Source organism: Petromyzon marinus, chromosome 82 (genome assembly GCF_048934315.1).
Source record: "Petromyzon marinus isolate PM22_M1 ecotype Great Lakes invasive population chromosome 82, UKy_Petmar_22M1.pri1.0, whole genome shotgun sequence".
In the NCBI taxonomy this organism is placed as follows: domain Eukaryota; kingdom Metazoa; phylum Chordata; class Hyperoartia; order Petromyzontiformes; family Petromyzontidae; genus Petromyzon; species Petromyzon marinus.
Window position 1 is genome coordinate 4,793,040 of NC_133747.1, and position 68,618 is coordinate 4,861,657.

The 68,618-nt window shown below is 53.2% G+C and overlaps 1 protein-coding gene across 2 annotated transcripts; it reads left to right on the top strand.

Annotated features, from left to right (window-relative positions):
• The first annotated feature begins 16,673 nt into the window (after window positions 1–16,673).
• Window positions 16,674–58,696, top strand: LOC142907720 (uncharacterized). Of its 2 annotated transcripts, none has more exons than XM_076057383.1 (5): window positions 16,674–16,870; window positions 37,999–38,054; window positions 48,571–48,734; window positions 52,277–52,496; window positions 58,315–58,696. In XM_076057383.1, exons 2-5 carry the CDS (start codon window positions 38,000–38,002, stop codon window positions 58,581–58,583), a joined length of 708 nt encoding a protein of 235 aa, XP_075913498.1. In that variant the 5' UTR covers window positions 16,674–16,870; window position 37,999; the 3' UTR covers window positions 58,584–58,696. The 2 variants fall into 2 exon arrangements, with proteins under 2 accessions (XP_075913498.1, XP_075913499.1); XM_076057384.1 differs by lacking the exon at window positions 16,674–16,870 and adding an exon at window positions 17,129–17,495.
• Window positions 58,697–68,618: the final 9,922 nt, after the last annotated feature.

Genomic DNA, 68,618 nt, shown 5'->3' on the forward strand with positions numbered 1-68,618 from the left:
GGTGGTGATGGTGGTGGTGATGATGGTGGTGATGGTACTGATGGTGATGGTGGTGATGGTGGTGGTGATGGTGGTGGTGGTGGTGATGGTGGTGATGGTGGTGGTGATAGTGGTGATGGTGATGGTGGTGATGGTGGTGGTGATGATGGTGATGGTGGTGGTGATGGTGATGGTGGTGATGGTGATGGTGGTGATGATGATGGTGATGGTGGCGGTGATGGTGGTGATGATGGTGATGGTGGTGATGGTGGTGATGGTGGTGGAGATGGTGATGGTGGTGGTCATGGTGGTGGTAATGGTGGTGGTGATGGTGGTGGTGATGGTGGTGATGGTGGTGAAGGTGGTGATGGTGGTGATGGTGATGGTGGTGATGGTGGAGATGATGGTGGTGATGGTGGTGATGGTGGTGATGATGGTGGTGGTGATGGTGGTGATGGTGGTGATGGTGATGTTGGTGATGGTGGTGGTGATGATGATGGTGGTGATGGTGGTGGTGGTGATGATGGTGGTAGTGATGGTGGTGGTGATGGTGGTGGTGGTGATGATGGTGGTGGTGATGGTGGTGATGATGGTGGTGATGGTGGTGATGATGGTGGTGGTGATGGTGGTGGTGATGGTGATGGTGGTGATGGTGGTGTTGATGGTGGTGGTGGTGATTGTGATGGTGGTGATGTTGGTGGTGGTGGTGGTGATGGTGTTGGTGGTGGTGGTGATGGTGGTGATGGTGATGGTGGTGATGATGATGGTGATGGTGGTGGCGATGGTGGTGATTATGGTGGTGATGATGGTGGTATGGTGGTAGTGGTGATGGTGGTGTTGGTGGTGATGATGGTGGTGATGGTGGTGATGGTGATGGTGGTGATGGTGATGGTGGTGGTGATGGTGGTGATGGTGGTGACGGTGATGGTGGTGGTGGTGGTGTTGGTGGTGGTGATGGTGATGGTGGTGGTCATGGTGGTGGTGATGGTGGTGGTGATGGTGGTGATGGTGGTGGTGATGGTGGTGATGGTGGTGGTGGTGATGGTGGTGATGGTGATGGTGGTGATGGTGGAGGTGATGGTGGTGATGGTGGTGATGGTGTTGATGATGGTGGTGGTGATGGTAGTGATGGTGGTGATGGTGGTGATGGTGGTGGTGATGGTGATGGTGGTGGTGATGGTGGTGATGGTAGTCATGGTGGTGATGGTGGGCATGGTTGTGGTGGTGGTGATGGTAGTGATGGTGATGGTAGTGATGGTGGTGGTGATGGTGGTCATGGTGGTGGTGATGGTGGTGATGGTGTTGGTGGTGATGGTGGTGGTGATGGTGGTGATGGTGAAGGTGGTGATGGTGGTGATGGTGATGGTGGTGATGGTGATGGTGGTGATGGTGATGGTGGTGATGGTGGTGGTGATAGTGGTGGTGATGGTGGTGATGGTGATGGTGGTAATGGTGGTCATGGTGGTGGTGATGGTGGTGATGGTAGTGATGGTGGTGGTGATGGTGGTGATGGTGGTGGTGATGGTAGTTATGGTGGTGATGGTGGTCATGGTGGTGGTCATGGTGGTGGTGATGGTGGTGATGGTGATGGTGAAGGTGGTGATGGTGGTGATGGTGATGGTGGTGATGGTGGTGATGGTGATGGTGAAGGTGGGGATGGTGGTGATGGTGATGGTGGTGGTGATGGTGGTGATGGTGATGGTGGTGATGGTGGTGATGGTGAGGGTGGTGATAGTGGTGGTGATGGTGGTGATGGTGGTGATGATGGTGGTGATGGTGATTGATGATGGTGGTGATGGTGGTGATGGTGATGGTGGTGGTGGTGATGGTGGTGGTGGTGATGGTGGTGATGGTGATGGTGGTGATGGTGGGGATGGTGATGGTGGTGATGGTAGTGATGGTGGTGGTGATGGTGGTGATGGTGGTGATGGTGGTGGTGATGGCGTTGGTGATGGTGGTGATGGTGGTGATGGTGATGGTGGTGATGATGGTCATGGTGGTGGTGATGGTGGTGATGGTGGTGGTGATAGTGGTGATGGTGATGGTAGTGATGGTGGTGGTGTTGGTGGTGATGTTGGTGGTGATGGTGGTGATGGTGAAGGTGGTGATGGTGGCGATGGTGATGGTGGTGATGGTGGTGGTGATGGTGATGGTGGTGATGGTGATGGTGGTGATGGTGATGGTGGTGATGGTGGTGATGGTGGTGGTGATGGTGATGATGGTGTTGATGATGGTGGTGATGGTGGTGGTGATGGTGGTGGTGATGGTGGTGATGGTGGTGATGGTGATGGTGGTGGTGGTGATGGTGGTGATGGTGATGGTGGTGATGGTGGTGATGGTGGTGGTGGAGGTGGTGGTGGTCATGGTGGTGTTGATGGTGGTGATGGTGGTGGTGATGGTGGTGTTGATGGTGTTGATGATGGTGATGATGGTGCTGGTGGTGATGGTGGTGATGGTGCTGATGGTGGTGGTGATGGTGGTGATGGTGGTGGTGGTGATGGTGATGGGGGTGATGGTGATGATGGTGGTGGTGATGGTGGTCATGGTGGTGGTGATGGTGGTGATGGTGGTGGTGATGGTGATGGTGGTAATGGTGGTGGTGATGGTGGTGGTGATGGTATTGATGGTGTTGATGATGGTGGTGATTGTGGTGGTGATGGTGGTGATGGTGGTGGTGATGGTGGTGATGGTGGTGATGATGATGGTGATGGTGGTGATGGTGATGATGGTGATGGTGGTGGTAATGGTGGTGGTGGTGATGGTGGTGGTAATGGTCGTGATGGTGGTGATGGTGGTTGTGGTGATGATGATGGTGGTGATGGTGATGGTGGTGGTGGTGGTCATGGTGGTGGTGATGGTGGTGATGGTGGTGGTGATGGTGATGGTGGTGATGGTGATGGTGGTCATGGTGGTGGTGATGGTGGTGATGGTGGTAATGGTTTTGATGGTGATGGTGATGATGGTGGTGGTGATGGTGGTGATGGTGGTGATGGTAGTGATGGTGTTGATGATGGTTGTGATGGTGGTGGTGGCGATGGTGGTGGTGATGGTGGTGATGGTGGTGATGGTGGTGGTGATGGTGGTGGTGGTGGCGATGGTGGTGGTGGTGGTGATGGTGGTGATGGTGATGGTCGTGGTGGTGGTGATGGTGGTGGTGATGGTGGTGGTGATGGTGGTGATGGTGGTCGTGATGGTGGTTATGGTGGTAGTGATAGTGGTGATGGTGGTGATGGTGATGGTGGTGATGGTGGTGGTGGAGGTGGTGTTGGTGGTGTTGATGATGGTGGTGGTGATAGTGTTGATGGTGGTGATGGTGGTGGTGGTGGTGATGGTGGTGGTGGTGATGGTGGTGATGGTGGTGGTGATGGTGGTGATGGTGGTGATGGTGGTGGTGGAGGTGGTGATGGTGATCGGGGTGATGGTGACGGTGGTGATGGTGGTGGTGATGGTGGTGATGGTGGTGATGGTGGTGATGGTGATGGTGGTGGTGATGGTGGTGATGGTGGAGGTGATGGTGGTGGTGATGGTGGTAATGGTGGTGATGGTGGTGGTGATGGTGTTGATGGTGTTGATGATGGTGGTGGTGGTGATGGTGGTGTTGATGGTAGTGATGGTGATGATGGTGATGGTGGTGGTGATTATCGTGGTGATGGTGGTAATGGTGGTGGTGATGGTGGTGGTGATGGTGATGGTGGTGGTGATGGTGGTGATGGTGATGATGGTGATGGTGGTGGTGATGGTGGTGGTGGTGGTGATGGTGGTGGTGATGGTGATGGTCGTGATGGTGGTGATGGTGGTGGTGATGATGATGGTGGTGATGGTGGTGATGGGGGTGGTGATGGTGATGGTCGTGATGGTGGTCATGGTGGTGGTGATGGTGGTGATGGTGATGGTGGTGGTGATGGTGGTGGTGATGGTGGTCATGGTGGTGGTGATGGTGGTGATGGTGGTGATGGTGGTGATGGTGATGGTGGTGATGTTGGTGATGGTGGTCATGGTGGTGGTGATGGTGGTGATGGTGGTGATGGTGGTGGTGATGGTGGTGATGGTGGTGGTGATGGTGGTGATGGTGGTGGTGATGGTGGTCATGGTGGTGGTGATGGTGGTGATGGTGGTAATGGTTTTGATGGTGATGGTGATGATGGTGGTGGTGATGGTGGTGATGGTGGTGGTGGTGATGGTAGTGATGGTGTTGATGATGGTTGTGATGGTGGTGGTGGCGATGATGGTGGTGATGGTGGTGATGGTGGTGGTGGTGATGGTGGTGGTGATGGTGGTGATGGTGGTGATGGTGGTCGTGATGGTGGTGATGGTGGTAGTGGTGATGGTGGTGATGGTGATGGTGGTGATGGTGGTGGTGGAGGTGGTGTTGGTGGTGTTGATGATGGTGGTGGTGATAGTGGTGATGGTGGTGATGGTGGTGGTGGTGGTGATGGTGGTGGTGATGGTGGTGATGGTGGTGGTGATGGTGGTGATGGTGTTGATGGTGATGATGGTGGTGGTGGAGGTGGTGATGGTGATCGGGGTGATGGTGACGGTGGTGATGGTGGTGATGGTGATGGTGGTGATGGTGGTAATGGTGGTGATGGTGGTGGTGATGCTGTTGATGGTGTTTATGATGGTGGTGATGGTGGTGATGGTGGTGATGGTGGTGGTGGTGATGGTGGTGTTGATGGTGGTGTTGGTGGTGGTGATGGTGGTGATGGTGGTGCCAGGCTAGGTACACGCTGAGTGTGTGGTGTGTGTGGTGTGGTGTGTGTGTGGTGTGTGTGTGGTGTGTGGTGTGTGTGTGGTGTGTGTGTGGTGTGTGTGTGGTGTGTGTGGTGTGTGTGGTGTGTGTGTGGTGTGTGTGTGTGGTGTGTGTGTGGTGTGTGTGTGGTGTGTGTGGTGTGTGGTGTGTGTGGTGTGTGTGGTGTGTGTGGTGTGTGTGGTGTGTTTGTGTGTCTGGTGTGTGTGTGTGTGGTGTGTGTGGTGTGTGTGTTGTGTTTGTATGGTGCGTGTGTGGTGTGTGTGTGTGTGGTGTGTGTGTGGTGTGTGTGGTGTGTGTGTGGTGTGTGTGGTGTGTGTGGTGTGTGTGTGGTGTGTGGTGTGTGTGTGTGGTGTGTGGTGTGTGGTGTGTGTGTAGTGTGGTGTGTGGTGTGTGTGTGGTGTGTGGTGTGTGTGGTGTGTGTGTGGTGTGTAGTGTGTGTGTGGTGTGTTTGGTGTGTGTGGTGTGTGGTGCGTGTGTGTGGGTGTGTATCAGTGTGTGTGTGTAACTGTGTGTGTGTTACTGTGTGTGTGTGGGTATGTGTGTGTCTGTGTGTCTGTGTGTGTATGTAACTGTGTGTGTATGTGACTGTGTGTGTCTGTGTGTGTGTATGTAACTGTGTGTGTGTGTCTGTGTGTGTGTTTGTGTGTATGTGTATGTAACACACACACTGATACACACCCAGTCCGGCAAAACAACCCCCTACCTCCTCGCGGTGCCGGACGGGCAACTCTGTCGTGGACAGTGCTGTGGGGGGAGTTCCAATTTTGATTGGCTCCTCCCCTCATGGCATATGTGTCCACCACAGGGGCTAAACGGGAGCTCTGGACGGGTGCGAGGGGCTGGTAACCCATCCACCTTCAATTAATTACCACAAAACCACGAATTAAAGTGAAATATGTAACAACTAAGCTTGTGCCGGAGGCCCCGGGGGGCCAGGCGTCTATGACGTCTCCTGGCCAAACCCCAATTGGCGGAGCCAGGAGATTGAATACCTACCCTCGGGGCTACTCCAGAAACAACGAAAAGCCACTACGGGTGGCCACGTGGAATGTTCGAACGCTCACTGCAGAGGAGAGGCTGCCACTCCTCTGTCGGGAGCTGGACCGGTACCGCCTGGATCTATGCGGCATTCAGGAGGTCCGGTGGACCGGCTCTGGCTCCTGCCACCATGAGGGGTGGACAGTCCTCTACTCGGGGCAGCAGACTGCCAAACAACAGGGTGTGGGTCTTCTTTTGAACAAAAGAATGAAGGGGGCGTGGGAGCGTGGCGGTGAGGTGTGGGAAGCTGTAAGCCCCAGGCTACTTTGGGCTCGCCTTCCCATCAACCGGAGGCGAGGAATGGTGGTCGTGGTTACTTATGCCCCCACCGAAGATGAACATCCGTGGAGGGATGCAGGCAAAGCCGATGAGTCAGATGCCTTCTATGACCTCCTGTCACAGGTGCTGGCTAAAGTGGCCCCTCGGGATAGAGTCATCATGTTGGGTGACTTCAATGCCCGAGTTGGTCATGATACTGGCACCTGGTCTGGAGTGATTGGAGGGCATGGGCCAGATCAGCTCAATAACAATGGTAGGAGGCTGCTAGATTTTTGTGCAGCCCATGGGCTTGTAATTACCAACACACTGTTCCGGCATCGGCGCATCCACACAACATCATGGATGCATGCCGGGTCCAAGCAAGAACATCTGCTGGACTACATAGTGACGGACCAGCGAATGCGAGCCCATGTCCTTGACACCAGGACCTACCGTGGAGCTGATCTGCCCTCTGACCATCGACTAGTCATCTGTAAGATGCGCCTGCCATTCTTCCACTCCGGTGGTGGGTGTACACCCAGGACCCCATTCCAACCTAAAGTGGCCTGGTCTCAGTTATCTGATGAAAGTTGCAAGCGAGAATTTCATCATCGCTTGCGGCTGGGATTGGCATCGTCCCCGACTCCTCCTGATGTCGAGGGTAAATGGGCGAGGTTTAGGACTGTGACTCATGCAGCTGCAATGGCTGCTTTGGGTACGCGGTCCAGACCTCCCCAGACACCCTGGATGACAGAGGAGTTGTTCAGGATGGTTGAGAAAAAGCGACAGGCCCACTGTCATCGGCTACAGAATCCCACGTCAGAGAATGAGGAGGCTTACCGCAGCCTTCGCTCGGAGGTTCGGAGAGCCGTGAGGCGCTGCAAGGATGGGTGGTGGTCGCGGGTTGCTGAGGAGATGGAGTCTGCCTCAGTGGCCCGTGATCACAAATCGCTATTTAACTCCATCAAAAAAGTAACCTGCAGCGCCACACCTATTACCATCATTAGGGGAAAAAACGGTGATCCAATTTCCGACCCCCAGGAACAGGTTCGCAGATTTGCTGAGCATTTCTGTGAGGTCCTGGGGGAGGGAAAATCCCACAGCCAGGAAAACATCGTGGCACAAAGTGAGGATGACCCTGCTGAGGCTGCGGTGCCTCAAATATTGGATGAAGTCACCCCCTGTGAGTGGCTGGCTGAGGTGCCATCTGCTGAGGAAGTATTGAAGGCGATCCGGAGTCTGAGACCAGGAAAGGCAGCGGGCAGAGATGATCTCCCAAGCGAAATGCTGAGGGAGGGTGGCGTTTGTGCACAGACTGCCCTATATGACATCATAACAACAGTCTGGACCACTGGACGGGTTCCGCAGGATTGGAAGGATGCCCTGGTGGTCCCCCTTTTTAAGAAGGGGGACCGCACAGACTGTAACAACTACAGGGGCATCTCACTCCTCAGTGTGCCGGGAAAGGTCCTGGCAAGGATTATTCAGCATCGCCTTGCCAGGCACGCTGAGGAGAGGCTTGCGGAGCCCCAATGCGGTTTCAGGAAAGGGCGGTCCTGCACAGATGCCATATTTTCTGTCCGTCTGCTACAGCAGAGGTGTAGGGAATTCCAACAAGACCTACATCTCTGCTTTATTGACCTGGTCAAGGCCTATGATACCATCAGTAGGCCTGGGCTCTGGATCGTTCTTCGTGCTTTTGGAGTACCTGACCCTCTGCTCACGATCATTAAGGACCTTCATGATGGTGAGCGGGCCCGGGTAAAACTACGTGGCCGGGAGTCAGAGCCATTCCCTGTACACCTTGGGGTGCGACAGGGATGTCCTCTGGCTCCCACATTATTTAACATCTATTTTGACCACGTAGTTCGTGAAGCCTTCAATAGCTGTACCGGGGGAATCTCCATATGGTACAGATATAATGGGAGGCTAATCGATGCCCGGGTGCGGTCAAGGGATGGCTCCCTATTGCTCAACCACGTTATGTATGCTGATGACTTGGTAATAGCTGCTCAGTCAGAGGAGGAGTTGCAGACGCTGCTGCTGAGACTGGAGCGTGCCACTAAGAGGTGGGGCCTTACCATCAGCCCCACCAAAACTAAGCACCTGCCTGGGTATTTTGTACCATCGGACACTCCACCCCCACAACTCCCAATCGGTGATGGGGCAGTTGTGGAGAGAGTGGAGAGTTTCCCATACCTGGGCAGTGTGCTTATGACTGGCTCCAGTTTAACAGCAGAGGTCTCACTCCGAATCAGTCGAGCGGCAATATCTTTTCATCGGTTGTGTAACGCTGTGTGGAAGCTACCTGGTCTGTCGCTCCGCACTAAGCTTCAGGTCTTCTCGGCCACGGTCATTCCCTCCCTTCTCTACGCTTGCGAAACGTGGACCCCCCTAATGGAACATCTTCGCCGGTTAGAAACATTTAGGCTGACCTGCCTACGATCCATCCTGGGTTTAACCAGACTGGATTGTGTGAGGAGCTCACAAATCCTTGAAAGATCTGGGCAGGGTCCCATCGGTGAGCTCCTCCGGCAGGCAAGGCTGCGATGGCTGGGTCATGTAGCCCGCATGCCCAGCCACCGCATGCCGAAACAGCTTTTGTTTGGCCGGATTGAGGGGGCTAAGCGGGCGCGGCACGGGCTAGAGAAGAGATGGAGTGATGTGGTACAGGAGGACGTGGAGCTGAGTGGACTTGCCGATGACTGGTACCAGCGGTGTCAAGATCGGCCTCTGTGGAGGAGGCTCGTGAAGGATGCTACTGGGCAGTTGGAGGCAGTCGCCCTCCAACAACAACGGAGGGCGGAGGAGCGACGCTCACAACAGCGAGCGGAGCGCCGGGTGGCTAAAGCACAGCAGGTTGGCACAGTAGGGGGCACAGGTGGTGCATCAGCCAGTCATCTCAGTCAGTCGACCCGTGGCACCTGGGTCTGCCCCGTGACCTCCTGCCAGCGGGCGTTCGACACTTCACGTGGCCTCAGGGTGCACATAGCCTGGCACAAGCGTCGTGGTGACGTCACCGCCACTTAGTGGTGAATGGCGGTTGTTGTTGTTGTTGTGTCTGTGTGTGTGTGTGTAAGTGTCTGTGTGTACCAGGGGAATCTCCATTTGGTACAGATACAATGGGAGGCTGATCGATGCCCGGGTGCGGTCAAGGGATGGCTCCCTATTGCTCAACCACGTTAAGTATGCCGATGATTTGGTAATAGCTGCTCATTCAGAGGAGGAGTTGGAGACGCTGCTGCTGAGACTGGAGCATGCCACTAAGAGATGGGGCCTTACCATCAGCCCCACCAAAACTAAGCACCTGCCTGGGTATTTTGTACCATCGGACACTCCACCCCCACAACTCCCAATCGTTGATGGGGCATTTGTGGAGAGAGTGGAGAGTTTCCCATACCTGGGCGGTGTGCTTATGACTGGCTCCAGTTTAACAGCAGAGGTCTCACTCCGAATCAGTCGAGCGGCAATATCTTTTCATTGGTTGCGTAGCGCTGTGTGGAAGCTACCTGGTCTGTCGCTCCGCACTAAGCTTCAGGTCTTCTCGGCCACGGTCATTCCCTCCCTTCTCTACGCTTGCGAAACGTGGACCCCCCTAATGGAACATCTTCGCCGGTTAGAAACATTTAGGCTGGCCTGCCTACGATCCATCCTGGGTTTAACCAGGGTGGATTGTGTGAGGAGCTTACAAATCCTTGAAAGATCTGGGCAAGGTCCCATCGGTGAGCTCCTCCGGCGGGGAAGGCTGCGATGGCTGGGTCATGTAGCCCGCATGCCCAGCCACCGCATGCCAAAACAGCTTTTGTTCGGCTGAATCGAGGGGGCTAAGCGGGCGCGGCACGGGCTGGAGAAGCGATGGAGTGATGTGGTACAGGAGGACGTGGAGCTGAGTGGACTTGCCAATGACTGGTACCAGCGGTGTCAAGATCGGCCTCTGTGGTGGAGGCTCGTGAAGGATGCTACTGGGCAGTTGGAGGTAGTCGCCCTTCTACAACAACGGAGCGCGGAGGAGCGACGCTCACAACAACGAGCGGAGCGCCGGGTGGTTAAAGCACAGCAGGTTGGTACAGTAGGGGGCACAGCTGGTGCATCAGCCAGTCATCTCAGTCATCTCAGTCAGTCGACCCGTGGCACCTGGGTCTGCCCCGTGACCTCCTGCCAGCGGGCGTTCGACACTTCACGTGGCCTCAAGGTGCACATGGCCTGGCACAAGCGTCGTGGTGACGTCTCCACCACTTAGTGGCGATTGGCGGTTGTTGTTGTATGTAACTGTGTGTGTGTCTGTGTGTGTAAGTGTCCATCAAAACAACCCCCTACCTCCTCGCGGTGCCGGATGGGCAACTCTGTCGTGGACAGTGCTGTGGGGGGAGGGCCAATTCCGATTGGCTCCTCCGCCCATGGCATCTGTGACCACCACAGTGGCTAAACGGGGGCTCTGGACGGGTGCGAGGGGCTGGTAACCCCTCTACCTTCAATAAATTACCACTAAACCCCGACTTAAATATGTAACTAATAAGCTTGTGCCGGAGACCCCGGGGGGCCAGGCGTCTATGACGTCTCCTGGCGAAACCCCCAATTGGCGGAGCCAGGAGATTGAATCTCTACCCTCGGGGCTCCTCCAGAAACAACGAAAAGCCACTACGGGTGGCCACGTGGAATGTTCGAACGCTCACTGCGGAGGAGAGGCTGCCGCTCCTCTGTCGGGAGCTGGACCGGTACTGCCTGGATCTCTGTGGCATTCAGGAGGTCCGGTGGACCGGTTCTGGCTCCTGCCACCATGAGGGGTGGACAGTCCTCTACTCGGTGCAGGAGACTGGCAAACAACTGGGTGTGGCTCTTCTTCTGAACAAAAGAATGAAGGGGGCGTGGGAGCGTGGCGGTGAGGTGTGGGTAGCTGTAAGCCCCAGGCTACTTTGGGCTCGCCTTCCCATCAACCGAAGGTGAGGAGTGGTGGTCGTGGTTGTTTATGCCCCCACCGAAGACGAAAATCCATTGAGGGATGCAGGTTAAGCCGATGAGTCAGATGCCTTGTATGACCTCCTGTCACAGGTGCTGGCTAAAGTGGCCCCTCGGGATAGAGTCATCATGTTGGGTGACTTCAATGCCCGAGTTGGTCATGATGCTGGCACCTGGTCTGGAGTGATTGGAGGGCATGGGCCAGATCAGCTCAATAACAACGGTAGGAGGCTGCTAGATTTTTGTGCAGCCCATGGGCTTGTAATTACCAACACGCTGTTCTGGCATCGGCGCATCCACACAACATCATGGATGCATGCCGGGTCCAAGCAAAAACATCTGCTGGACTACATAGTGACGGACCAGCGGATGTGAGCCCATGTCCTTGACACCAGGACCTACCGTGGAGCTGATCTGCCCTCTGACCATCGACTAGTCATCTGTAAGATACACCTGACATTCTTCCACTCCGGTGGTGGGTGTACACCCAGGACCCCATTCCAACCTAAAGTGGCCTGGTCTCAGTTATCTGATGAAAGTTGCAAGCGAGAATTTCATCATCGCTTGTAGCTGGGATTGGCATCGTCCCCGACTCCTCCGGATGTCGAGGGTAAATGGGCGAGGTTTAGGACTGTGACTCATGCAGCTGCAATGGCTGCTTTGGGTACGCGGTTCAGACCTCCCCAGAGACCCTGGCTGACAGAGGAGGTGTTCAGGATGGTTGAGAAAAAGCGACAGGCCCACTGTCATCGGCTACAGAATCCCACGTCAGAGAATGAGGTGGCTTACCGCAGCCTTCGCTCGGAGGTTCGAAGAGCCGTGAGGCGCTGCAAGGATGGGTGGTGGTCGTGGGTTGCTGAGGAGACGGAGTCTGCCTCAGTGGCCCGCGATCACAAATCTCTATTAAACTCCATCAAAAAAGTAACCTGCAACGCCACACCTATTACCATCATTAGGGGAAAGAACGGTGATCCAATCTCCGACCCCCAGAAACAGGTTTTGCAGATGTGCTGAGCATTTCTGTGAGGTCCTGGGGGAGGGGAAATCACTCAGCCAGGAAAACATCGTGGCACAAAGTGAGGATGACCCTGCTGAGGCTGCAGTGCCTCAAATATTGGAAGTCACCCCCTGTGAGTGGCTGGCTGAGATGCCATCTGTTGAGGTAGTACTGAAGGCGATCTGGAGTCTGATACCAGGAAAGGCAGCGGGCAGAGATGATCTCCCAAGCGAAATGCTGAGGGAGGGCGGCGTTTGTGCACAGACTGCCCTATATGACATCATAACAACAGTCTGGACCACTGGACGGGTTCCGCAGGATTGGAAGGATGCCCTGGTGGTCCCCCTCTTTAAGAAGGGGGACCGCACAGACTGTAACAACAACAGGGGCATCTCACTCCTCAGTGTGCCGGGAAAGGTCCTGGCAAGGATTATTCAACATCGCCTTGCCAGGCACGCTGAGGAGAGGCTTGCGGAGCCCCAATGCGGTTTCAGGAAAGGGCGGTCCTGCACAGATGCTATAATTTTCTGTCCGTCTACTATAGCAGAGGTGTAGGGAATTCCAACAAGATCTACATCTCTGCTTCATTGACGTGGTCAAGGCCTATGATACCATCAAGAGGCCTGGGCTCTGGGTTGTTCTTCGTGGTTTTGGAGTACCTGACCCTCTGCTCACGATCATTAAGGACCTTCATGATGGTAAGCGGGCCCAAGTAAAACTACGTGGCCGGGAGTCTGAGCCTTTCCCCGTACACCTTGGGGTGCGACACGGATGTCCTCTGGCTCCCACATTATTTAACATCTATTTCGACCACGTAGTTCGTGAAGCCTTCAATAGCTGTACCGGGGGAATCTCCATATGGTACAGATATAATGGGAGGCTGATCGATGCCCGGGTGCGGTCAAGGGATGGCTCCCTATTGCTCAACCACGTTATGTATGCTGATGATTTGGTAATAGCTGCCCATTCAGAGGAGGAGTTGGAGATGCTGCTAATGAGACTGGAGCGTGCCACTAAGAGATGGGGCCTTACCATCAGCCCCACCAAAACTAAGCACCTGCCTGGGTATTTTGTACCATCGGACACTCCACCCCCACAACTCCCAATTGGTGATGGGGCAGTTGTGGAGAGAGTGGAGAGTTTCCCAAAACTGGGCAGTGTGCTTATGACCGGCTCCAGTTTAACAGCAGAGGTCTCACTCCGAATCAGTCGAGCGGCAATCTTTTCATCGGTTGCATAACGCTGTGTGGAAGCTACCTGGTCTGTCGCTCCGCACTAAGCTTCAGGTCTTTTCGGCCACGGTCGTTCCCTCCCATCTCTACGCTTGCGAAACATGGACCCCCCTAATGGAACATCTTCGCCGGTTAGAAACATTTAGGCTGGCCTGCCTACGATCCATCCTGGGTTTAACCAGGCTGGATTGTGTGAGGAGCTCACAAATCTTTGAAAAATCTGGGCAAGGTCCTATCGGTGAGCTCCTCCGGCAGACAAAGCTGCGTTGGCTGGGTCATGTAGCCCGCATGCCCAGCCACCGCATGCCGAAACCGCTTTTGTTCGGCCGGATCGAGGGGGCTAGACGGGCGCGGCACGGGCTAGAGAAGAGATGGAGTGATGTGGTACAGGAGGACGTGGAGCTGAGTGGACTTGCCGATGACTGGTACCAGCGGTGTCAAGATCGGCCTCTGTGGAGGAGGCTCGTGAAGGACGCTACTGGGCAGTTGGAGGCAGTCGCCCTCCAACAACAACGGAGGGCGGAGGAGCGACGCTCACAACAACGAGCGGAGCGCCGGGTGGCTAAAGCACAGCAGGTTGGCACAGTAGGGGGCACAGGTGGTGCACCAGCCAGTCATCTCAGTCAGTCGACCCGTGGCACTTGGGTCTGCCCCGTGACCTCCTGACCGCGGGCGTTCGACACTTCACGTGGCCTCAAGGTGCACATAGCCTGGCACAAGCGTCGTGGTGACGTCACCGCCACTTAGTGGCTAATGGCAGATGGTGTTGTGTCTGTGTGTGTGTGTGTGTAACTGTGTGTGTGTGTGTAACTGTGTGTCTGTGTGTGTAAGTAACTGTGTCTGTGTGTATGTGTATGTAACTGTGTATATGTCTGTGTGTGTGTATGTAGCTGTGTGTAACTGTGTCTGTGTGTGTGTGTAACTGTGTGTGTGTATGTAACTGTGTGTGTGTGTAACTGTGTCTGTGTGTGTGTATATGTAACTGTGTGTAACTGTGTGTGTATAACTGTGTATGTGTATGTAACTGTGTCTGTGTGTGTGTGTATGTAACTGTGTGTGTGTGTATGTAACTGGGTGTGTGTGTAACTGTGTGTGTGTGTAACTGTGTGTGTGTGTAACTGTGTGTGTGTGTAACTGTGTGTGTATGTAGCTGTGTGTAACTGTGTGTGTGTGTATGTAACTGTGTGTCTGTGTGTGTTACTGTGTGTAACTGTGTGTGTGTGTGTAACTGTGTGTGTGTTACTGTGTGTAACTGTGTGTGTGTGTAACTGTGTGTGTGTGTAGCTGTGTGTAACTGTGTGTGTATGTGTAACTGTGTGTGTATGTAACTGTGTGTAACTGTGTGTGTGTGTGTAACTGTGTGTGTGTGTGTAGCTGTGTGTATGTAACTGTGTGTGTTACTGTGTGTTACTGCGTGTAACTGTGTGTGTGTGTAACTGTGTGTGTGTGTAACTGTGTGTAACTGTGTGTGTGTGTAACTGTGTATGTGTGTGTAACTGTGTGTAACTGTGTATATGTGTGGGTGTGTAACTGTGTATGTGTGTGTGTAACTGTGTGTAACTGTGTGTGTGTGTGTGTAACTGTGTGTGTATGTAACTGTGTGTGTGTGTAACTGTGTGTGTGTGTAACTTTGTGTGTGTGTGTGTAACTGTGTATGTGTAACTGTGTGTGTATGTGACTGTGTGTGTGTGTAACTGTGTGTGTGTAACTGTGTGTAACTGTGTGTGTGTGTAACTGTGTGTGTGTGTAACTGTGTGTATGTAACTGTGTGTGTCTGTGTAACTGTGTGTGTGTAGCTGTGTGTATGTATGTCACTGTGTAACTGTGTGTGTTACTGTGTGTAACTGTGTGTAACTGTGTGTGTGTAGCTGTGTGTGTGTGTAACTGTGTATGTGTGTGTGTGTAACTGTGTGTGACTGTGTGTGTGTAACTGTGTGTGTGTGTGTAACTGTGTGTAACTGTGTGTATGTATGTCACTGTGTAACTGTGTGTAACTGTGTGTGTGTGTAGCTGTGTGTAACTGTGTGTTACTGTGTGTGTGTAACTGTGTGTGTGTAGCTGTGTGTGTGTAACTGTGTGTGTGTGTAACTGTGTGTAACTGTGTGTGTGTGTAACTGTGTGTAACTGTGTGTGTGTGTAACTGTGTGTTACTGTGTGTGTGTAACTGTGTGTGTGTAGCTGTGTGTGTGTAACTATGTGTGTGTGTAACTGTGTGTAACTGTGTGTGTGTGTAACTGTGTGTAACTGTGTGTAACTGTGTGTGTGTGTGTAACTGTGTGTTACTGTGTGTGTGTAACTGTGTGTGTGTAGCTGTGTGTGTGTAACTATGTGTGTGTGTAACTGTGTGTAACTGTGTGTGTGTGTAACTGTGTGTGTATGTAACTGTGTGTGTGTGTAACTGTGTATGTGTGTGTGTGTAACTGTGTGTAACTGTGTGTAACTGTGTGTGTGTAACTGTGTGTGTGTAACTGTGTGTGTGTAGCTGTGTGTAACTGTGTGTGTGTAACTGTGTGTGTGCGTGTAACTGTGTATGTGTGTATGTGTAACTGTATGTAACTGTGTGTCTGTGTGTGTGTAGCTGTGTGTGTGTGTGTAGCTGTGTGTAACTGTGTGTGTGTAACTGTGTGTGTGTGTGTAACTGTGTATGTGTGTGTGTGTAGCTGTGTGTAACTGTGTGTCTGTGTGTGTGTAACTGTGTGTAACTGTGTGTGTGTAGCTGTGTGTGTGTAACTGTGTGTTACTGTGTGTGTGTAACTGTGTGTGTGTAACTGTGTGTAACTGTGTGTGTATGTAGCTGTGTATGTGTGTGTATGTAACTGTGTGTAACTGTGTGTGTGTGTGTAGCTGTGTGTATGTATGTCACTGTGTGTGTGTCTGTGTGTGTGTGTGTGTAACTGTGTGTAGCTGTGTGTATGTATGTCACTGTGTGTGTGTAGCTGTGTGTGTGTGTGTGTGTAGCTGTGTGTAGCTGTGTGTAACTGTGTGTGTGTGTAGCTGTGTGTAACTGTGTGTGTGTAACTGTATGTGTGTAACTGTGTGTGTGTGTAGCTGTGTGTAACTGTGTGTGTGTGTAACTGTGTGTGTGTAGCTGTGTATAATTGTGTGTCTATGTAGCTGTGTATGTGTGTGTGTGTAGCTGTGTGTGTGTGTGTGTAACTGTGTGTAACTGTGTGTATGTATGTCACTGTGTAACTGTGTGTTACTGTGTGTGTGTGTAGCTGTGTGTAACTGTGTGTTACTGTGTGTGTGTAACTGTGTGTGTGTAACTGTGTGTGTGTAACTGTGTGTGTGTAACTGTGTGTGTGTATGTAACTGTGTGTAACTGCGTGTGTGTATGTAACTGTGTGTAACTGTGTGTGTGTGTAACTGTGTGTGTAACTGTGTGTGTAACTGTGTGTGTGTAGCTGTGTGTAACTGTGTGTCTGTGTGTGTGTGTAACTGTGTGTAACTGTGTGTCTGTGTGTGTGTGTAACTGTGTGTAACTGTGTGTCTGTGTGTGTGTGTAACTGTGTGTAACTGTGTGTCTGTGTGTGTGTGTAACTGTGTGTAACTGTGTGTGTGTGTCTGTGTGTGATTCACATGAAACACATCCCATGCCCCACGCAGTTTTTGTTGCTCGCATTTGGAGACACGCAGCGAGACTCCTACACAGACTGTCGGGTGAGTGAGTGACTGTGTGCGTGTGTGTCTGTGTGTGTCTGTATGTGTGTCTGTGTGTCTGTGTTTGTGTCTGTGTGTGTGTCTGTGTTTGTGTCTGTGTGTGCGTCTGTGTGTGTGTGTCCGTGTGTGTGTCTGTGTGTCTCTGTGTGTGTCTGTGTGTGTGTGTATCTGTGTGTGTCTGTGTGTGTGTCTGTGTGTGTGTGTCTGTGTTTGTGTCTGTGTGCGTGTGTCTGTGTGTGTGTCTGTGTGGTGTGTGTCTGTGTTTGTGTCTGTGTGCGTGTGTCTGTGTGTGTGTCTGTGTTTGTGTCTGTGTGCGTGTGTCTGTGAGTGTGTGTCTGTGTGTGTCTGTGTCTGTGTGCGTGTGTCTGTGTGTCTGTGTGTGTGTCTGTGTGTGTATCTGTGTGTGTGTGTATGTGTGCGTGTCTGTGTGTGTCTGTGTGTCTGTGTGTGTCTGTGTGTGTGTCTACATGTGAATCTGTGTGTGTGTGTCTGTGTGTGTGTGTCTGTGTGTGTGTGTATGTGTGTGTGTGTCTGTGTGTGTTTGTGCGTGTGTGTATAGGAAGTTGTATATCAGCGTTGACAGTAACTCCACATCCTGTGTAGTGAGTCTGTGGGTCTCTGTGTGGTGAGTCTGTGGGTCTCTGTGTGGTGAGTCTATGGGTCTCTGTGTGGTGAGTCTGTGGGTCTCTGTGTGGTGAGTCTATGGGTCTCTGTGTGGTGAGTCTGTGGGTGTCTGTGTGGTGAGTCTATGGGTCTCTGTGTGGTGAGTCTGTGGGTCTCTGTGTGGTGAGTCTGTGGGTCTCTGTGTGGTGAGTCTGTGGGTCTCTGTGTGGTGAGTCTGTGGGTCTCTGTGTGGTGAGTCTGTGGGTCTCTGTGTGGTGAGTCTGTGGGTCTCTGTGTGGTGAGTCTGTGGGTCTCTGTGTGGTGAGTCTGTGGGTCTCTGTGTGGTGAGTCTGTGGGTGTCTGTGTGGTGAGTCTGTGGGTCTCTGTGTGGTGAGTCTGTGGGTCTCTGTGTGGTGAGTCTGTGGGTCTCTGTGTGAGTCTATGGGTCTCTGTGTGGTGAGTCTATGGGTCTCTGTGTAGTGAGTCTGTGGGTCTCTGTGTGGTGAGTCTGTGGGTCTCTGTGTGGTGAGTCTGTGGGTCTCTGTGTGGTGAGTCTGTGGGTCTCTGTGTGGTGAGTCTGTGGGTCTCTGTGTAGTGAGTCTGTGGGTCTCGGTGTGGTGAGTCTGTGGGTCTCTGTGTGGTGAGTCTATGGGTCTCTGTGTGGTGGTGAGTCTGTGGGTCTCTGTGTGAGTAGTCTATGCGTCTCTGTGTGGTGAGTCTGTGGGTCTCTGTGTGAGTCTGTGGGTCTCTGTGTGGTGAGTCTATGGGTCTCTGTGTGATGAGTCTGTGGGTCTCTGTGTGGTGAGTCTGTGGGTCTCTGTGTGGTGAGTCTGTGGGTCTCTGTGTGGTGAGTCTGTGGGTCTCTGTGTGGTGAGTCTGTGGGTCTCTGTGTGGTGAGTCTGAGTCTCTGTGTGGTGAGTCTGTGCGTCTCTGTGTGATGAGTCTGTGGGTCTCTATGTGGTGAGTCTGTGGGTCTCTGTGTGGTGAGTCTGTGGGTCTATGTGTGGTGAGTCTGTGGGTCTCTGTGTGGTGACTCTATGGGTCTCTGTGTGATGAGTCTGTGGGTCTCTGTGTGGTGAGTCTGTGGGTCTCTGTGTGGTGAGTCTGTGGGTCTCTGTGTGGTGAGTCTGTGGGTCTCTGTGTGGTGAGTCTGTGGGTCTCTGTGTGGTGAGTCTGTGGGTCTCTGTGTGGTGAGTCTGAGTCTCTGTGTGGTGAGTCTGTGGGTCTCTGTGTGATGAGTCTGTGGGTCTCTATGTGGTGAGTCTGTGGGTCTCTGTGTGGTGAGTCTGTGGGTCTATGTGTGGTGAGTCTGTGGGTCTCTGTGTGGTGACTCTATGGGTCTCTGTGTGATGAGTCTGTGGGTCTCTGTGTGGTGAGTCTGTGGGTCTCTGTGTGGTGAGTCTGTGGGTCTCTGTGTGGTGAGTCTGTGGGTCTCTGTGTGGTGAGTCTGTGGGTCTCTGTGTGGTGAGTCTGTGGGTCTCTGTGTGGTGAGTCTGTGGGTCTCTGTGTGGTGAGTCTGTGGGTCTCTGTGTGGTGAGTCTGTGGGTCTCTGTGTGGTGAGTCTGTGAGTCTCTGTGTGGTGAGTCTGTGGGTCTCTGTGTGGTGATTCTGTGGGTCTTTGTGTGGTGAGTCTGTGGATCTCTGTGTGGTGAGTCTGTGGGTCTCTGTGTGAGTAGTCTATGGGTCTCTGTGTGGTGAGTCTATGGGTCTCTGTGTGGTGAGTCTGTGGGTCTCTGTGTGGTGAGTCTGTGGGTCTCTGTGTGAGTCTGTGGGTCTCTGTGTGGTGAGTCTATGGGTCTCTGTGTGATGAGTCTGTGGGTCTCTGTGTGGTGAGTCTGTGGGTCTCTGTGTGGTGAGTCTGTGGGTCTCTGTGTGGTGAGTCTGTGGGTCTCTGTGTGGTGAGTCTATGGGTCTCTGTGTGGTGAGTCTATGGGTCTCTGTGTGGTGAGTCTATGGGTCTCTGCGTGGTGAGCCTGTGGGTCTGTGGGTCTCTGTGTGGTGAGTCTGTGAGTCTCTGTGTGGTGAGTCTGTGGGTCTCTGTGTGGTGAGTCTGTGGGTCTCTGTGTGGTGAGTCTGTGGGTCTCTGTGTGGTGAGTCTGTGGGTCTCTGTGTGGTGAGTCTGTGGGTCTCTGTGTGATGAGTCTGTGGGTCTCTGTGTAGTGAGTCTGTGGGTCTCTGTGTGGTGAGTCAATGCGTCTCTGTGTGGTGAGTCTGTGGGTCTCTGTGTGGTGAGTATGTGGGTTTCTGTGTGGTGAGTCTGTGGGTCTCTGTGTGGTGAGTCTGTGGGTCTCTGTGTGGTGAGTCTGAGTCTCTGTGTGGTGAGTCTGTGGGTCTCTGTGTGATGAGTCTGTGGGTCTCTATGTGGTGAGTCTGTGGGTCTCTGTGTGGTGAGTCTGTGGGTCTCTGTGTGGTGAGTCTGTGGGTCTCTGTGTGGTGACTCTATGGGTCTCTGTGTGATGAGTCTGTGGGTCTGTGTGTGGTGAGTCTGTGGGTCTCTGTGTGGTGAGTCTGTGGGTCTCTGTGAGGTGAGTCTGTGGGTCTCTGTGTGGTGAGTCTGTGGGTCTCTGTGTGGTGAGTCTATGGGTCTCTGTGTGGTGAGTCTGTGGGTGTCTGTGTGGTGAGTCTGTGGGTCTCTGTGTGGTGAGTCTGTGGGTCTCTGTGTGGTGAGTCTGTGGGTCTCTGTGTGGTGAGTCTGTGGGTCTCTGTGAGGTGAGTCTGTGGGTCTCTGTGTGGTGAGTCTGTGGGTCTCTGTGTGGTGAGTCTATGGGTCTCTGTGTGGTGAGTCTGTGGGTGTCTGTGTGGTGAGTCTGTGGGTCTCTGTGTGGTGAGTCTGTGGGTCTCTGTGTGGTGAGTCTATGGGTCTCTGTGTAGTGAATCTGTGGGTCTCTGTGTGGTGAGTCTGTGGGTCTCTGTGTGGTGAGTCTGTGGGTCTCTGTGTGGTGAGTCTGTGGGTCTCTATGTGATGAGTCTGTGGGTCTCTGTGTGGTGAGTCTGTGGGTCTCTGTGTGGTGAGTCTGTGGGTCTCTGTGTGGTGAGTCTGTGGGTCTCTGTGTGGTGAGTCTGTGGGTCTCTGTGTGGTGAGTCTATGGGCCTCTGTGTGGTGAGTCCGTGGGTCTGTGTGGTGAGTCTGTGGGTCTCTGTATGGTGAGTCTGTGGGTCTCTGTGTGGTGAGTCTATGGGTCTCTGTGTGGTGAGTCTATGGGTCTCTGTGTGGTGAGTCTGTGGGTCTCTGTGTGGTGAGTCTGTGGGTCTCTGTGTGGTGAGTCTGTGGGTCTCTGTGTGGTGAGTCTGTGGGTCTCTGTGTGGTGAGTCTGTGGGTCTCTGTGTGGTGAGTCTATGGGTCTCTGTGTAGTGAGTCTGTGGGTCTCTGTGTGGTGAGTCTATGGGTCTCTGTGTAGTGAGTCTGTGGGTCTCTGTGTGATGAGTCTGTGGGTCTCTGTGTGGTGAGTCTGTGGGTCTCTGTGTAGTGAGTCTGTGGGTCTCTGTGTGATGAGTCTGTGGGTCTCTGTGTGGTGAGTCTGTGGGTCTCTGTGTAGTGAGTCTGTGGGTCTCTGTGTGGTGAGTCTGTGGGTCTCTGTGTGGTGAGTCTGTGGGTCTCTGTGTGGTGAGTCTGTGGGTCTCTGTGTGGTGAGTCTGTGGGTCTCTGTGTGGTGAGTCTGTGGGTCTCTGTGTGGTGAGTCTGTGGGTCTCTGTGTGGTGAGTCTATGGGTCTCTGTGTGGTGAGTCTATGGGTCTCTGTGTGGTGAGTCTATGGGTCTCTGCGTGGTGAGCCTGTGGGTCTGTGGGTCTCTGTGTGGTGAGTCTGTGGGTGTCTGTGTGGTGAGTCTGTGGGTCTCTGTGTGGTGAGTCTGTGGGTCTCTGTGTGGTGAGTCTGTGGGTCTCTGTGTGGTGAGTCTGTGGGTCTCTGTGAGGTGAGTCTGTGGGTCTCTGTGTGGTGAGTCTGTGGGTCTCTGTGTGGTGAGTCTATGGGTCTCTGTGTGGTGAGTCTGTGGGTGTCTGTGTGGTGAGTCTGTGGGTCTCTGTGTGGTGAGTCTGTGGGTCTCTGTGTGGTGAGTCTATGGGTCTCTGTGTAGTGAATCTGTGGGTCTCTGTGTGGTGAGTCTGTGGGTCTCTGTGTGGTGAGTCTGTGGGTCTCTGTGTGGTGAGTCTGTGGGTCTCTATGTGATGAGTCTGTGGGTCTCTGTGTGGTGAGTCTGTGGGTCTCTGTGTGGTGAGTCTGTGGGTCTCTGTGTGGTGAGTCTGTGGGTCTCTGTGTGGTGAGTCTGTGGGTCTCTGTGTGGTGAGTCTATGGGCCTCTGTGTGGTGAGTCCGTGGGTCTGTGTGGTGAGTCTGTGGGTCTCTGTATGGTGAGTCTGTGGGTCTCTGTGTGGTGAGTCTATGGGTCTCTGTGTGGTGAGTCTATGGGTCTCTGTGTGGTGAGTCTGTGGGTCTCTGTGTGGTGAGTCTGTGGGTCTCTGTGTGGTGAGTCTGTGGGTCTCTGTGTGGTGAGTCTGTGGGTCTCTGTGTGGTGAGTCTGTGGGTCTCTGTGTGGTGAGTCTATGGGTCTCTGTGTAGTGAGTCTGTGGGTCTCTGTGTGGTGAGTCTATGGGTCTCTGTGTAGTGAGTCTGTGGGTCTCTGTGTGATGAGTCTGTGGGTCTCTGTGTGGTGAGTCTGTGGGTCTCTGTGTAGTGAGTCTGTGGGTCTCTGTGTGGTGAGTCTGTGGGTCTCTGTGTGGTGAGTCTGTGGGTCTCTGTGTGGTGAGTCTATGGGTCTCTGTGTAGTGAGTCTGTGGGTCTCTGTGTGGTGAGTCTATGGGTCTCTGTGTAGTGAGTCTGTGGGTCTCTGTGTGATGAGTCTGTGGGTCTCTGTGTGGTGAGTCTGTGGGTCTCTGTGTAGTGAGTCTGTGGGTCTCTGTGTGGTGAGTCTGTGGGTCTCTGTGTGGTGAGTCTGTGGGTCTCTATGTGGTGAGTCTATGGGCCTCTGTGTGGTGAGTCTGTGGGTCTGTGTGGTGAGTCTGTGGGTCTCTGTATGGTGAGTCTGTGGGTCTCTGTGTGGTGAGTCTGTGGGTCTCTGTGTGGTGAGTCTGTGGGTCTCTGTGCGATGAGTCTGTGGGTCTCTGTGCGGTGAGTCTGTGGGTCTCTGTGTGGTGAGTCAATGGGTCTCTGTGTGGTGAGTCTATGGGTCTCTGTGTGGTGAGTCTGTGGGTCTCTGTGTGGTGAGTCTGTGGGTCTCTGTGTGGTGAGTCTGTGGGTCTCTGTGTGGTGAGTCTGTGGGTCTCTGTGTGGTGAGTCTGTGGGTCTCTGTGTGGTGAGTCTGTGGGTCTCTGTGTGGTGAGTCTGAGTCTCTGTGTGGTGAGTCTGTGGGTCTCTGTGTGGTGAGTCTGTGGGTCTATGTGTGGTGAGTCTGTGGGTCTCTGTGTGGTGACTCTATGGGTCTCTGTGTGATGAGTCTGTGGGTCTCTGTGTGGTGAGTCTGTGGGTCTCTGTGTGGTGAGTCTGTGGGTCTCTGTGTGGTGAGTCTGTGGGTCTCTGTGTGGTGAGTCTGTGGGTCTCTGTGTGATGAGTCTGTGGGTCTCTGTGTAGTGAGTCTGTGGGTCTCTGTGTGGTGAGTCAATGCGTCTCTGTGTGGTGAGTCTGTGGGTCTCTGTGTGGTGAGTATGTGGGTTTCTGTGTGGTGAGTCTGTGGGTCTCTGTGTGGTGAGTCTGTGGGTCTCTGTGTGGTGAGTCTGAGTCTCTGTGTGGTGAGTCTGTGGGTCTCTGTGTGATGAGTCTGTGGGTCTCTATGTGGTGAGTCTGTGGGTCTCTGTGTGGTGAGTCTGTGGGTCTCTGTGTGGTGAGTCTGTGGGTCTCTGTGTGGTGACTCTATGGGTCTCTGTGTGATGAGTCTGTGGGTCTGTGTGTGGTGAGTCTGTGGGTCTCTGTGTGGTGAGTCTGTGGGTCTCTGTGAGGTGAGTCTGTGGGTCTCTGTGTGGTGAGTCTGTGGGTCTCTGTGTGGTGAGTCTATGGGTCTCTGTGTGGTGAGTCTGTGGGTGTCTGTGTGGTGAGTCTGTGGGTCTCTGTGTGGTGAGTCTGTGGGTCTCTGTGTGGTGAGTCTGTGGGTCTCTGTGTGGTGAGTCTGTGGGTCTCTGTGAGGTGAGTCTGTGGGTCTCTGTGTGGTGAGTCTGTGGGTCTCTGTGTGGTGAGTCTATGGGTCTCTGTGTGGTGAGTCTGTGGGTGTCTGTGTGGTGAGTCTGTGGGTCTCTGTGTGGTGAGTCTGTGGGTCTCTGTGTGGTGAGTCTATGGGTCTCTGTGTAGTGAATCTGTGGGTCTCTGTGTGGTGAGTCTGTGGGTCTCTGTGTGGTGAGTCTGTGGGTCTCTGTGTGGTGAGTCTGTGGGTCTCTATGTGATGAGTCTGTGGGTCTCTGTGTGGTGAGTCTGTGGGTCTCTGTGTGGTGAGTCTGTGGGTCTCTGTGTGGTGAGTCTGTGGGTCTCTGTGTGGTGAGTCTGTGGGTCTCTGTGTGGTGAGTCTATGGGCCTCTGTGTGGTGAGTCCGTGGGTCTGTGTGGTGAGTCTGTGGGTCTCTGTATGGTGAGTCTGTGGGTCTCTGTGTGGTGAGTCTATGGGTCTCTGTGTGGTGAGTCTATGGGTCTCTGTGTGGTGAGTCTGTGGGTCTCTGTGTGGTGAGTCTGTGGGTCTCTGTGTGGTGAGTCTGTGGGTCTCTGTGTGGTGAGTCTGTGGGTCTCTGTGTGGTGAGTCTGTGGGTCTCTGTGTGGTGAGTCTATGGGTCTCTGTGTAGTGAGTCTGTGGGTCTCTGTGTGGTGAGTCTATGGGTCTCTGTGTAGTGAGTCTGTGGGTCTCTGTGTGATGAGTCTGTGGGTCTCTGTGTGGTGAGTCTGTGGGTCTCTGTGTAGTGAGTCTGTGGGTCTCTGTGTGGTGAGTCTGTGGGTCTCTGTGTGGTGAGTCTGTGGGTCTCTGTGTGGTGAGTCTATGGGTCTCTGTGTAGTGAGTCTGTGGGTCTCTGTGTGGTGAGTCTATGGGTCTCTGTGTAGTAAGTCTGTGGGTCTCTGTGTGATGAGTCTGTGGGTCTCTGTGTGGTGAGTCTGTGGGTCTCTGTGTGGTGAGTCTGTGGGTCTCTGTGTGGTGAGTCTGTGGGTCTCTATGTGGTGAGTCTATGGGCCTCTGTGTGGTGAGTCTGTGGGTCTGTGTGGTGAGTCTGTGGGTCTCTGTATGGTGAGTCTGTGGGTCTCTATGTGGTGAGTCTGTGGGTCTCTGTGTGGTGAGTCTGTGGGTCTCTGTGCGATGAGTCTGTGGGTCTCTGTGTGGTGAGTCTGTGGGTCTCTGTGTAGTGAGTCTGTGGGTCTCTGTGTGGTGAGTCTGTGGGTCTCTGTGTGGTGAGTCTGTGGGTCTCTATGTGGTGAGTCTATGGGCCTCTGTGTGGTGAGTCTGTGGGTCTGTGTGGTGAGTCTGTGGGTCTCTGTATGGTGAGTCTGTGGGTCTCTGTGTGGTGAGTCTGTGGGTCTCTGTGTGGTGAGTCTGTGGGTCTCTGTGCGATGAGTCTGTGGGTCTCTGTGTGGTGAGTCTGTGGGTCTCTGTGTGGTGAGTCAATGGGTCTCTGTGTGGTGAGTCTATGGGTCTCTGTGTGGTGAGTCTGTGGGTCTCTGTGTGGTGAGTCTGTGGGTCTCTGTGTGGTGAGTCTGTGGGTCTCTGTGTGGTGAGTCTGTGGGTCTCTGTGTGGTGAGTCTGTGGGTCTCTGTGTGGTGAGTCTGTGGGTCTCTGTGTGGTGAGTCTGTGGGTCTCTGTGTAGTGGTGAGTCTGTGGGTCTCTGTGTGGTGAGTCTGTGGGTCTCTGTGTGGTGAGTCTGTGGGTCTCTGTGTGGTGAGTCTGTGGGTCTCTGTGTGGTGAGTCTGTGGGTCTCTGTGTGGTGAGTCTGTGGGTCTCTGTGTGGTGAGTCTGTGGGTCTCTGTGTGGTGAGTCTGTGGGTCTCTGTGTGGTGAGTCTATGGGCCTCTGTGTGGTGAGTCTATGGGTCTCTGTGTGGTGAGTCTGTGGGTCTCTGTGTGGTGAGTCTGTGGGTCTCTGTGTGGTGAGTCTGTGGGTCTCTGTGTGGTGAGTCTGTGGGTCTCTGTGTGATGAGTCTGTGGGTCTCTGTGTGGTGAGTCTGTGGGTCTCTGTGTGGTGGTGAGTCTGTGGGTCTCTGTGTGGTGAGTCTGTGGGTCTCTGTGTGTTGAGTCTGTGGGTCTCTGTGTAGTGGTGAGTCTGTGGGTCTCTGTGTGGTGAGTCTGAGGGTCTCTGTGTGGTGAGTCTGTGGGTCTCTGTGTGGTGAGTCTGTGGGTCTCTGTGTGGTGAGTCTGTGGGGCTCTGTGTGAGTCTGTGGGTCTCTGTGTGGTGAGTCTATGGGTCTCTGTGTGGTGAGTCTGTGGGTCTCTGTGTGGTGAGTCTGTGGGTCTCTGTGTGGTGAGTCTGTGGGTCTCTGTGTGAGTAGTCTATGGGTCTCTGTGTGGTGAGTCTATGGGTCTCTGTGTGGTGAGTCTGTGGGTCTCTGTGTGGTGAGTCTATGGGTCTCTGTGTGGTGAGTCTATGGGTCTCTGTGTGGTGAGTCTGTGGGTCTCTGTGTGGTGAGTCTGTGGGTCTCGGTGTGGTGAGTCTGTGGGTCTCTGTGTGGTGAGTCTATGGGTCTCTGTGTGGTGAGTCTGTGGGTCTCTGTGTGAGTAGTCTATGGGTCTCTGTGTGGTGAGTCTATGGGTCTCTGTGTGGTGAGTCTGTGGGTCTCTGTGTGGTGAGTCTGTGGGTCTCTGTGTGGTGAGTCTGTGGGTCTATGTGTGGTGAGTCTGTGGGTCTCTGTGTGGTGAGTCTGTGGGTCTCTGTGTGGTGAGTCTGTGGGTCTCTGTGTGATGAGTCTGTGGGTCTCTGTGTAGTGAGTCTGTGGGTCTCTGTGTGGTGAGTCTATGGGTCTCTGTGTGGTGAGTCTGTGGGTCTCTGTGTGGTGAGTCTGTGGGTCTCTGTGTGGTGAGTCTGTGGGTCTCTGTGTGGTGAGTCTGTGGGTCTCTGTGTGGTGAGTCTGTGAGTCTCTGTGTGGTGAGTCTGTGGGTCTCTGTGTGATGAGTCTGTGGGTCTCTATGTGGTGAGTCTGTGGGTCTCTGAGTGGTGACTCTGTGGGTCTCTGTGTGGTGAGTCTATGGGTCTCTGTGTGATGAGTCTGTGGGTCTCTGTGTGAGTAGTCTATGGGTCTCTGTGTGGTGAGTCTATGGGTCTCTGTGTGGTGAGTCTGTGGGTCTCTGTGTGGTGAGTCTGTGGGTCTCTGTGTGAGTCTGTGGGTCTCTGTGTGGTGAGTCTATGGGTCTCTGTGTGATGAGTCTGTGGGTCTCTGTGTGGTGAGTCTGTGGGTCTCTGTGTGGTGAGTCTGTGGGTTTCTGTGTGAGTAGTCTATGGGTCTCTGTGTGGTGAGTCTGTGGGTCTCTGTGTGGTGAGTCTGTGGGTCTCTGTGTGGTGGTGAGTCTGTGGGTCTCTGTGTGGTGAGTCTGTGGGTCTCTGTGTGGTGGTGAGTCTGTGGGTCTCTGTGTGGTGAGTCTGTGGGTCTCTGTGTGGTGAGTCTGTGGGTCTCGGTGTGGTGAGTCTGTGGGTCTCTGTGTGGTGAGTCTATGGGTCTCTGTGTGGTGAGTCTGTGGGTCTCTGTGTGAGTAGTCTATGGGTCTCTGTGTGGTGAGTCTATGGGTCTCTGTGTGGTGAGTCTGTGGGTCTCTGTGTGGTGAGTCTGTGGGTCTCTGTGTGGTGAGTCTGTGGGTCTCTGTGTGGTGAGTCTATGGGTCTCTGTGTGGTGGTGAGTCTGTGGGTCTCTGTGTGGTGAGTCTGTGGGTCTCTGTGTGAGTAGTCTATGGGCCTCTGTGTGGTGAGTCTATGGGTCTCTGTGTGGTGAGTCTGTGGATCTCTGTGTGGTGAGTCTGTGGGTCTCTGTGTGGTGAGTCTGTGGGTCTCGGTGTGGTGAGTCTGTGGGTCTCTGTGTGGTGAGTCTATGGGTCTCTGTGTGGTGAGTCTGTGGGTCTCTGTGTGGTGAGTCTGTGGGTCTCTGTGTGGTGAGTGTATGGGTCTCTGTGTGGTGAGTCTGTGGGTCTCTGTGTGGTGAGTCTGTGGGTCTCTGTGTGAGTCTGTGGGTCTCTGTGTGGTGAGTCTATGGGTCTCTGTGTGATGAGTCTGTGGGTCTCTGTGTGGTGAGTCTGTGGGTCTCTGTGTGGTGAGTCTGTGGGTCTCTGTGTGAGTAGTCTATGGGTCTCTGTGTGGTGAGTCTATGGGTCTCTGTGTGGTGAGTCTGTGGGTCTCTGTGTGGTGAGTCTGTGGGTCTCTGTGTGGTGGTGAGTCTGTGGGTCTCTGTGTGGTGAGTCTGTGGGTCTCTGTGTGGTGGTGAGTCTGTGGGTCTCTGTGTGGTGAGTCTGTGGGTCTCTGTGTGAGTAGTCTATGGGTCTCTGTGTGGTGAGTCTATGGGTCTCTGTGTGGTGAGTCTGTGGGTCTCTGTGTGGTGAGTCTGTGGGTCTCTGTGTGGTGGTGAGTCTGTGGGTCTCTGTGTGGTAAGTCTGTGGGTCTCTGTGTGGTGGTGAGTCTGTGGGTCTCTGTGTGGTGAGTCTGTGGGTCTCTGTGTGGTGAGTCTGTGGGTCTCTGTGTGGTGAGTCTGTGGGTCTCTGTGTGGTGAGTCTATGGGTCTCTGTGTGGTGAGTCTGTGGGTCTCTGTGTGGTGAGTCTGTGGGGCTCTGTGTGAGTCTGTGGGTCTCTGTGTGGTGAGTCTATGGGTCTCTGTGTGATGAGTCTGTGGGTCTCTGTGTGGTGAGTCTGTGGGTCTCTGTGTGGTGAGTCTGTGGGTCTCTGTGTGAGTAGTCTATGGGTCTCTGTGTGGTGAGTCTATGGGTCTCTGTGTGGTGAGTCTGTGGGTCTCTGTGTGGTGAGTCTGTGGGTATCTGTGTGGTGGTGAGTCTGTGGGTCTCTGTGTGGTGAGTCTGTGGGTCTCTGTGGTGGTGAGTCTGTGGGTCTCTGTGTGGTGGTGAGTCTGTGGGTCTCTGTGTGGTGAGTCTGTGGGTCTCTGTGTGGTGAGTCTGTGGGTCTCGGTGTGGTGAGTCTGTGGGTCTCTGTGTGGTGAGTCTATGGGTCTCTGTGTGGTGAGTCTGTGGGTCTCTGTGTGAGTAGTCTATGGGTCTCTGTGTGGTGAGTCTATGGGTCTCTGTGTGGTGAGTCTGTGGGTCTCTGTGTGGTGAGTCTGTGGGTCTCTGTGTGGTGAGTCTGTGGGTCTCTGTGTGGTGAGTCTATGGGTCTCTGTGTGGTGGTGAGTCTGTGGGTCTCTGTGTGGTGAGTCTGTGGGTCTCTGTGTGAGTAGTCTATGGGCCTCTGTGTGGTGAGTCTATGGGTCTCTGTGTGGTGAGTCTGTGGATCTCTGTGTGGTGAGTCTGTGGGTCTCTGTGTGGTGAGTCTGTGGGTCTCGGTGTGGTGAGTCTGTGGGTCTCTGTGTGGTGAGTCTATGGGTCTCTGTGTGGTGAGTCTGTGGGTCTCTGTGTGGTGAGTCTGTGGGTCTCTGTGTGGTGAGTGTATGGGTCTCTGTGTGGTGAGTCTGTGGGTCTCTGTGTGGTGAGTCTGTGGGTCTCTGTGTGAGTCTGTGGGTCTCTGTGTGGTGAGTCTATGGGTCTCTGTGTGATGAGTCTGTGGGTCTCTGTGTGGTGAGTCTGTGGGTCTCTGTGTGGTGAGTCTGTGGGTCTCTGTGTGAGTAGTCTATGGGTCTCTGTGTGGTGAGTCTATGGGTCTCTGTGTGGTGAGTCTGTGGGTCTCTGTGTGGTGAGTCTGTGGGTCTCTGTGTGGTGGTGAGTCTGTGGGTCTCTGTGTGGTGAGTCTGTGGGTCTCTGTGTGGTGGTGAGTCTGTGGGTCTCTGTGTGGTGAGTCTGTGGGTCTCTGTGTGAGTAGTCTATGGGTCTCTGTGTGGTGAGTCTATGGGTCTCTGTGTGGTGAGTCTGTGGGTCTCTGTGTGGTGAGTCTGTGGGTCTCTGTGTGGTGGTGAGTCTGTGGGTCTCTGTGTGGTAAGTCTGTGGGTCTCTGTGTGGTGGTGAGTCTGTGGGTCTCTGTGTGGTGAGTCTGTGGGTCTCTGTGTGGTGAGTCTGTGGGTCTCTGTGTGGTGAGTCTGTGGGTCTCTGTGTGGTGAGTCTATGGGTCTCTGTGTGGTGAGTCTGTGGGTCTCTGTGTGGTGAGTCTGTGGGGCTCTGTGTGAGTCTGTGGGTCTCTGTGTGGTGAGTCTATGGGTCTCTGTGTGATGAGTCTGTGGGTCTCTGTGTGGTGAGTCTGTGGGTCTCTGTGTGGTGAGTCTGTGGGTCTCTGTGTGAGTAGTCTATGGGTCTCTGTGTGGTGAGTCTATGGGTCTCTGTGTGGTGAGTCTGTGGGTCTCTGTGTGGTGAGTCTGTGGGTATCTGTGTGGTGGTGAGTCTGTGGGTCTCTGTGTGGTGAGTCTGTGGGTCTCTGTGGTGGTGAGTCTGTGGGTCTCTGTGTGGTGAGTCTGTGGGTCTCTGTGTGGTGAGTCTGTGGGTCTCTGTGTGGTGAGTCTATGGGTCTCTGTGTGGTGAGTCTATGGGTCTCTGTGTTGTGAGTCTATGGGTCTCTGCGTGGTGAGTCTGTGGGTCTGTGGGTCTCTGTGTGGTGAGTCTGTGAGTCTCTATGTGGTGAGTCTGTGGGTCTCTGTGTGGTGAGTCTGTGGGTCTCTGTGTGGTGAGTCTGTGGGTCTCTGTGTGATGAGTCTGTGGGTGTCTGTGTAGTGAGTCTGTGGGTCTCTGTGTGATGAGTCTGTGGGTCTCTGTGTGATGAGTCTGTGGGTCTCTGTGTAGTGAGTCTGTGGGTCTCTGTGTGGTGAGTCAATGGGTCTCTGTGTGGTGAGTCTGTGGGTCTCTGTGTGGTGAGTATGTGGGTTTCTGTGTGGTGAGTCTGTGGGTCTCTGTGTGGTGAGTCTGTGGGTCTCTGTGTGGTGAATCTGAGTCTCTGTGTGGTGAGTCTGTGGGTCTCTGTGTGATGAGTCTGTGGGTCTCTATGTGGTGAGTCTGTGGGTCTCTGTGTGGTGAGTCTGTGGGTCTCTGTGTGGTGAGTCTGTGGGTCTCTGTGTGGTGACTCTATGGGTCTCTGTGTGATGAGTCTGTGGGTCTGTGTGTGGTGAGTCTGTGGGTCTCTGTGTGGTGAGTCTGTGGGTCTCTGTGAGGTGAGTCTGTGGGTCTCTGTGTGGTGAGTCTGTGGGTCTCTGTGTGGTGAGTCTATGGGTCTCTGTGTGGTGAGTCTGTGGGTGTCTGTGTGGTGAGTCTGCGGGTCTCTGTGTGGTGAGTCTATGGGTCTCTGTGTGGTGAGTCTGTGCGTCTCTGTGTGGTGAGTCTGTGGGTCTCTGTGTGGTGAGTCTGTGGGTCTCTGTGTGGTGAGTCTGTGGGTGTCTGTGTGGTGAGTCTGTGGGTCTCTGTGTGGTGAGTCTATGGGTCTCTGTGTGGTGAGTCTGTGGGTGTCTGTGTGGTGAGTCTGTGGGTCTCTATGTGGTGAGTCTATGGATCTCTATGTGGTGAGTTTGTGGGTCTCTGTGTGGTGAGTCTGTGGGTCTCTGTGTGGTGAGTCTATGGGTCTCTGTGTGGTGAGTCTGTGGGTCTCTGTGTGGTGAGTCTATGGGTCTCTGTGTGGTGAGTCTGTGGGTCTCTGTGTGGTGAGTCTGTGGGTCTCTGTGTGGTGACTCTGTGGGTCTCTGTGTGGTGAGTCTGTGGGTCTCTGTGTGGTGAGTCTATGGGTCTCTGTGTGGTGAGTCTGTGGGTCTCTGTGTGGTGAGTCTATGGGTCTCTGTGTGGTGAGTCTGTGGGTCTCTGTGTGGTGAGTCTGTGGGTCTCTGTGTGGTGAGTGTATGGGTCTCTGTGTGGTGAGTCTGTGGGTCTCTGTGTGGTGAGTCTGTGGGTCTCTGTGTGAGTCTGTGGGTCTCTGTGTGGTGAGTCTATGGGTCTCTGTGTGATGAGTCTGTGGGTCTCTGTGTGGTGAGTCTGTGGGTCTCTGTGTGGTGAGTCTGTGGGTCTCTGTGTGAGTAGTCTATGGGTCTCTGTGTGGTGAGTCTATGGGTCTCTGTGTGGTGAGTCTGTGGGTCTCTGTGTGGTGAGTCTGTGGGTCTCTGTGTGGTGGTGAGTCTGTGGGTCTCTGTGTGGTGAGTCTGTGGGTCTCTGTGTGGTGGTGAGTCTGTGGGTCTCTGTGTGGTGAGTCTGTGGGTCTCTGTGTGAGTAGTCTATGGGTCTCTGTGTGGTGAGTCTATGGGTCTCTGTGTGGTGAGTCTGTGGGTCTCTGTGTGGTGAGTCTGTGGGTCTCTGTGTGGTGGTGAGTCTGTGGGTCTCTGTGTGGTGAGTCTGTGGGTCTCTGTGTGGTGGTGAGTCTGTGGGTCTCTGTGTGGTGAGTCTGTGGGTCTCTGTGTGGTGAGTCTGTGGGTCTCTGTGTGGTGAGTCTGTGGGTCTCTGTGTGGTGAGTCTATGGGTCTCTGTGTGGTGAGTCTGTGGGTCTCTGTGTGGTGAGTCTGTGGGGCTCTGTGTGAGTCTGTGGGTCTCTGTGTGGTGAGTCTATGGGTCTCTGTGTGATGAGTCTGTGGGTCTCTGTGTGGTGAGTCTGTGGGTCTCTGTGTGGTGAGTCTGTGGGTCTCTGTGTGAGTAGTCTATGGGTCTCTGTGTGGTGAGTCTATGGGTCTCTGTGTGGTGAGTCTGTGGGTCTCTGTGTGGTGAGTCTGTGGGTATCTGTGTGGTGGTGAGTCTGTGGGTCTCTGTGTGGTGAGTCTGTGGGTCTCTGTGTGGTGGTGAGTCTGTGGGTCTCTGTGTGGTGAGTCTGTGGGTCTCTGTGTGGTGAGTCTGTGGGTCTCTGTGTGGTGAGTCTATGGGTCTCTGTGTGGTGAGTCTATGGGTCTCTGTGTTGTGAGTCTATGGGTCTCTGCGTGGTGAGTCTGTGGGTCTGTGGGTCTCTGTGTGGTGAGTCTGTGAGTCTCTATGTGGTGAGTCTGTGGGTCTCTGTGTGGTGAGTCTGTGGGTCTCTGTGTGGTGAGTCTGTGGGTCTCTGTGTGGTGAGTCTGTGGGTCTCTGTGTGGTGAGTCTGTAGGTCTCTGTGTGATGAGTCTGTGGGTGTCTGTGTAGTGAGTCTGTGGGTCTCTGTGTGATGAGTCTGTGGGTCTCTGTGTGATGAGTCTGTGGGTCTCTGTGTGGTGAGTCTATGGGTCTCTGTGTGGTGAGTCTGTGGGTCTCTGTGTGGTGAGTCTGTGGGTCTCTGTGTGGTGAGTCAATGGGTCTCTGTGTGGTGAGTCTGTGGGTCTCTGTGTGGTGAGTATGTGGGTTTCTGTGTGGTGAGTCTGTGGGTCTCTGTGTGGTGAGTCTGTGGGTCTCTGTGTTGTGAATCTGAGTCTCTGTGTGGTGAGTCTGTGGGTCTCTGTGTGATGAGTCTGTGGGTCTCTATGTGGTGAGTCTGTGGGTCTCTGTGTGGTGAGTCTGTGGGTCTCTGTGTGGTGAGTCTGTGGGTCTCTGTGTGGTGACTCTATGGGTCTCTGTGTGATGAGTCTGTGGGTCTGTGTGTGGTGAGTCTGTGGGTCTCTGTGTGGTGAGTCTGTGGGTCTCTGTGAGGTGAGTCTGTGGGTCTCTGTGTGGTGAGTCTGTGGGTCTCTGTGTGGTGAGTCTATGGGTCTCTGTGTGGTGAGTCTGTGGGTGTCTGTGTGGTGAGTCTGCGGGTCTCTGTGTGGTGAGTCTATGGGTCTCTGTGTGGTGAGTCTGTGGGTCTCTGTGTGGTGAGTCTGTGGGTCTCTGTGTGGTGAGTCTGTGGGTCTCTGTATGGTGAGTCTGTGGGTGTCTGTGTGGTGAGTCTGTGGGTCTCTGTGTGCTGAGTCTATGGGTCTCTGTGTGGTGAGTCTGTGGGTGTCTGTGTGGTGAGTCTGTGGGTCTCTATGTGGTGAGTCTATGGATCTCTATGTGGTGAGTTTGTGGGTCTCTGTGTGGTGAGTCTGTGGGTCTCTGTGTGGTGAGTCTATGGGTCTCTGTGTGGTGAGTCTGTGGGTCTCTGTGTGGTGAGTCTATGGGTCTCTGTGTGGTGAGTCTGTGGGTGTCTGTGTGGTGAGTCTGTGGGTCTCTGTGTGGTGAGTCTGTGGGTCTCTGTGTGGTGAGTCTGTGGGTCTCTGTGTGGTGAGTCTATGGGTCTCTGTGTGGTGAGTCTGTGGGTCTCTGTGTGGTGAGTCTGTGGGTCTGTGTGGTGAGTCTGTGGGTATCTGTGTGGTGAGTCTGTGGGTCTCTGTGTGGTGAGTCTGTGGGTCTGTGTGGTGAGTCTGTGGGTCTCTGTGTGGTGAGTCTGTGGGTCTCTGTGTGGTGAGTCTGTTGGTCTGTGTGACGAGTCTGTGGGTCTCTGTGTGGTGACTCTATGGGTCTCTGTGTGGTGAGTCTGTGGGTCTCTGTGTGGTGAGTCTGTGGGTCTCTGTGTGGTGAGTCTGTGGGTCTCTGTGTGGTGGTGAGTCTGTGGGTCTCTGTGTGGTGAGTCGGTGGGTCTCTGTGTGGTGGTGAGTCTATGGGTCTCTGTGTGGTGAGTCTATGGGTCTCTGTGTGGTGAGTCTGTGGGTCTCTGTGTGGTGAGTCTGTGGGTCTCTGTGTGGTGAGTCTGTGGGTCTCTGTGTGGTGAGTCTATGGGTCTCTGTGTGGTGAGTCTATGGGTCTCTGTGTTGTGAGTCTATGGGTCTCTGCGTGGTGAGTCTGTGGGTCTGTGGGTCTCTGTGTGGTGAGTCTGTGAGTCTCTATGTGGTGAGTCTGTGGGTCTCTGTGTGGTGAGTCTATGGGTCTCTGTGTGGTGAGTCTATGGGTCTCTGTGTGGTGAGTCTATGGGTCTCTGCGTGGTGAGCCTGTGGGTCTGTGGGTCTCTGTGTGGTGAGTCTGTGAGTCTCTGTGTGGTGAGTCTGTGGGTCTCTGTGTGGTGAGTCTGTGGGTCTCTGTGTGGTGAGTCTGTGGGTCTCTGTGTGGTGAGTCTGTGGGTCTCTGTGTGGTGAGTCTGTGGGTCTCTGTGTGATGAGTCTGTGGGTCTCTGTGTAGTGAGTCTGTGGGTCTCTGTGTGGTGAGTCAATGCGTCTCTGTGTGGTGAGTCTGTGGGTCTCTGTGTGGTGAGTATGTGGGTTTCTGTGTGGTGAGTCTGTGGGTCTCTGTGTGGTGAGTCTGTGGGTCTCTGTGTGGTGAGTCTGAGTCTCTGTGTGGTGAGTCTGTGGGTCTCTGTGTGATGAGTCTGTGGGTCTCTATGTGGTGAGTCTGTGGGTCTCTGTGTGGTGAGTCTGTGGGTCTCTGTGTGGTGAGTCTGTGGGTCTCTGTGTGGTGACTCTATGGGTCTCTGTGTGATGAGTCTGTGGGTCTGTGTGTGGTGAGTCTGTGGGTCTCTGTGTGGTGAGTCTGTGGGTCTCTGTGAGGTGAGTCTGTGGGTCTCTGTGTGGTGAGTCTGTGGGTCTCTGTGTGGTGAGTCTATGGGTCTCTGTGTGGTGAGTCTGTGGGTGTCTGTGTGGTGAGTCTGTGGGTCTCTGTGTGGTGAGTCTGTGGGTCTCTGTGTGGTGAGTCTGTGGGTCTCTGTGTGGTGAGTCTGTGGGTCTCTGTGAGGTGAGTCTGTGGGTCTCTGTGTGGTGAGTCTGTGGGTCTCTGTGTGGTGAGTCTATGGGTCTCTGTGTGGTGAGTCTGTGGGTGTCTGTGTGGTGAGTCTGTGGGTCTCTGTGTGGTGAGTCTGTGGGTCTCTGTGTGGTGAGTCTATGGGTCTCTGTGTAGTGAATCTGTGGGTCTCTGTGTGGTGAGTCTGTGGGTCTCTGTGTGGTGAGTCTGTGGGTCTCTGTGTGGTGAGTCTGTGGGTCTCTATGTGATGAGTCTGTGGGTCTCTGTGTGGTGAGTCTGTGGGTCTCTGTGTGGTGAGTCTGTGGGTCTCTGTGTGGTGAGTCTGTGGGTCTCTGTGTGGTGAGTCTGTGGGTCTCTGTGTGGTGAGTCTATGGGCCTCTGTGTGGTGAGTCCGTGGGTCTGTGTGGTGAGTCTGTGGGTCTCTGTATGGTGAGTCTGTGGGTCTCTGTGTGGTGAGTCTATGGGTCTCTGTGTGGTGAGTCTATGGGTCTCTGTGTGGTGAGTCTGTGGGTCTCTGTGTGGTGAGTCTGTGGGTCTCTGTGTGGTGAGTCTGTGGGTCTCTGTGTGGTGAGTCTGTGGGTCTCTGTGTGGTGAGTCTGTGGGTCTCTGTGTGGTGAGTCTATGGGTCTCTGTGTAGTGAGTCTGTGGGTCTCTGTGTGGTGAGTCTATGGGTCTCTGTGTAGTGAGTCTGTGGGTCTCTGTGTGATGAGTCTGTGGGTCTCTGTGTGGTGAGTCTGTGGGTCTCTGTGTAGTGAGTCTGTGGGTCTCTGTGTGGTGAGTCTGTGGGTCTCTGTGTGGTGAGTCTGTGGGTCTCTGTGTGGTGAGTCTATGGGTCTCTGTGTAGTGAGTCTGTGGGTCTCTGTGTGGTGAGTCTGTGGGTCTCTGTGTGATGAGTCTGTGGGTCTCTGTGTGGTGAGTCTGTGGGTCTCTGTGTAGTGAGTCTGTGGGTCTCTGTGTGGTGAGTCTGTGGGTCTCTGTGTGGTGAGTCTGTGGGTCTCTATGTGGTGAGTCTATGGGCCTCTGTGTGGTGAGTCTGTGGGTCTGTGTGGTGAGTCTGTGGGTCTCTGTATGGTGAGTCTGTGGGTCTCTGTGTGGTGAGTCTGTGGGTCTCTGTGTGGTGAGTCTGTGGGTCTCTGTGCGATGAGTCTGTGGGTCTCTGTGCGGTGAGTCTGTGGGTCTCTGTGTGGTGAGTCAATGGGTCTCTGTGTGGTGAGTCTATGGGTCTCTGTGTGGTGAGTCTGTGGGTCTCTGTGTGGTGAGTCTGTGGGTCTCTGTGTGGTGAGTCTGTGGGTCTCTGTGTGGTGAGTCTGTGGGTCTCTGTGTGGTGAGTCTATGGGTCTCTGTGTGGTGAGTCTGTGGGTCTCTGTGTGGTGAGTCTGTGGGTCTCTGTGTGGTGAGTCTGTGGGTCTCTGTGTGGTGAGTCTGTGGGTCTCTGTGTGGTGAGTCTATGGGTCTCTGTGTGGTGAGTCTGTGGGTCTCTGTGTGGTGAGTCTGTGGGTCTCTGTGTGGTGAGTCTGTGGGTCTCTGTGTGGTGAGTCTATGGGTCTCTGTGTGGTGAGTCTGTGGGTCTCTGTGTGGTGAGTCTGTGGGTCTCTGTGTGGTGAGTCTATGGGTCTCTGTGTGGTGAGTCTGTGGGTCTCTGTGTGGTGAGTCTGTGGGTCTCTGTGTGGTGAGTCTGTGGGTCTCTGTGTGGTGAGTCTGTGGGTCTCTGTGTGGTGAGTCTGTGGGTCTCTGTTTGGTGAGTCTATGGGTCTCTGTGTAGTGAGTCTGTGGGTCTCTGTTTGGTGAGTCTGTGGGTCTCTGTGTGGTGAGTCTGTGGGTCTCTGTGTGGTGAGTCTATGGGTCTCTGTGTGGTGAGTCTGTGGGTCTCTGTGTGGTGAGTCTGTGGGTCTCTGTGTAGTGAGTCTGTGGGTCTCTGTTTGGTGAGTCTGTGGGTCTCTGTGTGGTGAGTCTGTGGGTCTCTGTGTGGTGAGTCTGTGGGTCTCTGTGTGGTGAGTCTGTGGGTCTCTGTGTGGTGAGTCTATGGGTCTCTGTGTGGTGAGTCTGTGGGTCTCTGTGTAGTGAGTCTGTGGGTCTCTGTTTGGTGAGTCTGTGGGTCTCTGTGTGGTGAGTCTGTGGGTCTCTGTGTGGTGAGTCTGTGGGTCTCTGTGTGGTGAGTCTATGGGTCTCTGTTTGGTGAGTCTGTGGGTCTCTGTGTGGTGAGTCTGTGGGTCTCTGTGTGGTGAGTCTGTGGGTCTCTGTGTGGTGAGTCTGTGGGTCTCTGTGTGGTGAGTCTGTGGGTCTCTGTGTGGTGAGTCTGTGGGTCTCTGTGTGGTGAGTCTATGGGTCTCTGTGTGGTGAGTCTGTGGGTCTCTGTGTGATGAGTCTGTGGGTCTCTGTGTGATGAGTCTGTGGGTCTCTGTGTGGTGAGTCTGTGGGTCTCTGTGTGGTGAGTCTGTGGGTCTCTGTGTGGTGAGTCTGTGGGTCTCTGTGTGGTGAGTCTGTGGGTCTCTGTGTGGTGAGTCTGTGGGTCTCTGTGTGGTGAGTCTGTGGGTCTCTGTGTGGTGAGTCTGTGGGTCTCTGTGTAGTGAGTCTGTGGGTCTCTGTGTGGTGAGTCTGTGGGTCTCTGTGTGGTGAGTCTGTGGGTCTCTGTGTGGTGAGTCTGTGGGTCTCTGTGTGGTGATTCTATGGGTCTCTGTGTGGTGAGTCTGTGGGTCTCTGTGTGGTGAGTCTGTGGGTCTCTGTGTGGTGATTCTATGGGTCTCTGTGTGGTGAGTCTGTGGGTCTCTGTGTGGTGAGTCTGTGGGTCTCTGTGTGATGAGTCTGTGGGTCTCTGTGTGGTGAGTCTGTGGGTCTCTGTGTGGTGAGTCTGTGGGTCTCTGTGTGGTGAGTCTGTGGGTCTCTGTGTGGTGAGTCTGTGGGTCTCTGTGTGGTGAGTCTGTGGGTCTCTGTGTTGTCCCCTCGTCTCACCCAGGATGTTGTCGATGACCATGACCCTGACCCTGACAGCCCTTTTGAAAACGTGTCCAGGTGAGAAGTCAACTCCCGGGCCCCCCACACCAAACTCAGGAACATAGAGGCAGATCAGTACAACACTTCCACAAATAGACTCAACACTGCCTTGAACTCTAACACTCCAACCCATAGACTCAGCACTACATCATAGACTCAACACTGCACCATAGACTCAACACTGCACCATAGACTCAACACTGCACCATAGACTCAACACTGCACCATAGACTCACCACCACCCATAGACTCAACACTGCCCATAGACTCAACACTGCACCATAGACTCAACACTGCACCATAGACTCAACACTGCACCATAGACTCAACACTTCCCATAGACTCAACACTGCCCATAGACTCAACACTACCCATAGACTCAACACTGCCCATAGACTCAACACTGCCCCATAGACTCAGCACTGCCCATAGTCTCAACACTGCACCATAGACTCAACACTGCACCATAGACTCAACACTGCCCATAGACTCAACACTGCCCATAGACTCAACACTGCACCATAGACTCAACACTGCCCATAGAGTCAACACTGCCCATAGACTCAACACTGCCCATAGACTCAACACTGTCCATAGACTCAACACTGCCCATAGACTCAACACTGCCCATAGACTCAACACTGCCCATAGACTCAACACTGCCCATAGACTCAACACTGCACCATAGACTCAACACTGCACCATAGACTCAACACTGCCCATAGACTCAACACTGCCCATAGACTCAACACTGCCCATAGACTCAACACTGCACCATAGACTCAACACCGCACCATAGACTCAACATTGCCCATAGACTCAACACTACCCATCGACTCAACACTGCACCATAGACTCAACACTGCACCATAGACTCAACATTGCCCATAGACACAACACTGCCCATAGACTTAACACTACACCATAGACTCAACACTGCCCATAGACTCAACACTACCCATAGACTCAACACTGCACCATAGACTCAACACTACGCATAGACTCAACACTGTCCATAGACTCAACACTGCACCATAGACTCAACACTGCCCATAGACTCAACACTGCACCATAGACTCAACACTGCACCATAGACTCAACACTGCCCATAGACTCAACACTACACCATAGACTCAATACTACCCATCGACTCAACACTCCCCATAGACTCAACATTGCTCATAGACTCAACACTACCCATAGACTCAACACTGCACCATAGACTCAACACTGCACCATAGACTCAACATTGCCCATAGACTCAACACTGCCCATAGACTCAACACTGCACCATAGACACAACACTGCCCATAGACTTAACACTACACCATAGACTCAACACTGCCCATAGACTCAACACTGCCCATAGACTCAACACTAGCCATAGACTCAACACTGCCCATAGACTCAACACTGCACCATAGACTCAACACTGCCCATAGACTCAACACTACACCATAGACTCAACACTGCACCAAAGACTCAACACTGCACCATAGACTCAACACTGCCCATAGACTCAACACTGCACCATAGACTCAGCACTGCACCATAGACTCAACACTGCACCATAGACTCAACACTACCCATAGACTCAATACTGCCCATAGACTCAACACTACCCATAGACTTAACACCGCCCATAGACTCAATACAGCCCATAGACTCAACACTGCACCATAGACTCAACACTGCACCATAGACTCAACACCGCCCATAGACTCAACACTACCCATAGACTCAACACTGCCCATAGACTCAGCGCTGCCCATAGACTCAACACTGCACCATAGACTCAACACTGCCCATAGACTCAGCACTGCACCATAGACTCAACACTGCACCATAGACTCAACACTGCACCATAGACTCAACACTGCCCATAGACTCAACACTGCCCATAGACTCAACACTACCCATAGACTCAACACTGCACCATAGACTCAACACTACGCATAGACTCAACACTGTCCATAGACTCAACACTGCACCATAGACTCAACACTGCCCATAGACTCAACACTGCACCATAGACTCAACACTGCACCATAGACTCAACACTGCCCATAGACTCAACACTACACCATAGACTCAATACTACCCATCGACTCAACACTCCCCATAGACTCAACATTGCCCATAGACTCAACACTACCCATAGACTCAACACTGCACCATAGACTCAACACTGCACCATAGACTCAACATTGCCCATAGACTCAACACTGCCCATAGACTCAACACTGCACCATAGACACAACACTGCCCATAGACTTAACACTACACCATAGACTCAATACTACCCATAGACTCAACACTGTCCATAGACTCAACACTGCCCATAGACTCAACACTGCCCATAGACTCAACACTGCACTATAGACTCAACACTACCCATAGACTCAACACTGCCCATAGACTCAACACTGCCCATAGACTCAACACTGCCCATAGACTCAACACTGCCCATAGACTCAACACTGCACCATAGACTCAACACCGCACCATAGACTCAACATTGCCCATAGACTCAACACTACCCATAGACTCAACACTGCACCATAGACTCAACACTGCACCATAGACTCAACATTGCCCATAGACTCAACACTGCCAATAGACTCAACACTACCAATAGACTCAACACTGCACCATAGACTCAACACTACGCATAGACTCAACACTGTCCATAGACTCAACACTGCACCATAGAGTCAACACTGCCCATAGACTCAACACTGCACCATAGACTCAACACTGCACCATAGACTCAACACTGCCCATAGACTCAACACTACACCATAGACTCAATACTACCCATCGACTCAACACTCCCAATAGACTCAACATTGCCCATAGACTCAACACTACCCATAGACTCAACACTGCACCATAGACTCAACACTGCACCATAGACTCAACATTGCCCATAGACTCAACACTGCCCATAGACTCAACACTGCACCATAGACACAACACTGCCCATAGACTTAACACTACACCATAGACTCAACACTGCCCATAGACTCAACACTGCCCATAGACTCAACACTAGCCATAGACTCAACACTGCCCATAGACTCAACACTGCACCATAGACTCAACACTGCCCATAGACTCAACACTACACCATAGACTCAACACTGCACCAAAGACTCAACACTGCACCATAGACTCAACACTGCCCATAGACTCAACACTGCACCATAGACTCAGCACTGCACCATAGACTCAACACTGCACCATAGACTCAACACTACCCATAGACTCAATACTGCCCATAGACTCAACACTACCCATAGACTTAACACCGCCCATAGACTCAATACAGCCCATAGACTCAACACTGCACCATAGACTCAACACTGCACCATAGACTCAACACCGCCCATAGACTCAACACTACCCATAGACTCAACACTGCCCATAGACTCAGCGCTGCCCATAGACTCAACACTGCACCATAGACTCAACACTGCCCATAGACTCAGCACTGCACCATAGACTCAACACTGCACCATAGACTCAACACTGCACCATAGACTCAACACTGCCCATAGACTCAACACTGCCCATAGACTCAACACTACCCATAGACTCAACACTGCACCATAGACTCAACACTACGCATAGACTCAACACTGTCCATAGACTCAACACTGCACCATAGACTCAACACTGCCCATAGACTCAACACTGCACCATAGACTCAACACTGCACCATAGACTCAACACTGCCCATAGACTCAACACTACACCATAGACTCAATACTACCCATCGACTCAACACTCCCCATAGACTCAACATTGCCCATAGACTCAACACTACCCATAGACTCAACACTGCACCATAGACTCAACACTGCACCATAGACTCAACATTGCCCATAGACTCAACACTGCCCATAGACTCAACACTGCACCATAGACACAACACTGCCCATAGACTTAACACTACACCATAGACTCAATACTACCCATAGACTCAACACTCCCCAGAGACTCAACACTGCCCATAGACTCAACACTGCCCATAGACTCAACACTTACCCATAGACTCAACACTGCCCATAGACTCAACACTGCCCATAGACTCAACACTAGCCATAGACTCAACACTGCCCATGGACTCAACACTGCACCATAGACTCAACACTGCCCATAGACTCAACACTACACCATAGACTCAACACTGCACCAAAGACTCAACACTGCACCATAGACTCAACACTGCCCATAGACTCAACACTGCACCATAGACTCAGCACTGCACCATAGACTCAACACTGCACCATAGACTCAACACTACCCATAGACTCAATACTGCCCATAGACTCAACACTACCCATAGACTTAACACCGCCCATAGACTCAATACAGCCAATAGACTCAACACTGCACCATAGACTCAACACTGCACCATAGACTCAACACCGCCCATAGACTCAACACTACCCATAGACTCAACACTGCCCATAGACTCAGCGCTGCCCATAGACTCAACACTGCACCATAGACTCAACACTGCCCATAGACTCAGCACTGCACCATAGACTCAACACTGCACCATAGACTCAACACTGCCCATAGACTCAACACTGCACCATAGACTCAACACTACACCATAGACTCAACACTGCACCATAGACTCAACACTGCCCATAGACTGAACACGCACCATAGACTCAACAATGCCCATAGACTCAACACAGACCATAGACTCAACACTGCCCATAGACTCAACACTGCACCATAGACTCAACACTGCACCATAGACTCAACACTGCACCATAGACTCAACACTGCCCATAGACTCAACACTGCACCATAGACTCAACACTGCACCATAGACTCAACACTGCACCATAGACTCAACACTGCACCATAGACTCAACACTGCACCATAGACTCAACACTGCACCATAGACTCAACACTGCACCATAGACTCAACACTGCCCATAGACTCAACACCGCCCATAGACTCAAGACTGCCCATAGACTCAAAACTGCCCATAGACTCAACATTGCCCATAGACTCAACACTGCCCATAGACTCAACACTGCCCATAGACTCAACACTGCACATAGACTCAACACTGCACCATAGACTCAACACTGCACCATAGACTCAACATTGCCCATAGACTCAACACTACCCATAGACTCAACACTGCACCATAGACTCAACACTGCACCATAGACTCAACATTGCCCATAGACTCAACACTGCCCATAGACTCAACACTACCCATAGACTCAACACTGCACCATAGACTCAACACTGCCCATAGACTCAACACTGCACCATAGACTCAACACTGCACCATAGACTCAACACTGCCCATAGACTCAACACTACACCATAGACTCAATACTACCCATAGACTCAACACTCCCCATAGACTCAACATTGCCCATAGACTCAACACTACCCATAGACTCAACACTGCACCATAGACTCAACACTGCACCATAGACTCAACACTGCACCATAGACTCAACACTGCACCATAGACTCAACACTGCACCATAGACTCAACACTGCACCATAGGCTCAACACTGCACTGTAGACTCAACACTGCCCATAGACTCAACACCGCCCATAGACTCAACACTGCCCATAGACTCAACACTGCCCATAGATTCAACACTGCCCATAGACTCAACACTGCACCATAGACTCAACACTGCCCATAGACTCAACACTGCCCATAGACTCAACACTGCCCATAGACTCAACACTGCCCATAGACTCAACACTGCACCATAGACTCAACACTGCACCATAGACTCAACACTGCCCATAGACTCAACACTACCCATAGACTCAACACTGCCCATAGACTCAACACTGCCCATAGACTCAACACTGCCCATAGACTCAACACTGCCCATAGACTCAACATTGCCCATAGACTCAACACTACCCATAGACTCAACACTGCACCATAGACTCAACACTGCACCATAGACTCAACATTGCCCATAGACTCAACACTGCCCATAGACTCAACACTACCCATAGACTCAACACTGCACCATAGACTCAACACTGCGCATAGACTCAACACTGTCCATAGACTCAACACTGCACCATAGACTCAACACTGCCCATAGACTCAACACTGCACCATAGACTCAACACTGCACCATAGACTCAACACTGCCCATAGACTCAACACTACACCATAGACTCAATACTACCCATAGACTCAACACTCCCCATAGACTCAACATTGCCCATAGACTCAACACTACCCATAGACTCAACACTGCACCATAGACTCAACACTGCACCATAGACTCAACAACATTGCCCATAGACTCAACACTGCCCATAGACTCAACACTGCACCATAGACTCAACACTGCCCATAGACTTAACACTACACAATAGACTCAATACTACCCATAGACTCAACACTCCCCAGAGACTCAACACTGCCCATAGACTCAACACTGCCCATGGACTCAACACTGCCCATAGACTCAACACTGCACCATAGACTCAACACTGCCCATAGACTCAACACTTACCCATAGACTCAACACTGCCCATAGACTCAACACTGCCCATAGACTCAACACTAGCCATAGACTCAACACTGCCCATAGACTCAACACTGCACCATAGACTCAACACTGCCCATAGACTCAACACTACCCATAGACTCAACACTGCCCATAGACTCAACACTGCACCATAGACTCAACACTGCACCATAGACTCAACACTGCCCATAGACTCAACACTGCACCATAGACTCAACACTGCCCATAGACTCAATACTACCCATAGACTCAACACTACACCATAGACTCAACACTGCACCAAAGACTCAACACTGCACCATAGACTCAACACTGCCCATAGACTCAACACTGCACCATAGACTCAGCACTGCACCATAGACTCAACACTGCACCATAGACTAAACACTACCCATAGACTCAATACTGCCCATAGACTCAACACTACCCATAGACTCAACACCACCCATAGACTCAATACTGCCCATAGACTCAACACTGCACCATAGACTCAACACTGCACCATAGACTCAACAACATTGCCCATAGACTCAACACTGCCCATAGACTCAACACTGCACCATAGACTCAACACTGCCCATAGACTTAACACTACACAATAGACTCAATACTACCCATAGACTCAACACTCCCCAGAGACTCAACACTGCCCATAGACTCAACACTGCCCATGGACTCAACACTGCCCATAGACTCAACACTGCACCATAGACTCAACACTGCCCATAGACTCAACACTTACCCATAGACTCAACACTGCCCATAGACTCAACACTGCCCATAGACTCAACACTGCCCATAGACTCAACACTGCACCATAGACTCAACACTGCCCATAGACTCAACACTACCCATAGACTCAACACTGCCCATAGACTCAACACTGCACCATAGACTCAACACTGCACCATAGACTCAACACTGCCCATAGACTCAACACTGCACCATAGACGCAACACTGCCCATAGACTCAACACTACCCATAGACTCAACACTACACCATAGACTCAACACTGCACCAAAGACTCAACACTGCACCATAGACCCAACACTGCCCATAGACTCAACACTGCACCATAGACTCAGCACTGCACCATAGACTCAACACTGCACCATAGACTCAACACTACCCATAGACTCAACACCACACATAGACTCAATACTGCCCATAGACTCAACACTGCCCATAGACTCAGCGCTGCACCATAGTCTCAACACTGCACCATAGACTCAACACTGCCCATAGACTCAACACTGCCCATAGACTCAACACTGCCCCATAGACTCAGCACTGCCCATAGTCTCAACACTGCACCATAGACTCAACACTGCCCATAGACTCAACACTGCCCATAGACTCAACACTGGACCATAGACTCAACACTGCCCATAGAGTCAACACTGCCCATAGACTCAACACTGCCCATAGACTCAACACTGCACCATAGACTCAACACTGCCCATAGACTCAACACTGCACCATAGACTCAACACTGCACCATAGACTCAACACTGCACCATAGACTCAACACTGCCCCATAGACTCAACACTGCCCATAGACTCAACACTGCCCATAGATTCAGCACTGCACCATAGACTCAACACTGCACCATAGACTCAACACTACCCATAGACTCAACACTGCCCATAGACTCAACACTACCCATAGACTCAACACCGCCCATAGACTCAATACTGCCCATAGACTCAACACTGCACCATAGACTCAACACTGCACCATAGACTCAACACCGCCCATAGATTCAACACTACCCATAGACTCAACACTGCACCATAGACTCAACACTACCCATAGACTCAACACTGCCCATAGACTCAACACTACCCATAGACTCAACACCACCCATAGACTCAATACTGCCCATAGACTCCACACTGCACCATAGACTCAACACTGCACCATAGACTCAACACCGCCCATAGACTCAACACTGCCCATAGACTCAACACTGCCCATAGACTCAACACTGCACCATAGACTCAACACTGCCCATAGACTCAACACTGCACCATAGACTCAACACCGCCCATAGACTCAACACTGCCCATAGACTCAACACTGCCCATAGACTCAACACTACCCATAGACTCAACACTGCCCCATAGACTCAACACTGCCCATAGACTCGCACTACACCATAGACTCAGCGCTGCACCATAGACTCAACATTGCACCATAGACTCAACACTGCCCATAGACTCAACACTGCCCATAGACTCAACACTGCCCATAGACTCAACACTGCCCATAGACTCAACACCGCCCATAGACTCAACACCGCCCATAGACTCAACACTGCACCATAGACTCAGCGTTGCACCATAGACTCAACACTGCCCATAGACTCAACACTACCCATAGACTCAACACTGCCCATAGACTCAACACTGCACCATAGACTCAACACTGCACGATAGACTCAACACTGCACCATAGACTCAACACTGCACCATAGACTCAACACTGCACCATAGACTCAACACTGCCCGTAGACTCAACACTGCCCATAGACTCCCCGTGTCTCTCTATGTCTCCCCGTGTCTCTCTATGTCTCCCCGTGTCTCTCTATGTCTCCCCGTGTCTCTCTATGTCTCCCCGTGTCTCTCTATGTCTCCCCGTGTCTCCCCGTGTCTCTCTCTGTCTCCCCGTGTGTCTCTATGTCTCCCCGTGTCTCTCTCTGTCTCCCCGTGTCTCTCTATGTCTCCCCGTGTCTCTCTATGTCTCCCCGTGTCTTTCTATGTCTCCCCGTGTCTCTCTATGTCTCCCCGTGTCTCTCTCTGTCTCCCCGTGTGTCTCTATGTCTCCCCGTGTCTCTCTATGTCTCCCCGTGTCTCTCTATGTCTCCCCGTGTCTCCCTATGTCTCCCCGTGTCTCTCTGTGTCTCCCAGTGTCTCTCTGTGTCTCCCCGTGTCTCTCTATGTCTCCCCGTGTCTCCCCGTGTCTCTCTGTCTCCCCGTGTCTCTCTATGTCTCCCCGTGTCTCCCTATCTCTCCCCGTGTCTCTCTGTGTCTCCCCGTGTCTCCCTATGTCTCCCCGTGTCTCTGTGTCTCCCCGTGTCTCTCTGTGTCTCCCCGTGTCTCTCTATGTCTCCCCGTGTCTCTCTATGTCTCCCCGTATCTCCCCGTGTCTCTCTATGTCTCTCTATGTCTCCCCGTGTCTCTCTGTCTCCCCGTGTCTCTCTATGTCTCCCCGTGTCTCCCCGTGTCTCCCCGTGTCTCTCTATGTCTCTCTATGTCTCTCTATGTCTATGTCTCCCCGTGTCTCCCCGTGTCTCTCTATGTCTCCCCGTGTCTCCCCGTGTCTCCCCGTGTCTCTCTATGTCTCTCTATGTCTCCCCGTGTCTCTCTATGTCTCTCTATGTCTCCCCGTGTCTCCCACCCCCCGTGTCTCTCTGTGTCTCCCCGTGTCTCTCTATGTCTCCCCGTGTCTCTCTATGTCTCTCTTTGTCTCTCTATGTCTCCCCGTGTCTCTCTATGTCTCCCCGTGTCTCTCTATGTCTCCCCGTGTCTCTCTATGTCTCCCCGTGTCTCCCACCCCCCCGTGTCTCTCTATGTCTCCCCGTGTCTCTCTATGTCTCCCCGTGTCTCTCTATGTCTCCCCGTGTCTCTCTATGTCTCCCCGTGTCTCTCTATGTCTCCCCGTGTCTCTCTATGTCTCCCCGTGTCTCTCTATGTCTCCCCGTGTCTCTCTATGTCTCCCCGTGTCTCTCTATGTCTCCCCGTGTCTCTATGTCTCCCCGTGTCTCTCTATGTCTCCCCGTGTCTCTCTATGTCTCTCTATGTCTCCCCGTGTCTCTCTCTGTCTCCCCGTGTCTCTCTATGTCTCCCCGTGTCTCCCCGTGTCTCTCTATGTCTCTCCATGTCTATGTCTCCCCGTGTCTCTCTATGTCTCTCCATGTCTATGTCTCTCTGTGTCTCCCCGTGTCTCCCACCCCCCTCCCGGTGTCCACCCAATCAGTGACTTCCGGCAGCGATGCATTGTGGGTGGGCGCCTCCGCCCCCTCCTCGGCACCCGAGGGCGGTGACGTCGCAATGAAGTGCGACTTCCAGCCAATGGGAGGGCCCGTCATGGTCACGTGGTCCAAGGAGCGGCCGGATCGCGAGGATGGGATTGGCCGGCCGGTGAGGAGGGGGGAGGTGGGGTTGGGGAGCTTTGTCTGTGTCTGTGTGACTGCACTTGCCCCTACAGCCCTGCTAGAGGCTACCTGGGGGAGCTTTGTCTGTGTCTGTGTGACTGCACTTGCCCCTACAGCCCTGCTAGAGGCTACCTGGGGGAGCTTTGTCTGTGTAACTGCACTTGCCCCTACAGCCCTGCTAGAGGCTACCTGGGGGAGCTTTGTCTGTGTCTGTGTAACTGCACTTGTCCCTACAGCCCTGCTAGAGGCTACCTGGGGGAGCTTTGTCTGTCTCTGTGTGTGACTGCACTTGTCCCTACAGCCCTGCTAGAGGCTACCTGGGGGAGCTTTGTCTGTGTCTGTGTGACTGCACTTGCCCCTACAGCCCTGCTAGAGGCTACCTGGGGGAGCTTTGTCTGTCTCTGTGTGTGACTGCACTTGTCCCTACAGCCCTGCTAGAGGCTACCTGGGGGAGCTTTGTCTGTGTCTGTGTGACTGCACTTGCCCCTACAGCCCTGCTAGAGGCTACCTGGGGGAGCTTTGTCTGTGTCTGTGTGACTGCACTTGCCCCTACAGCCCTGCTAGAGGCTACCTGGGGGAGCTTTGTCTGTGTCTGTGTAACTGCACTTGTCCCTACAGCCCTGCTAGAGGCTACGTGGGGGAGCTTTGTCTGTCTCTGTGTGTGACTGCACTTGTCCCTACAGCCCTGCTAGAGGCTACCTGGGGGAGCTTTGTCTGTGTCTGTGTGACTGCACTTACCCCTACAGCCCTGCTAGAGGCTACCTGGGGGAGCTTTGTCTGTGTCTGTATGACTGCACTTGTCCCTACAGCCCTGCTAGAGGCTACCTGGGGGAGCTTTGTCTGTGTCTGTGTGACTGCACTTGCCCCTACAGCCCTGCTAGAGGCTACCTGGGGGAGCTTGGTCTGTGTCTGTGTAACTGCACTTGCCCCTACAGCCCTGCTAGAGGCTACCTGGGGGAGCTTTGTCTGTGTCTCTGTAACTGCACTTGCCCCTACAGCCCTGCTAGAGGCTACCTGGGGGAGCTTTGTCTTTGTCTGTGTAACTGCACTTGCCCCTACAGCCCTGCTAGAAGCTACCTAGGAGAGCTTTGTCTGTGTCTGTGTAACTGCACTTGCCCCTGCAGCCCTGTTAGAGGCTACCTGGGGGTAGCTTTGTCTGTGTCTGTGTGACTGCACTTGCCCCTACAGCCCTGCTAGAGGCTACCTGGGGCAGCTTTGTCTGTGTCTGTGTGACTGCACTTGCCCCTACAGCCCTGCTAGAGGCTACCTGGGGGAGCTTTGTCTGTGTCTGTATGACTGCACTTGCCCCTACAGCCCTGCTAGAGGCTACCTGGGGGAGCTTTGTCTGTGTCTGTGTGACTGCACTTGCCCCTACAGCCCTGCTAGAGGCTACCTGGGGGAGCTTGGTCTGTGTCTGTGTAACTGCACTTGCCCCTACAGCCCTGCTAGTGGCTACCTGGGGGAGCTTTGTCTGTGTCTCTGTAACTGCACTTGCCCCTACAGTCCTGCTAGAGGCTACCTGGGGGAGCTTTGTCTTTGTCTGTGTAACTGCACTTGCCCCTACAGCCCTGCTAGAAGCTACCTAGGAGAGCTTTGTCTGTGTCTGTGTAACTGCACTTGCCCCTGCAGCCCTGTTAGAGGCTACCTGGGGGTAGCTTTGTCTGTGTCTGTGTGACTGCACTTGCCCCTACAGCCCTGCTAGAGGCTACCTGGGGTAGCTTTGTCTGTGTCTGTGTGACTGCACTTGCCCCTACAGCCCTGCTAGAGGCTACCTGGGGGTAGCTTTGTCTGTGTCTGTGTGACTGCACTTGCCCCTACAGCCCTGCTAGAGGCTACCTGGGGGAGCTTTGTCTGTGTCTGTGTGACTGCACTTGCCCCTACAGCCCTGCTAGAGGCTACCTGGGGGAGCTTTGTCTGTGTCTGTGTAACTGCACTTGCCCCTACAGCCCTGCTAGAAGCTACCTAGTAGAGCTTTGTCTGTGTCTGTGTAACTGCACTTGCCCCTGCAGCCCTGTTAGAGGCTACCTGGGGGAGCTTTGTCTGTGTCTGTGTAACTGCACTTGCCCCTACAGCCCTGCTAGAGGCTACCTGGGGGAGCTTTGTCTGTGTGTCTGTGTAACTGCACTTGCCCCTACAGCCCTGCTAGAGGCTACCTGGGGGAGCTTTGTCTGTGCCTGTGTAACTGCACTTGCCCCTACAGCCCTGCTAGAGGCTACCTGGGGGAGCTTTGTCTGTGTCTGTGTGACTGCACTTGCCCCTACAGCCCTGCTAGAGGCTACCTGGGGGAGCTTTGTCTGTCTTTGTGTAACTGCACTTGCCCCTACAGCCCTGCTAGAGGCTACCTGGGGGTAGCTTTGTCTGTGTTTGTGTGACTGCACTTGCCCGTACAGCCCTGCCAGAGGCTACCTGGGGGAGCTTTGTCTTTGTCTGTGTAACAGCACTTGCCCCTACAGCCCTGCTAGAGGCTACCTGGGGGAGCTTTGTCTGTGTCTGTGTAACTGCACTTGCCCCTACAGCCCTGCTAGAGGCTACCTGGGGTATCTTTGTCTGTGTCTGTGTAACTGCACTTACCCCTACAGCCCTGCCAGAGGCTACCTGGGGGAGCTTTGTCTGTGTCTGTGTAACTGCACTTGCCCCTACAGCCCTGCTAGAGGCTACCTGGGGGCGCTTTTTCTGTGTCTGTGTAACTGCACTTGCCCCTACAGCCCTGCTAGAGGCTACCTGGGGGAGCTTTGTCTGTGTGTCTGTGTGACTGCACTTGCCCCTACAGCCCTGCTAGAGGCTACCTGGGGGAGCTTTGTCTGTGTCTGTGTAACTGCACTTGCCCCTACAGCCCTGCTAGAGGCTACCTGGGGGAGCTTTGTCTTTGTCTGTGTAACTGCACTTGCCCCTACAGCCCTGCTAGAGGCTACCTGGGGGAGCTTTGTCTGTGTGTCTGTGTAACTGCACTTGCCCCTACAGCCCTGCTAGAGGCTACCTGGGGGCGCTTTTTCTGTGTCTGTGTAACTGCACTTGCCCCTACAGCCCTGCTAGAGGCTACCTGGGGGAGCTTTGTCTGTGTGTCTGTGTGACTGCACTTGCCCCTACAGCCCTGCTAGAGGCTACCTGGGGGAGCTTTGTCTGTGTCTGTGTAACTGCACTTGCCCCTACAGCCCTGCTAGAGGCTACCTGGGGGAGCTTTGTCTTTGTCTGTGTAACTGCACTTGCCCCTACAGCCCTGCTAGAGGCTACCTGGGGGAGCTTTGTCTGTGTGTCTGTGTAACTGCACTTGCCCCTACAGCCCTTCTAGAGGCTACCTGGGGTTGCTTTGTCTGTGTCTGTGTGACTGCACTTGCCCCTACAGCCCTGCTAAAGGCTACCTGGGGAGCTTTGTCTGTGTCTGTGTAACTGCACTTGCCCCTACTGCCCTGCTAGAGGCTACCTGGGGCAGCTTTGTCTGTGTCTGTGTGACTGCCACCTGTGACCCCTCCCACATTTACGCCCCGCCCCCTCTCCCCGCATCCCCCCGACCCCCACCCCCCCCCCAAGATCCTCATCGCCCACGGGGGCCACGTGACCGCCGTGGACACGCGCGCCACGTGGGACGTGGCGCTGACGAGTGGGCGGGCCCACGTGACGCTGCATCACGTGACGGCGGCGCGCGACTCGGGCCGCTACCGCTGCTCCGTCACGTGGCTGCCGCACCTCGAGACGCTCAGCGACGACGTCACCGTGGCGGTGGGGGCGGGGCCTCGCGACGGTGACGTCGGTGAGGGGTTGCGTGTGTGTGGGTGTGTGTCACTGTGTGTGTGTCACTGTGTGTATGTCTGTGTCACTGTGTGTGTATGAGTGTATGGGTGTGTGGGTGTGTGTGTGTGTCTGTGTGTGTGTCTGTGTGTGTGTGTGTGTCACTGTGTGTGTGTGTCTGTGTGTGTGTCTGTGTGTCACTGTGTGTGTGTCTGTGTGTGTCACTGTGTGTGTGTGTGTGTCTGTGTGTCACTGTGTGTGTGTGTCTGTGTGTCACTGTGTGTGTGTGTGTCACTGTGTGTGTGTGTGTGTGTCCTGCACAGATGCCATATTTTCTGTCCGTCTACTACAGCAGAGGTGTAGGGAATTCCAACAAGACCTACATCTCTGCTTTATTGACCTGGTCAAGGCCTATGATACCATCAATAGGCCTGGGCTCTGGGTCGTTCTTCGTGCTTTTGGAGTACCTGACCCTCTGCTCACGATCATTAAGGACCTTCATGATGGTGAGCGGGCCCGGGTAAAACTACGTGGCCGGGAGTCAGAGCCATTCCCCGTGCACCTTGGGGTGCGACAGGGATGTCCTCTGGCACCCACATTATTTAACATCTATTTTGACCACGTAGTTCGTGAAGCCTTCAATAGCTGTACCGGGGGAATCTCCATATGGTACAGGTATAATGGGAGGCTGATCGATGCCTGGGTGCGGTCAAGGGATGGCTCCCTATTGCTCAACCACGTTATGTATGCTGATGATTTGGTAATAGCTGCTCAGTCAGAGGAGGAGTTGGAGACGCTGCTGCTGAGACTGGAGCGTGCCACTAAGAGGTGGGGCCTTACCATCAGCCCCACCAAAACTAAGCACCTGCCTGGGTATTTTGTACCATCGGACACTCCACCCCCACAACTCCCAATCGGTGATGGGGCAGTTGTGGAGAGAGTGGAGAGTTTCCCATACCTGGGCAGTGTGCTTATGACTGGCTCCAGTTTAACAGCAGAGGTCTCGCTCCGAATCAGTCGAGCGGCAATATCTTTTCATCGGTTGCGTAACGCTGTGTGGAAGCTACCTGGTCTGTCGCTCCACATTAAGCTTCAGGTCTTCTCGGCCACGGTCATTCCCTCCCTTCTCTACGCTTGCGAAACGTGGACCCTCTAATGGAGCATCTTCGCCGGTTAGAAACATTTAGGCTGGCCTGCCTACGATACATCCTGGGTTTAACCAGACTGGATTGTGCGAGGAGCTCACAATTCTTTGAAAGATCTGGGCAAGGTCCCATCGGTGAGCTCCTCCGGCGGGCAAGGCTGCGATGGCTAGGTCATGTAGCCCGCATGCCCAGCCACCGCATGCCAAAACAGCTTTTGTTCGGCTGGATTGAGGGGGCTAAGCGGGCGCAGCACGGGCTAGAGAGGAGATGGAGTGATGTGGTACAGGAGGACGTGGAGCTGAGTGGACTTGCCGATAACTGGTACCAGCGGTGTCAAGATCGGCCTCTGTGGAGGAGGCTCGTGAAGGACGCTACTGGGCAGTTGGAGGTAGTCGCCCTCCAACAACAACGGAGGGCGGAGGAGCGACGCTCACAACAACGAGCGGAGCGCCGGGTGGCTAAAGCACAGCAGGTTGGCACAGTAGGGGGCACAGGTGGTGCATCAGGCAGTCATCTCAGTCAGTCGACCCGTGGCACCTGCTGGGTCTGCCCCGTGACCTCCTGCCCGCGGGCGTTCGACACTTCACGTGGCCTCAAGGTGCACATAGCCTGGCACAAGCGTCGTGGTGACGTCACCGCCACTTAGTGGCAAATGGCGGTTGTTGTTGTTGTGTATGTAACTCTGTGTGTCTGTGTGTGTGTGTGTCTGTGTGTTTGTTAGATATGTCAGTCGTGGTTTAGTGGTAATTTATTGGTGGTCCACCTCTTTAAGAAGGGAGACCGCACAGACTGTAACAACTACAGGGGCATCTCACTCCTCAGTGTGCTGGGAAAGGTCCTGGCAAGGATTATTCAGCATCGCCTTGCCAGGCACGCTGAGGAGAGGCTTGCGGAGCCCCAATGCGGTTTCAGGAAAGGGCGGTCCTGCACAGATGCCATATTTTATGTCCGTCTGCTACAGCAGAGGTGTAGGGAATTCCAACAAGACCTACATCTCTGCTTTATTGACGTGGTCAAGCCCTATGATACCATCAGTAGGCCTGGGCTCTGGGTCGTTCTTCGTGCTTTTGGAGTACCTGACCCCCTGCTCACGATCATTAAGGACCTTCATGATGGTGAGCAGGCCCGGGTAAAATTACGTGGCCGGGAGTCAGAGCCATTCCCTGTTAACCTTGGGGTGCGACAGGGATGTCCTCTGGCTCCCACATTATTTAACATCTATTTTGACCACGTTGTTCGTGAAGCCTTCAATAGCTGTACCGGGAGAATCTCCATTTGGTACAGATACAATGGGAGGCTGATCGATGCCCGGGTGCGGTCAAGGGATGGCTCCCTATTGCTCAACCACGTTATGTATGCTGATGATTTGGTAATAGCTCCTCATTCAGAGGAGTTGGAGATGCTGCTGCTGAGACTGGAGCGTGCAACTAAGAGATGGGGCCTTACCATCAGCCCCTCCAAAACTAAGCACCTGCCTGGGTATTTTGTACCATCGGACACTCCACCCCCACAACTCGGAATCGGTGATGGGGCAGTTGTGGAAAGAGTGGAGAGTTTCCCATACCTGGGCAGTGTGCTTATGACCGGCTCCAGTTTAACAGCAGAGGTCTCACTCCGAATCAGTCGAGCGGCAATATCTTTTCATCGGTTGCGTAACGCTGTGTGGAAGCTACCTGGTCTGTCGCTCCCCACTAAGCTTCAGGTCTTCTCGGCCACGGTCATTCCCTCCCTTCTCTACGCTTGCGAAACGTCGACCCCCTAATGGAACATCTTCGCCGGTTAGAAACATTTAGGCTGGCCTGCCTACGATCCATCCTGGGTTTAACCAGACTGGATTGTGTGAGGAGCTCACAAATCCTGAAAAATCTGGGCAAGGTCCCATCGGTGAGCTCCTCCGGCGGGCAAGGCTGTGATGGCTGGGTCATGTAGCCCGCATGCCCAGCCACCACATGCCGAAACAGCTTTTGTTCGGCCGGATTGAGGGGGCTAAGCGGGCGCGGCACGGGCTAGAGAAGAGATGGAGTGATGTGGTACAGGAGGACGTGGAGCTGAGAGGACTTGCCGATGACTGGTACCAGCGGTGTCAAGATCGACCTCTGTGGAGGAGGCTCGTGAAGGATGCTACTGGGCAGTTGGAGGTAGTCGCCCTCCAACAACAACAACGGAGGGCGGAGGAGCGACGCTCACAACAACGAGCGGAGCGCCGGGTGGCTAAAGCACAGCAGGTTGGCACAGTAGGGGGCACAGGTGGTGCATCAGCCAGTCATCTCAGTCAGTCGACCCGTGACACCTGGGTCTGCCCCGTGACCTCCTGCCAGCGGGCGTTCGACACTTCACGTGGCCTCAGGGTGCACATAGCCTGGCACAAGCGTCGTGGTGACGTCACCGCCACTTAGTGGGGAATGGCGGTTGTTGTTGTTGTTGTGTGTCTGTGTGTGTGTCTGTGTGTGTGTATCTGTGTGTGTGTTAGTGTGTGTATGTGTGTGTGTGTATCTGTGTATATGTGTGTTAGTGTGTATGTGTATCTGTGTGTGTATCTGTGTGTGTATGTGTGTCTGTGTGTGTGTATCTGTGTGTGTATCTGTGTGTGTATCTGTGTATATGTGTGTTAGTGTGTATGTGTGTATCAGTGTGTATCTGTGTGTATCTGTGTGTATGTATGTGTGTATGTGTATCTGCGTGTATGTGTGTGTATGTGTGTGTGTATCTGTGTATGTGTGTTAGTGTGTATGTGTGTATCAGTGTGTGTGTATCTGTGTGTGTGTTAGTGTGTGTATCTGGATGTATGTATCTGTATGTGTCTGTGTGTGTATTTGTGTGTGTATCTGTGTATATGTGTCTTAGTGTGTAAGTGTGTATCAGTGTGTGTGTATCTGTGTGTGTGTTAGTGTGTGTATCTGTATGTATGTATCTGTATGTGTCTGTGTGTATATGTGTGTGTATCTGTGTATATGTGTGTTAGTGTGTATGTGTGTATCAGTGTGTGTGTATCTGTGTGTGTGTGTATGTGTGTATCTGTGTGTATGTGTGTGTATGTGTATCTGTGTGTGTGTATGTGTGTGTGTATGTGTATCTGTGTATGTGTGTGTTAGTGTGTATGTGTGTATCAGTGTGTGTATGTGTATCTGTGTGCATCTGTGTGTGCGTATGTGTGTGTGTATGTGTGTGTATGTATGTGTGTGTGTATCTGTGTGTGTGTGTATGTGTGTATCTGTGTATATGTGTGTTAGTGTTAATGTGTATCAGTGTGTGTGTATGTGTATCTGTGTGTATCTGTTTATTTGTGTATGTGTGTGTGTATCAGTGTGTGTGTATCTGTGTGTGTGTTAATGTGTATGTGTGTATCAGTGTGTGTGTATGTGTATCTGTGTGTATCTGTGTGTATGTATGTGTATCTGTGTGTATCTGTTTATTTGTGTATGTGTGTGTGCATGTGTGTGTGTATCTGTGTATATGTGTGTATCAGTGTGTGTGTATCTGTGTGTGTGTTAGTGTGTGTATCTGTATGTATCTGTATGTGTCTGTGTGTGTATTTGTGTGTGTGTGTGTTAGTGTGTATGTGTGTATCAGTGTGTGTGTATCTGTGTGTGTGTGTTAGTGTGTGTATCTGTATGTATGTGTCTGTGTGTGTATTTGTGTGTGTATCTGTGTATATGTGTGTTAGTGTGTTAGTGTGTATCAGTGTGTGTGTATCTGTGTGTGTGTTAGTGTGTGTATCTGTATGTATGTATCTGTATGTGTCTGTGTGTGTATTTGTGTGTGTATCTGTGTATATGTGTGTTAGTGTGTATGTGTGTATCAGTGTGTGTGTATCTGTGTGTGTGTGTTAGTGTGTGTATCTGTATGTATGTGTCTGTATGTGTCTGTGTGTGTATGTGTGTGTATGTGTGTTAGTGTGTTAGTGTGTATCAGTGTGTGTGTATCTGTGTGTGTGTTAGTGTGTGTATCTGTATGTATCTGTATGTGTCTGTGTGTGTATTTGTGTGTGTATGTGTGTTAGTGTGTATGTGTGTATCAGTGTGTGTATCTGTGTATGTGTGTTAGTGTGTATGTGTGTATCAGTGTGTGTATCTGTGTGTGTGTGTTAGTGTGTGTATCTGTATGTATGTATCTGTATGTGTCTGTGTGTGTATTTGTGTGTGTGTACGTGTTATTGTGTATGTGTGTATCAGTGTGTGTGTATCTGTGTGTGTGTTAGTGTGTGTATCTGTATGTATGTATCTGTATGTGTCTGTGTGTGTATTTGTGTGTGTTAGTGTGTTAGTGTGTATCAGTGTGTGTGTATCTGTATGTGTCTGTGTGTATTTGTGTGTGTATTTGTGTGTGTATGTGTGTTATTGTTAGTGTGTATCAGTGTGTGTGTATCTGTGTGTGTGTTAGTGTGTGTATCTGTATGTGTCTGTGTGTGTATTTGTGTGTGTATGTGTGTTAGTGTGTGTATCAGTGTGTGTGTATCTGTGTGTGTGTTAGTGTGTGTATCTCTATGTATGTATCTGAGTGTATCTGTGTGTGTGTGTTAGTGTGTGTATCTGTATGTATGTATCTGTATGTGTCTGTGTGTGTATTTGTGTGTGTATGTGTGTTAGTGTGTTAGTGTGTATCAGTGTGTGTGTATCTGTGTGTATCTGTATGTGTCTGTGTATTATATTGAATGATGCACGGTCATCATTCCATCTCCCGTGTGTCCGTACGCAGAGACGGCCACAGCTTCGAGGCAGCAGACAACAGCCTCATCATCATCAGCATCATCAGCACCATGGACACCACTATCATCATCAGCAGCAGCATCATGGACACCACCATCATCATCAGCAGCAGCAGCGCCACCATCATCATCATCAGCAGCATCGCCATCAAAATCGTCGATGTCATCATCATCACCATCATCATCAGCATTGGTATTCGTCTATCTTGATATCACCATCATCATCAGCATCATCATCGTCATCTTGAGTGTCTATTAGCATCGCCACAACCATCATCAGCATCATCACCACCATCACCACAAAAACAACCACCATCACCACCACTATAACCATCACCACCATCACCACCACTATAACCACCATCACCACCATCACCACAACTACAACCACCATCACCACCATCACCACCACTATAACCATCACCACCACCACCATCACCACCACTATAACCAATAAAACCACCATCACCACCACTATAACCACCATCACCACCATCACCACAACTACAACCACCATCACCACCATCACCACCACTATAACCATCACCACCATCACCACCACCATCACCACCACCATCACCACCACTATAACCAATAAAACCACCATCACCACCACTATAACCACCATCACCACTATCACCACCATCACCACCACTATAACCATCACCATGATCACCACCACTATAACCACCATCACCACCACTATCACCAATAAAACCACCATCACCACCACTATAACCACCATCACCACCATCACCACAACTACAACCACCATCACCACCATCACCACCACTATAACCATCACCACCACCACCATCACCACCACTATAACCAATAAAACCACCATCACCACCACTATAACCACCATCACCACCATCACCACAACTACAACCACCATCACCACCATCACCACCACTATAACCATCACCACCATCACCACCACCATCACCACCACCATCACCACCACTATAACCAATAAAACCACCATCACCACCACTATAACCACCATCACCACTATCACCACCATCACCACCACTATAACCATCACCATGATCACCACCACTATAACCACCATCACCACCACTATCACCAATAAAACCACCATCACCACCACTATAACCACCATCACCACCATCACCACAACTACAACCACCATCACCACCATCACCACCACTATAACCATCACCACCATCACCACCACCATCACCACCACTATAACCAATAAAACCACCATCACCACCACTATAACCACCATCACCACTATCACCACCATCACCACCACTATAACCATCACCACGATCACCACCACTATAACCACCATCACCACCACTATCACCACCATCACACCACTATAACCACCATCACCACCACTATAACCACCATCACCACTATCACCACAACTACAACCACCATCAGCACTATCACCACAACTACAACCACCATCACCACCACTATAACCATCACCACCATCACCACCACTATAACCATCACCACCATCACCACCACTATAACCACCATCACCACTATCACCACAACTACAACCACCATCACCACCACTATTACCATCACCACCATCACCACCACCACTATAACCACTATAACCACCATCACCACCACTATAACCACCATCACCACCACTATAACCACCATCACCACCACTATAACCATCACCACCATCACCACCACTATAACCATTATAACCACCATCACCACCACTACAACCACCATCACCACCACTATAACCACCATCACCACCACTATAACAACCACCATCACCACCACTTTAATCACTTTCACCACCACTATCACCACCATTACTACCACTATCACCACCCCTATAACCACCATCACCACCACTATAATCACCACCACTACAACCACCATCACCAACACTACAACCACCATCACCACTATCACCACCATCACCACCACCACTATAACCACCATCACCACCACTATAACCACGATCACCACCACTATAACCACCATCACCACCACTATAACCACCATCACCACCCCTATAACCACCAACATCACCACCATCACCACCACCATCACCACCACCATCACCACCACCATCACCACCACCATCACCACCATCATCACCATCATCACCACCATCCCCACCACCACCATCACCACCATCACCACCACCACCATCACCACCACCATCACCATCATCACCATCACCACCACCATCACCACCACCATCACCACCACCACCATCACCACCATCACCACCACCATCATCACCACCATCACCACCACCATCACCACCACCATCATCACCATCATCACCACCATCCCCACCACCACCATCACCACCATCACCACCACCACCATCATCACCATCATCACCACCATCCCCACCACCACCATCACCACCATCACCACCACCACCATCACCACCACCATCACCATCATCACCATCACCACCACCATCACCACCACCATCACCACCACCACCATCACCACCATCACCACCATCATCACCACCATCACCACCACCATCACCACCATCATCACCACCATCACCACCATCACCACCACCATCACCACCACCATCACCACCACCATCATCACCATCACCACCACCATCACCACCACCACCATCACCACCATCACCACCACCATCACCACCACCATCACCACCATCACCACCACCATCACCACCACCACCATCACCACCACCATCACCACCATCACCATCATCACCACGGCAAGAACTATTCTTTCCACAACAACATCCAAGACTGATCGATTTATCGATAATAAATAACTGCACAACAATACAAATACATTACACGATCGATTCACTGCGCGAGAGAGGGAGGAGAGGGAGGGGCGAGTGAGGGGCGGAGTGAGGAGCGAGGGGAGGGGCGAGGAGAGGGAGGGGCGTGGGGAGGGAGGGGGAGGAGCGAGGGGAAGGAGGGGGAGGGGCGAGGGAAGGGAGGGGCGGGAGGAGGGAGGGGCGTGGGGAGGGAGGGGGAGGGGCCTGGGGAGGGAGAGGGAGGGGCGAGGGGAGGGAGGGGCGTGGGGAGGGAGGGGGAGGAGCGAGGAGAGGGAGGGGCGAGGGGAGGGAGGAGCGAGGGGAGGGAGGGGGAGGGGCGAGAGGAGGGAGGGGGAGGGAAGGGGGAGGAGTCAAAGTCTCCCTCTCCCCATCAACACGAGCAAGCAACACACAGACAAAGCTCCCCCAGGTAGCCTCTAGCAGGGCTGTAGGGGCAAGTGCTGTTGCATGAACAATGACAAAGCTCCTCCAGGTAGCCTGTACGAGGACTGTCGGGGCAAGTGCTGCTGCTAGTAGCGAGTAGCAGCAGCAGCAGCAGCTACCACGACTACCGGCACCACCACCACCACGCCCGTCCGCCTTTGTCTCTCCCCTAACCAAGTGACAATCAGACGCGGTGTGCGCTAACCGTTGCACCACCGCTCCCCTCCCACCCCCACCCCACACCCACCCACCGCCCCCCAATACCCACCCAACCACTCACCCACTCACCCAAACACTCACTCACCAACTCACTCACTCACTCACCCACTCACTCACTCACCCACTCACTCACTCACCCACTCACTCACTCACCCACTCACCCAACCACTCACCTACTCACTCATCCACTTACCCACTCACTCACCCAACCACTCACTCACCAACTCACTCACCCACTCACCCACTCACTCACTCACCCACTCACTCACTCACCCACTCACTCACCCACTCACTCACTCACCCACTCACTCACCCACTCAATCACCCACTCAGTCACCCACTCAGTCACCCACCCACCCACGCACCCACACACCCACCCACCCACCCACCCACGCACCCACCCACTCACCCACCCACTCACTCACTCACCCACTCACCCACTCACTCACCCACTCACTCACTCACCCACTCATCCACTCACTCACTCACCCACTCACTCACCCACTCACCCACTCACTCACCCAGCCACTCACTCACCCACTCACCCACTCACCCACCCACTCACCCACCCACCCAACCACCCACCCACTCACCCACCCACCCACTCACCCACCCACTCACCCACTCACCCATTCACACCCACCCCACCACTCACCCACTCACTCACTCACCACCCACTCACCCACCCACTCACCCACTCACCCACCCACCCACTCACCCACCCACCCACCCACTCACCCACCCACCCACCCACTCACCCACTCACCCACTCACTCACTTATTCACCCACCCACTCACTCACCCACTCATCCACCCACCCACTCACCCACCCACCCACTCACCCACCCACCCACTCACTCACTCACCCACTCACCCACCCACCCACTCACCCACCCACCCACCCACTCACCCACCCACCCACCCCACTCATCCACTCACCCACCCACCACCCACCCACCCACCCACTCACCCACCCACCCACTCACCCACTCACTCACCCACTCACTCACCCACCCACTCACCCACCCACCCACTCACCCACCCACCCAATCACCCACCCACCCACTCACTCACCCACTCACTCACCCACCCACTCACTCACTCACCCACTCACTCACTCACCCACCCACTCACTCACTCACCCACTCACCCACCCACTCACCCACTAACCCACCCACTCACCCCCACTCACTCACTCACCCACCCACCCACTCACTCACCCACTCACTCACCCACTCACCACCCACCCACTCACCCACCCACCCACCCACTCACCCCACCCACCCAATCACCCACCCACCCACCCACTCACTCACCCACTCACTCACCCACTCACTCACTCACCACCACTCACTCACTCACTCACCCACTCACTCACTCACCCACCCACTCACCCACTCACCCACCCACTCACTCACCCACTCACTCACCCACTCACCCACCCACCCACTCACTCACCCACTCACTCCCTCACCCACTTCACTTCACCCACTCACCTCACCCACTCACTCACCCACCCACACCACTCACTCACCCCACCCACTCACTCACATCATCTCACTCACCCACTCAGTCCACCACTCACTCACCCACCCACCCACTCACCCACTCACCCACTCACTCACCCACTCACTCACTAACCCACTAACCCCACACCTCTCTCCCCACTCCCCATCCACTCACCCACTCACCCACACACCCACCCACCCACTCACCCACCCACTCACCACCCACTCACTCACCCACCAACTCACCACCCCACCCACTCACCCACTCCTCACCCCCCACCCCTCACTCACTCACACCCACCCACTCACTCACCTACCCACCCACCCTCTCACCCACTCACTCACTCACTCACCCTCTCACCCACTCCCACCCACCCACCCAATCACCCACCAACTCACCCACCCACTCACCCACCCACCCACTCACCCACCCACTCACCCACCCACCCACTCCATCACCCACCACCCACCCACTCACTATCCACCCACTCACCCACCCACTCACTCACCCACTCACCCCCCACCCACTCACTCACTCACCCATCTCACCCACTCCCCCCACCACACCACCACACCCCACCCACCCACCCACTCACTCACTCACCCACCACCCACTCACTCACCCACCCACTCACCCACCCACCCACCCACTCACCCACCCACCCACCCACTCACCCACCCACCCACCCATTCACTCACCCACCACCCACCCACTCACCCACCCACCCACCCACCCACTCACCCACCCACCCACTCACCACCACCCACTCACCCACCCACCCACCCACTCACTCACTCACTCACCCACCCACCCACTCACCCACCCACCCACTCACTCACTCACCCACCCACTCACCCTCCACCCACCCACCCACACACTCACTCACTCACCATCCACACTACCCACCACTCACTCACCTACCCACTCACCCACCACCCACTCACTCACCCACCCACTCACTCACCCTCCCCTCACCACTCACTTACTCACCCACCCACCCACACCCACTCACCCACCCACTCACTCACCCACCCACTCACCCCCCACTCACTCACTCACTAACCCACTCTCCCCCTCACTCACCCAATCACCCACCCACCCACCCACTCACCCACTCACCCACCCACCCACCCACTCACTCACTCACTCACCCACTCACCACCCACCCACTCTCCTTCACCCACCCACTCACCCACCCACCCACCCACTCTCTCACCCACCCACTCACCCACCCCACTCACCCACCCACCCACTCACCCACCCACTCACCCACCCACCCACCCACTCACCATCCACCCACTCACCCACCCACTCACTTACCCACTCACTTACCCACTCACTCACCCACTCACCATCACCCACTCACTCACTAACCCACTCACCCCCTCACTCACCCAATCACCCACCCACTCACTCACTCACCCACTCACCCACCCACTCACCAACTCACTCACTCACCCCCCACTCACTTAACTCACCCACTCACCCACTCACCCCACCCCACCCACTCACCCACTCACCCACTCACTCACCCACCCACCCACTCACTCACCCACTCACCCACTCACCCACCCACCCACCCACTCACTCACTCACTCACCCACCCCACCCACTCACTCACTCACCCACTCACCCACCCACTCACTCACTCACACCCACTCACTCACTCACTCACCCACCCACTCACCAACTCACTCACTCACCCACCCACTCACTCACCCACCCACCCACTCACTCACCCACTCACTCACCCACTCACTCACCCACCCACCCACCCACTCACCCACTCACCCACTCACCACTCACCCACCCACTCACTCACCCACCCACCCACTCACTCACCACTCACCCACTCACCCACCCACCCACTCACTCACTCACTCTCCCACCCACCCACCCACCCACTCACCACTCACCCACTCACCCACCCACTCACTCACTCACTCACCCACCCACTCACTCACTCACCCACCCACTCACCAACTCACTCACTCACCCACCCACTCACTCACCCACCCACCCACTCACTCACCCACCCACCCACTCACTCACCCACTCACTCACCCACTCACTCAACCCACCCACCCACACTCACTCACTCACTCACTCACCCACCCACCCACCCACTCACCCACCCACCTACCCACTCACTCACCCACCCACCCACCCACTCACCCACCCACTCACTCACTAACCCACCCACCCCCTCACTCACCCACTCACCCACCCACCCACCCACTCACCCACCCACTCACCCACCCACCCACTCACCCATCCACCCACCCACTCACCCACCCACCCACCCACTCATATTTACATCGTCACCATCATCAACATCGGTCGTCAACATCAACATGATCATCAGCATCATCATGGGTAATCGATAAGTAATATTTACATGCGCAATGTGTGATTATACTCCAGGATCAATACTTAAAATCCACGGTGACGTCAAAGCGTGGAAATGGCGAACGTTGGGAAATGACGTTGGGGGGACGTTGGGAGGACGTTGGGCCTTGCCCACCTCCACCCCTAGCCCCCACCCACACCCCTAGCCCCCACCCCTAGCCCCAACCCCCACCCCTAGCCCCCACCCCTAGCCCTCACCCCCACCCCTAGCCCCCACCCCTAGCCCCTACCCCCACCCCTAGCCCCCACCCCTAGCCCCCACCCCCACCCCTAGCCCCCACCCCTAGCCCCCACCCCCACCCCTAGCCCCCACCCCCACCCCTAGCCCCCACCCCTAGCCCCCACCCCTAGCCCCCACCCCCACCCCTAGCCCCCACCCCTAGCCCCCACCCCTAGCCCCCACCCCAACCTCTAGCCCCCACCCCTAGCCCCCACCCCTAGCCCCCACCCCTAGCCCCCACCCCAAGCCCCCACCCTCACCCCTAGCCCCAAACCCTAGCCCCCACCCCCACCTCTAGCCCCCACCCCCCACCCCTAGCCCCACCCCTAGCCCCCACCCCTAGCCCCCACCCCTAGCCCCCACCCCCACCCTTAGCCCCTACCCCTAGCCCCCACCCCTAGCCCCCACCCCCCACCCCTAGCCCCCACCCCTAGCCCCCACCCCCCACCCCTAGCCCCCACCCCTAGCCCCCACCCCTAGCCCCCACCCCCACCCCTAGCCCCCACCCCTAGCCCCCACCCCCACCCCTAGCCCCCACCCCCACCCCTACCCCTAGCCCCCACCCCTAGCCCCCACCCTTAGCCCCCACTCCTAGCCCCCACCCCTAACTCCCACGCCCACCCCTAGCCCCCACCCCCACCCCCACCCCTAGCCCCCGCCCCTAGCCCCCACCCCTAGCCTCCACCCCCACTCCCACCCCTAGCCCCCACCCCTACCCCTAGCCCCCACCCCTAGCCCCCACCCCTAGCCCCCACCCCTAGCCCCCACTCCTAGCCCCCACCCCTAACCCCCACGCCCACCCCTAGCCCCCACCCCTAGCCTCCACCCCCACCCCCACCCCTAGCCCCCGCCCCTAGCCCCCACCCCTAGCCTCCACCCCCACTCCCACCCCTAGCCCCCACCCCTACCCCTAGCCCCCACCCCTAGCCCCCACCCCTAGCCCCCACCCCTAGCCCCCACCCCTAGCCCCCACCCCTAGCCCCCACCCCCACCCCCCACCCTAGCCTCCACCCCCACCCCTAGCCCCCACCCCTAGCCCCCACCCCTAGTACTAGTTAACTAGTTATAGTAGTTAACTAGATATAGTACTAACTACTAACTAGTTAACTACTAACTAATTAGTAGTTAACTAGTTAGTAGTTAACTACTAACTAGTTAAATACTAACTAGTTAACTACTAACTAATTAGTACTGACTAGTTAGTAGTTAACTAGTTAGTACTATAAACTAGTACTAACTAGTACTAACTAGTAAGTTAGCAGTTAACTAGTTAGTACTAACTAGTTAGTAGTTAACTAGTTAGTACTATAACTACTACTAACTAGTCGGTTAGTAGTTAACTAGTTAGTACTAACTAGATAGTAGTTATCTAGTTATTACTAACTAGTTAGTAGTTAACTAGTTAGCACTATAACTAGTACTAACTAGTAAGTTAGTAGTTAACTAGTTAGTACTAACTAGTTAGTAGTTAACTAGTTAGTACTATAACTAGTACTAACTAGTAAGTCAGTAGTTAACTAGTTAGTACTAACTAGTTAGTAGTTAACTAGTTAGTACTATAACTAGTACTAACTAGTAAGTTAGTCGTTAACTAGTTAGTACTAACTAGTTAGTAGTTAACTAGTTAGTACTATAACTAGTACTAACTAGTAAGTCAGTAGTTAACTAGTTAGTACTAACTAGTTAGTAGTTAACTAGTTAGTACTATAACTAGTACTAACTAGCAAGTCAGTAGTTAACTAGTTAGTACTAACTAGTTAGTAGTTAACTAGTTAGTACTATAACTACTACTAACTAGTAAGTACTAACTAGTTAGTACGAACTAGTTAGTAGTTAGTGAGTTAACTGGTTGGTAGTTAACTAACTACTCTAACTAGTTAACTACTAACTAGATAGTTAGTTAAATAGTTAGTGAACTACTTAGTTAATTAACTACTTAGTCAACTACTTAGATAGTTAGTTAACTAGTTAGTGAGCTACTTAGTCAGTTAACTAGTTAGTGAACTAGTTAGTTAAGTAGTTAGTTAACTAGTTAGTGAACTAGTTAACTAGTTAGTGAGCTACTTAGTTAGTTAACTAGTTAGTGAACTAGCTAGTTAACTAGTTAGTTGGTTAACTAGATAGTGAACTACTTAGTTAACTAGTTAGTTAACTCGTTAGCGAACTATTTAGTTAGTTGACTGGTTAGTTAACTAGGTAGTGAAATAGTTAACGAGTTAACTAGTGAGCTACTTAGTTAACTGGTCAGGTAACTAGTTAGTTAACTAGTTAGTTTATTAACTAGTTAGTTAACTAGTTAGTGAACTAGATAACTAGTCAGTTAACTAGTTAGTGAACTACTTAGTTAGTTAACTAGTAGTTAACTGGTTGGTGAACTAGTTTACTAGTTGGTTAACTAGTCAGTTAGCTAGTTAGTGAACTACTTAGTTAACTGGTTAGTTAACTAGTTAGTGAACTAGTTAACTAGTTAGTGAACTACTTAGTTAACTAGTTAGTGAACTAGTTAGTTAGTTGACTGGTTAGTTAACTACTTAGTGAAATAGTTAACTAGTTAACTAGTGAGCTACTTAGTTAACTGGTTAGTTAACTAGTTAGTGAACTAGTTAGTTTATTAACTAGTCAGTTAACTAGTTAGTGAACTAGATAAGTAGTCAGTTAACTAGTTAGTTAACTAGTTAGTTAACTAGTTGGTGAACTAGTTTACTAGTTGGTTAACTAGTCAG

Bases quoted from the DNA above. Each gene is read 5' to 3' on its own strand.
- LOC142907720 (XM_076057383.1), top strand. From the start codon at position 38,000: ATGTTGTCGATGACCATGACCCTGACCCTGACAGCCCTTTTGAAAACG. The intron at 38,055-48,570 runs GTGAGAAGTCAA...CCACCCAATCAG, and splicing joins CCTTTTGAAAACGTGTCCAG to TGACTTCCGGCAGCGATGCA. The intron at 48,735-52,276 runs GTGAGGAGGGGG...CCCCCCCCCAAG, and splicing joins AGGATGGGATTGGCCGGCCG to ATCCTCATCGCCCACGGGGG.